Genomic DNA, 72,089 nt, shown 5'->3' on the forward strand with positions numbered 1-72,089 from the left:
AAGCTGCTGGTGACTCTACCATTCTGGGATTTGGAGGACAGTGGCCCCCTTCCCACAGCTTTACTAGACAGTGCCCCAGTGGGGACTCTGCATGGGTCCTCAACCCCACATTTCCCCTCTGCACTGCCATAGTAGAGGCTCTATGTGAGGGCTCCACCCCTACAACAGAATTCTGCTTGGACACCCAGGCTTTTCCATAAATTATCTGAAATCTAGGCAGAGGCTTCCAGAGCTTCTTCACTCTTGCACTTTGTGAGCCTGCAGGCTTAACACCATGTGGAAACCACCGAGGCTTATGGCTTGCGCCCTCCAGAGCTGTGGCCTAAGCTATAACTTGGTCCCTTTGAGGCATGGCTAAAGCTGGAGTGGTCTGAATGCAGGAAGCAGTGCCCAAGGCTACTCAGGGCTGCAGAGTCCTGGGCCTGGTCAACAAAACCCTTCTTTCCTCCTAGGCCTTTGGGCCTATGATGGGAGGGGCTGCTTCAGATGTGTCTGAAAATCCTTCAAGGACTTTTTCCCACTGTCTTGGCTATCAGCACTTGGCTCTTTTTAGTCATGCAAACCTCTCTAATAAGCTCCACAGCAATTCATCCCCCCAAAAAAGCCCTTTTTTTGCCACACGTTTAGGCTGTAAAATTTTCCAAACTTTTACACTCTGCTTCCTGTTTAAATATAACTTCCAAATTTAAGTCATTTATTTGCTCCCACATCTGAGAATAGGTCTTTAGAAGCAGCCAGGACAACTCTTAAACACTTAGAAATATCTTCTGTCAGATACCCCAAGTCATCACTCTTAAGTTCAAACTTCCTCAGCTCCCTAGGGCATGAACAGAATGCAGTCAAGCCCTTTGCTAAGGCATAACATGGGTGGTCTTTGCTCCAGTTCCCAATAAATTCCTCATTTTTATCTGAGTCCTCATCAGCCTGGCCTTTGCTGTCCATATTACTATCAGCATTTTGGTCACAATCATTTACCCAGTCTCTAAGAAGTTCCAAACTTTCCCTTATCTTCCTGTCTTCCTCTGAGCACTCCACACTCTTCCAACCTCTGCCTGTTACTCCGTTCTACATTTTCAGGTCTCTTTATAGGAATACCTCACTCCTGATACCAATTTTCTGTGTTAAATCATTCTTGCATTGCTATAAAGAAATAACTGAGACTGAGTAATTTATAAAGAAGATAGATTTAATTGGCTCATACTTCTGCAAGATTTACAGGAAGTATGGTGCTGGCAACTGCTTCCTGAGGCTTCTAGGCATAACATGGGTGGCTTCTGGGGAAGCCTCAGGAAGCTTACACTCATGGTGGAAGGTGAAGAGGGAGCAGGCATCTCACATGGCAACCAGGAGCAAGAGAGAGATGGTAAAGTGATACATACTTTTAAGTAACCAGATCTTGCAAGAACTCACTTACCACGGTGAGGACAGCACCAACCCATGAGGGATATGCCCCCTGAGGTGACCCAAAGACCTCTCACATCCCCACAACATTGGGGACTACAATTCAACATGAGATTTAGAGTGGACAGCATCCAAACTATCTCATATGTGTTTTTAAAATGTTGTCTCTCAGCCTGTGGCTTGTCTTTTCATTCTTTTAACAATGTATCTTGCACAGCAGAGCTTTTTAATTTAATAAAATGTACAAATCAATTTTTCTTCCATGTATTGTGCTTTTGGTGCTGTATCTAAAGACTAACCACCAACCCTAAGGTCATGTAGATTTTCTTTCATGCCTTCCTCTAAAAGATTTGTAGTGTTGCCTTTTAATTTAGGTCTATAAACATTTTGAGATAACTTTTGGGAAATGTGTAAGATTTGTGTCTATTTTTATTTTTTATAGAGAGACATCCGATTGTTTCCACACTAGTTGTTGAAAAGACTGTCTTTTCTCCATTGAATTACCTTTGCGTATTTGTCAAAGAGCAATTGACTACATTTGTGTAAGTCTTTTTCTGTTTTATTGATCTATGTGTCTATTCTTTTTCCGATACTATGTTATCTTGATTTCTAGCTTTTAGAAAGTCTTAAAGTTAGGTATTGTGATTCCTCCATGTTCTTCTTTACTATTGTTTTAGCTATTCTAAGTTTTTTTGTCACATAAACTTTAGAATCAGTTTGTCAATGTGTGTAAAATTTCTTGCTGGAATTTTGAGTAGAATTATGTTGAATCTATAGATAAAGTTGGGAATAATTGCCATCTTAATAACATTGAGTCTTCCAATCCAGGAACACAGAAGATCTCTCTATCTGTACCTTCTTTGATTTTTTTAAGTCAGAATTTTATAGTATTTTGCATACAAGTCAATAAATGTGTTGTTAAATTTATACCAAGTATTTCTTTTTGTGGGTGTACCACTGTAAATAGTATCTTCTTAAATTTCAAATTCCAATTGTTAGCTACTAATATATAGGACAACAATTAACTCTATCTTAACCTTTCATCCTACAAACTTGCTGTGCTCACTTATTAGTTCTGTTAGCTTTTTGTTTATTCTTTCAGTTTTTCTACATAGATGATTATATCATCTGCAAATAAAGACCATTCTATTTCTTCCTTTCTAATTTGTATACATTTTATTTCTTTTGCGTGTCTCATTGAACTAGCCAGAACTTCCAGTATGATATTAAATAGGAGTGTTGAGGGGAGATTCTTGCCTTGTTTCCAGTCTTAGAGGAAAGTGTCCAGTCTCTCACCATTAAGTATGATGTTATCTGTAGATATTTTGTATATGTTTTTGATTAAGTGGAGGAAGTTTCTCTCTATTCTTAGTTTTCTGATAGTTTTTTAAATGACTATGTTCAATTTTGTTGAATGGCTTTTTAGCATCAATTGATATGATGATATAACCTTTCTTCTTTAGCCTATTGATACAGTGGGTTACATTGACTGATTTTTTAATGTTGAACCAGCTTTGCATACTTGGAATAAATTCAACTTAATGTTGATGTATAATTTTTTATACATTGTTGTATTTAATTTGGTAATATTTTCTTGAAGATTTTTGCATTTTTCTTCATGACATATATTCATGTATATTTTATCTCTCTTGAAATGTTTTTGATATTGGAGTAATACTAGATTCCTAGGGTATTTCAGAAGTGTTCCCTCTGCTTCTATTTCCTAGAAGAGATTGTGGAGAATTGGAGTAATTTCTACTTTAAATGTTTGTTAGAATTCACCAGTTAACACATCTGAGTCTAGCTTTCTTTGTTAGAAAGGTATTAATTATTGATTTGAATTTTTAAATAGACATAAGGCTATGCTGGTTATCTATTTCTGTGCATTTTGAAAGTTTGTGTCCTTCAAGAAATTGCTCTGTTTAATCTAAATTATCACAGTGGTCATAGAGCTGTCTGTTTATAGTATTCTTTTATTATCCTGTAGATGTCCAATGGATCAATAGTGATGAACTTATGTTCATGTCTGATGTTGCAACTTGTGTCTTCTTTTTTTTCTTTTTTAATGGTTAGCCTGGCTAGAAGTTTGTCAATTTTATTGATCTTTTCAAAGAGCCAGTTTTTAAATTCCATTGATTTTTTCTTTTGTGTTTTTACTTTTATTGATTTTTATTTTAATTTTTATTATTTCTTTTATTCTGCTTGCTTTAAATTTAAATTGCTCTTTTTTGCTCAGTTTTCCATAGCAGAACTTTAGGATACAGAATTTTGATAATTCTTGTTTTTGAATATGTACATTTAGTGCCATAAATGCCCCTCCAGAAACTACTTCCTCTGTGTCCCATGTGTTTTCATAAGTTGTATTTTCCTTTTCATTTAATTAAAAATATTTTAAAATTTTCAGTGAGACCTCTTTTTTGACCCATGGTTTATTTAAAAGTGTATTGTTTAATTTTCAGATATAACTTTCTGTTATTGATTTCAAGTCTAATTCTCTTGTGGTCTCAGGACACATTTTGTATAAATTCTATTCTTTTACATTTATTCAGGTATGTTTTATGCTTGAGGATGTGGTTTATCTTGGTGAATGCTCCATGTGAACTTGAGAAGCATCTGCTGTTGTTGGATGGATTATGCTATAAAATATCAATTAGACCAAGTTGACTGATGGTGCTGTTCAGATCATTTATAATCTTATGACTTTCTGTCTGCTTAGTGTATCACTTACCAATAGAGAAATGTTGAAATCTCCAACTATGATGGTGGATTTATTTGTTTCTCCTTACAGTTATTCAGTTTTTGCCCCCATGTATTTTGGTGTTCTCTTTGTAGGTGCATATACATTTTAAATTGTCATGATGTTTTTGGAGAATTGGCCCCTTTACAATTATAATAATGCTCATCTTTGCCCCTGATAACCATTCCTATTTTCAAAGCTGCCTTGTCTGAAATTAATTTAGCCACTCCAACTTTCTTTTGACTGATATTAGGTTGGCATATCTTTTTCCATTTATTTTCTTTCAGCCTGAGTCTTTATACATAATGTGGGTTTCTTGTACACAACATATAGTTGGAACTTGTTTTTATGTCCACTGTAACAATCTCTTTTTAAGTAGTGATTATAGAACATTCCAATTTAAATTCATTGTTTATATGGTTGGGTTATCATCTACTATGTGTCTGTTTTCTATTTATTGAATTTGGTTTTTATTCCCTTTCTAGCGCTCTCATTTTTCTGCCTACTCTGTTTTCAAATGAGCATTTTACATAATCTTATTTTATCTCCTTTCTTAGCACAGCAACTATATGTAAAAATTTTTTGATGCTTGCCCCAAATTTACAATATACATTTTAACTTAATAAAAGCTCACCATCAGATAACACTGTACTGTTTCACATGTAATGCAGGTACATATAAATAGGATATTTCCAATCCCTCCCTCTTGTGCCATTGCTGTCATTAATTCACTCATCCATATCCTATAATCACCCAGTATATTATTGTTATTATTACTTTCAATACATACTTGTCTTTTAGATTAATTTAAAATAATAAAAATACAATATTTTATTTTGCCTTCATTGATTTCTTCTCCATTGCTATTCCTTGTTTTTACATAGTTCAAGTTTCTTACCTATATCATTTTTCTTCTACCCAAAAAACTTATTTTAACATTGCCTGCAGGACAGGACTTTTGGTAAAGTCTCCGTTTTTGTTCATCTGATGAAGTCTTTCTTCTTCATTTTTGATGGATAATTTCACTGTATATAGAATTCTGGATTGGTGTTTCTTTCTTTCAACACTATATTGCTGCTTGGGCTGCCATAACGAACTACCATAGACTTGATGTCTTAAGCAACAGAAATTTATTTTCTTAGAGTTTCAGAGGCTGGAAGTCCAAGACAACTTTTTTCCAGATCATTTGGTTTCTAGTGAGGGCTGTCCTCCTGGATTGCAGATAACCACCTCAATATGTCCTCACATGGCCTTTCCTTAGTGCGTGCAAGTGGAGAGAGAGAGAGAGAGAACTCTGGTATCTCTTATAAGGACACTACTCCTACCAGGTCAGGGCCCCACACTTATGACCTCATTAACTTTACTTCCTTAAGAGGCCCATGTCCAAATACAGCTGCACTAGGGATTAGGGCTTCAACGTGTGAATCTGGGGAACACACAAACATTCAGCCTATAACACATACTTTGAGTATTTCATTTCACTCTCCCCTTGTTTGCATGGTTTCTGACAAGCAGTCCACTGTAATTCTTATTCTTGTTCCTCTGTAGGCAAAGTTCTCCCCAGTCCCTGCCTTCGTTTCTTTTTATTTGTTTGTTTTGCATTTTGGAATGCCTTATAATCTTGAAAGAAGAATAAATCAGATTTATTTTTTGTGTTTAACTTAGTTTAAATATGATATGCCTAGCTATGGTTTGTTTAAAAGTTTTTTTTGTTGTTTTTTTTTGTTTGTTTGGGTTGTGGGGAGTGGGTTGTTTATGCTTTACAGTGCCTGGTGTCCTCTAAGCTTTCTGGCTATGTAGTTTTGTAATTGTCATTTTTTTTTTTTTTTTTTGAGACAGGGTCTCACTCTGTTGCCCAGGCTGGAGTGCAGTGGTACTATCTCAGCTCACTGCAACCTCCACCTCCAGGGTTCAAGCAATTCTCCTGCCTCAGCCTCCCAAGTAGCTGGGATCACAGGCAACTGCCACCATGCTCAACTCATTTTTGTATTTTTAGAAGAGACAGGGTTTCACCACGTTGGCCAGGCTGGTCTCAAACCCCTATCCTCAGGTGATCCGCCTGCCTCAGCCTCCCAAAGTGCTGGGATTGCAGGTGTGAGCCACTGCGCCAGGGCTGTCATTAGTTTTGAAAAGTTCTCAGCCATTATCACTTCAAATATTTTTTCTTCTCCATTGTCCTTTTATTTTCCTTCTGGTATCCTAATTATACATGTGATATACCTTTTGCAGTTGTCCCACAGTTCTTGGATATTCTATTTTGCTTGTTTTTAAAGAATTGTTTTTCCTCTTTGCATTTCAGTTTGGGGAGTTTCTACTGACATATCTTCCATGCTGTCACTGTGATTCTTTCTTCACCCCATGGATGGCATTCTTCATTTCTGTTATACTGTTTCTGATTTCTAGTCTTGATTATTAGTACCGTTTCTATTTCCTTTTGATTATTTCTCAGAATTTTGATCTCTCTTTTTATATTACTATATGCTCTTGTAGGTATGTTGTCTACTTTTCCATTAGAGCTCTTAACTTCTTAACCTTCATTATTTTAAATTGCTTGTTTGATAATTGCAACATCTATGTCATATCTAAGTTTAGTTCTGATGCTTCCTTTGTCTCTTCAGACTGTGTAGTTTTTTGGTTTGTTTTGGTTTGTTTGTTTTGCATTTTGGAATGCCTTATAGTTTCTTGTTGAAACCTGAATACTTATTGGTTATTAGGAACTGAGTTAAATAGCCCTGTAGTGTGAGGATTTATGTTAATCTGGCCAGAATATCAGTTGTGTGTAACATTTGCTGTACCTGTAGATGCCAGCAGCTTCAAATTCCTCTAGAGTCCTTGTTTGAGTTTTTCTTCTCTCTTGACTTTGGGCTTCCGCCAGTACTCTGTCTCAGAGAGAGTCTGTGTCTTGCAACACAAACATAATCTGCTGTTATGATACCAGAGCCCTGTTAGTGTAACATAGTGTAGGTAAGGGGGCACATTCTATGTCCTTCCAATTAGATATCAGTGTTTTAGTGGACCAGTAACTTGGGCTCTGACTTTCACAAGTGTGTCTCCTTCTTTTCCCCTGCTGAGTAAATTTCATTATGTAGAAGCCTCTGGGCATATTTCACAATGATTCCTCCTTCCCCTATTCCTTCCAAAATCACAGGGCATCTTTCTTGAATCCTCACTGTGAGAATCTGGCAGAGGTTCCTAGATACATCTAGGAAAGCCATGAAGATATGAGTCCCCCTTAAGATGCAGCTCCCAGGAATTTCTCACTCTTAATACTAGTAAACATTCAGCTTCCAGCAATTCATCAAACTTTCCATTTTAAAGTTCCTACCAGTTTATAGCTCTGGCTTTTGCTCCAGATAAGCAAATCTCAGCTGTGTCTCTCTGGACAACCCTATCTCTCCTGATTTTGGGGTGACAGTTTGTTTTGCAATTGTCGTACTCTGATGCATCCAAAGAAAGTTGTTGATTTCCAGTTTGTTCATATTTTGCTTATTGCAAGAAGGAGGATGTTGACTCTCAAGTTCTTTACATGTCCAAGCTCAAACCAGAAGTGATGGCATAGATTTAAATGAAATCACCATAGCTAACAGAACTAGGATGAGTTTCATGGCTTAGGTGAGTTAACAGAAGAGGAGGCACCCCGGGATCCTCATCTCATCTGTGGCCTTTATGCAATTTAAAATACACATCCAAAAGCTGAAACAAAGAACTGTTTTATCTGTTTTTTGGTGCTGCTGTTAATATTGCGCTATTCAGAAAAGGGACACTATTACTTTCTCTTTCCACCATGAAGGTTGTAACCCTGAGGTTACACAGATGGTTGTTTACCTAGATCCCTAGAAAATAGCTTATGTGACTCATTTTCTGCTCCCTATGCTTCCCTACACAAAAGATTGAGTAAATTTATGTTTATATAATGTCCTGAGACTCTTTTGTTGTTTAACAAGGTAGTCAGCCCCAAGCAGTATTCGATTTTCCTCCAGATAGATTCTGGAGAAACCTCAGCCTTGACTCTGACAGTGACAGACACCTCATTCAAAACTCTTACAGATTTCCCTTGTGCTCCATGGCTGTTTCTATGGAGCAGAAACACGTTTTGGGGACCTATTTCTTATTAGCTTGTTCTAAACCTATTCAAAAGCTTCAAGGTTATTACCATAGAAGGTAGAATCACATGCAGTAACCTCATCTATAAAAACAGTCTCTACAGAATACAAGCATGTGTGGCTCAATATGAGTATTAGCTGGGGAGGGCTATTTGTTACTTGCAAAAAGCCACAGGAATCATATAACAGAGCACAGACATGACACCCAGACTCTCTGTGCTCTGTACAAAATGAAAGAAAAGTCATGGGAAAAAATACGGTCCATCACTTGTACTGCACTCTAAGTTGTCTGGGTGGTTTATGATCATTCATTAGTTATTCTTCACAGCACACTTGTGAGAAAAAGTACAGGGTTCATTCAGAGGGAGGAGCGTAGACCTTGAATTAAGCACTGTAGCTTTTCACTCCTTTTCCATCCTTCCCTGCAAGAATCCCTGGATGGGTATTGCTCTTAGATGATGGAGAGCTCAGATTAAAAGAAAGGTATGAATTGTCTGCTCACAGCTTGCATTTGGTAATAAAAATTCTCCTTCAGAGAAATACAGAAAGAATATATGACTGCAGCCTATTGAAACTGAGGATGCTTTTTTTCAGGGCTCCAACAGTTTTGCTTCTGGATCTGGGCCCTGACATATCTTTTCAGAGCCATGTTGCTGCTGAGTTGTTTACAGTTGTTTGCAGTGGTAGATACTCTCTCAATGGACACAATTTAAAATTTTTGTCAAGATGAAGAAGAGTCTGGAGTTGGACAATTACAGTACTTGGCTAATAAGAATATTTTAAGACATCAATATCATTCATCTGAAGTTTTTGCCTGAGCTGTTTCAGAAAATTGCTTCAACTCTTCATTTTACTCTTCGTAGGAAAACACCATCCAGATGTAAACAGGGGGCTTATGCTGTATGAGTGTCTGGGAGAAGCGCAAAATGTGCTCTGTTCTGAAAGCGTGCTCAGAAGTGGCTGTTCCAGAGAACTATGCTGCCTGTTTCCAAATGAAGCCAGATCTGCAGAACCAGGAAATCACAGCTTCTTGGAAGAGGGCCAGAGACAGAGCAAGTTCTATGAGCTCTGGATTGAATCAAGGGCTTTATGAGTACTTTGGAATTTTTTAGAAGAGCAGAGGGCTGTCCATCCTAGGAGCCAAACTCCTTCTCAATTTGGGATATGTTCTGATTTGAAGACAGATCAACTCCTGTTAACTTAAACCTTATAAATTTTCCCATAACATCTCAGGTGCTCAACTCAAATCTCCTAAACAGGATACACAGCCCCTAGGGAGAGGAGGCCTTGGCTTCCTGCAGAGTGGTATAGTTATTCATTCAAAGTGCCAAGTCATTTCCTAGTTTTGCCATGCATTTCTTATATGTGGTGGAGAAAGTTATTTGTTGCCTCTAAATCTCCATATCCTCATCTTTCAAATGGGGTAATAAGAGAATCTATTGTGGGGAGTTGTAAGATTTAAATTAGACAATGAAGCAGTGGATTTTCTGGAACATAATTAGTGCTCAGTAAATATTTAATGCTACTGTAGTTCCAGCAGCAGCAGCACGGATGTTGCTGTCATCTTACTTGGATGAATTGCCTTGTGAAAATATCTCACACCGTATGCTGGTTTGGGTGTGCCTTGTTAGCTCAGATCCTGAACAGAACTGAGAAGTAAGCATTTTGATTACCCTTTCTCCATTCTTTCCGGTGGCAGGGGTTGTCTTTCCCTTTCACACTCAGTCTCTCTCTTGGCGAGGACAGCAACACTAACAAGTTGTTCATACTTTATTATAAATTACTTCAAGTAAAAATCCTCCCAGGCATATTTGCATTTGGAAAACAAAAAGAAGAGTTGATTTTAAGAGATTTTCTCACCTACCTCCAATACGTACAGTAGAAGTTCAGACACAGAAATAGTTATCAGTGAGATGGAGGAAATAACAACCCACAAATAACAACAGGCAGGCACACACAGATGGCACATACCTGAAGATTAATTCTATGTAGTATAACATTTGCTGACTGCTGTCATATTGCTTATTTCTAGGAGACAAGTTTGAGGTTATAATGTTGTTGAAGCCCCATGGCTTCTTGAAGAAGATTTAAATAAAACTATATTCTTACTAAAAATGGTCTTTATCAACACTATGCCCAAAAAAACATACCCCTAAGTAAGAAAATAATGTTGGCTAAAGATCAGATATTAAGCTGAAGCACAGCTTTTCCATCTAGCTCTTTTGCGGCAATTGGCCGATTTTTGCATTTGTGTGTCCCTTTGATCTTATATATTAATAAGATCTTCGGTGTTAGAGCCACTTAAAGGCAACTGCCATGTCAACCCAGTTTGAAAAAGCCAAAGTTATGGAAATAAAGTTATCTCATAATTGAATTAATCATCGATAATTTGAGTGATGAAACAGTGAGTACACTATAAGATGCATGTTATCTATTGAGACTTTGAAAATATTGTTTTGATGACTTGACAAGAAAAGAATGCTTTGGAAGTTGTTCTTAATTGGACAGACATTCTTTGTCCAATTTAGTTCATAACTGAATGATTTTAAATGGGCCTAAATGCTTCTTCAAATTGGAGATAGTTTCTGTTTTGGAGCTGAGATACATACCTTTTCAGAAAGCCATGTGCAAAGTAAACTCAAGCCTCTCTGGAAAGAGTCTGCTGTACTTGTTGAAATTTAAAATATGTTTCTGGATACTTTTCAGTGTGAGAATATCTGAATGTTTAGTTTAAGGCTAAGTTTTTGTCACACAACTCCCCACATATTCGTTGATGTATTGACATCATCCATCCTGAATTACAAGTTAGTTTGTTCAAATCATTTACTCCTCTCTGGAGTTGAGATCCTTACAATAAGTGGTTGAGAGTTCTACTGAGCTGTGGTCTCAATCCATTGTCCTCTTAGGCATTGAGCACCCATTGCCAGATTCCCACCTTGACCTCTAGTTGTTACTAAGATTAATTCCCAGCTTTGATGAGTAAAATGCCCCCCTTTCAGACACTTTGGGCCAAATCCCCCTTGGACACTAAAAAAGATGACAAACCTATACTTTTTTTCTGGAAAAGACAAGAGGGAACCTATTAAACAGAAAAAGATGCAATGCAAGATGAGAAAAAAAAAAACAGAGTGTGATTCATCTGGTCTACAGTTCTATTCCTTCACTGTTCCTTGACTACATTATCCCAAAGAATGCCCCAGGACGCTCTGTTTCTGGAAACTCAGTTGGGGCAAAGATCTATTACTTAGGTTGATTTCAGTTTTCTTGGTTTCTCTGCACAAAAAATTATGAAGTCATTTATTTACGGTTGAATTTTTCAACAGCTTCAGGTCTATGGAGGAAACCACTGTTGGTTACAGGTACCACCTTGACTGGTATCACAAGTAAGAAAGAGCAGCAGGAATATGGTGAAAGTAGGTGTAGCAATCTAGTCTCTTGTTATCTGGTATGCAGAAACACGTGACCCTAATGGATTGCAAGTAAGCTGAGTGACACTTTAGCCCCTCGCTACAGCCTGAAGTAGCCTCACCCACTTGCCCCATGTGTTATATGTAAAATTATAATTTTTGATGTATCCGTAGTTTAAAAAGATTAGGAAGGATTGCTCTTGATCAGTCATTCTTAATATTTAACATGCATCAGAATCACATGGCAGGCTTGCTACAACAGATTTCTGTCCCTTTCTCCAGAGTTTCAGATTCAGTAACTCTGAGGCTCGAGAACTTGCATTTCTAACACGTGTCCAAGTGGTGCTATTTCTACTAGTCTAGGCAGCCATTTTGAGAACGACTGCTCTAGATGTTCTTAGAACCAAACAAAAAGAGTGTGATGGAAGAAGCAGACAGTAGGATCAAAGAATCTGAGTCATGTCTTATCATATCTTGGATTGCTAGCAAGATATTAAATGAGACGCAACTCTTAAATCTATCTTCAAAACTTCAGTTCTGGGAATCATGTGCAGTCTATGATCCTCTGATTGCTGTATTTCTACAGTCAATTTTTTCTGTCATATTTTGGATATCTATTTTCCATCCTTAAGGACTTACCCTTACTTAAGTCCATTCATCAGTTTTCAAAATTGAATCTATTTAATCTCAAATTCTTTGAAATCTTGGTTGGCTGACCAATAGTTCCAGGACTGCAGGGATTTCTAGGAAGACAGAATTTTCAGTGCTAAAATCAGGAAAATCTCAGGAAAACCAGGATCAATTGGTCACCCTACTTTGTAGTCTGGCCAAATTTTAATCACCCCTGAACTTAATGAGCATATACTTTTTTCATTCTAAATCACTTCTAAAACACTAAGTAACACCTTCACCAGGAACACACAATATTCTCTTTTGTCTAAACATCAAGTTGAATAAATAAATGTAAAGGCCTTTTTATAACATCTCTTATCTTCATATTTTCTTCCTATTAAAAAAATCTTATCTATTGCCCTTAACAGATTGTAGGAACCATTTGACAAGGAAAATGATTTCTATGCTGTTATGCTTAGGTATCCTGTATATCTGGTGGGGAGAAGAAGATATTTGACTTTATACAGCTTTCTAAAAGACAGATTTGAAACACTAAATTAACCCTGACCTATAGTTAAAATCGGTTCTTAAAACTCAGATGTTTGGGAGTAAACAAAACCATTTATTTCTGAAGGCTTTCCACATCATCTCTCCTCTGGGAGATTAATTCCACGAACTTTTCTAAAATAGTATGATTTGCCAGCAGTAGGAAAAGTGTAACCAATTAATTATAGATGTATGTTAAATTACTTTCATTACCATCCCTGGTTTAGGAACAGGCTGGCATACCTGAGTGGAATGACTGATCGAAGAGTTTTTTGGTTTGTCCACATGGCACTAGGTACTTTTGTTCTGTTTGTAATGCTGTTCTCAGATAAGGGAGGAAACCAAGCCTGGATGTAAAGGGCTATTTGCAGATTCCTGAAAAGGGAATGTATGACAGGTCCAACATGAGGAATTCAAGTATAAATGTAGATGTAAGCTTCATTTCCATGCGTTCTATTAGTCTGGTGTCTTAGTCTATTTTGTGCTGCTATCACAGAATACCTGAGACTGGATAATTTGTAAAGAATAGAGATTTATTTCTTACTGTTCTGGAGGCTGGGATGTTCAAGGTCAAGGGTCTCACATCCAGCAGGGCCCTTCGTGCTGCATCATCCCATGGCAGAAGACAGAAAGGCAATAAAGTGTACTCAGAGAGGGTCAGGGCAGGAATTACGTTTCTCCTGCCTTTTTTATTCTATCTGGGCCCCCAGCTGATTGGCTGCTGCCTGTCCATATTGCAGGCAAATCTTACCCACTCATTCCACTGACTCATATGCCAATCTCTTCCAGAAACACCCTCACAGACACACTCAGAAATAATGCTTTATCAGTTATCTCTGTATTCCTTAATCCAGTCAAGTTGAAAACTAAAATTAACCATCATCCTTGGTGTTTCAGAGGTCACATAAACACCAAGTCTTTCTCCAACTTCAAGTAAACCTTCAGTCCTCAGTCTTCACTGCCTTTTTTGAAGCCTCAGTTAATCTGTGGAAGGCCCTAGGATCTCTCACATGCATTCACAAGCTGCCCTTTCCATTTCTTCTGCTCTGGCCTCCTAGTTATTTGTAGTTGTTGTTGTTTTTATTTTTAATTTTTGTGGGTACATAGTACATGTGGATGCTTATGGAGTAAATAAGATATTTTAATACAGGCATACAATGTGTAGTAATCATATCAGGGTAAATGGAGTCTCCATAACCTCAAGCATTTATCCTCTCTTTGTGTTAAAAAAAATAAAATTATATTCTTTTAGTTATTTTTAACTGTGCAATAAATTATTATTGACCTACAGTCTGTTGTGCTATCAGGCAACTCTGTTGTGCTATCAAATATATAATCTTATTCATCTGTCTAACTAGATGTTCTTACCCACTGACCATCCTCACTGTCCCCCAACCCCCACTACCCTTCCTAGCCTCTGGTAACCATCATTCTATTCTCTCTACATGAGTTCAATTGTTTTAATTTTTAGCTCTCACAAATGTGTGAGAATATACAAAGATTGCCTTTCTGAGCCTGGCTTATTTCACTTAACATAATGACCTCCAGCTCCATCCATGTTGTTGTAAATGACAGAATCTCATTCTTCTATATGGCTGAATAATATTACATTGGGTACATGTACCACATTTTCTTTATCCATTCATCTGTTGATGGACACTTAGGTTGCTTCCAAATCGTGGCTATTGTGAACTGTGCTGCAATAAACATAGGAGTGCTGTTATCTCTGATATACTGATTTCCTTTCTTTTGGATATATAACTACCAGTGGGATTGCTGGATCATATTTTCTATTTTTAGTTTTTTGAGGAAATTTCAAACTGTTCTCCATAGTGGAAGTATTATTTTACATTCCCACCAACAGTGTACAAGGGTTCCCTTTTTTCCTTGCCAGCATTCATTATTACCTGTTTTGGATAAAATCCATTCTTACTGGAGTGAGATGATATCTCTTTGTAGTACTGATTTGTATTTCTCTAATGATCAGTGATGTTGAGCACCTTCTCATATACCTGCTTACCATTTGTATGTCTTCTTTTGAGAAATGTCCATCCAGATCTTTTGCCCATTTTTAATTGGATTAGATTTTTTCCTGTTAAGTTGCTTGAGCTTCTTATATATTCTGGTTATTAACCTCTTGTCAGATGGGTAGTTTGCACATATTTTCTCCTATTCTGTGGGTTATCTCTTCACTTACTTGATTGTTTCCTTTACTGTGCAGAAGCTTTTTAACTCAATGTGATCCTATTAGTCCATTTTTGCTTTGATTACCTATGTTTGTGGGGTATTACTTAAGAAATCATTGCTCAGACCAATGTCCTGGAGAGTTTCCCCAATGTATTCTGTAAGTATTTTCATAGTTTGAGGTCTTATATTTAAGTCGTTAATCTATTTTGATTTTATTTTGTATTTGGTGAGAGATAGGAACTGTTTCATTCTTCTGCATATGGATATCCAGCTTTCCCAGAACCACTTATTGAAGAGACTATCTTTTCTCCAGTGTATGTTCTTGCACCTTTGTCAAAAATGAGTTTACTGTAGATATATGTACTTATTTCTCTGTTCTTTGTTCTGTTTCATTGGTCTATATGTCTGTTTTTATGCCAGTACCATGCTGTTTTGGTTACTATAGCTCTATATTATAATTTGAAGTCAGGTAATGTGATTCCTCCAGTTTTATTCTTTTTGCTCAGGATACCTTTGGCTATTATAGGTGTTTTGTGGCTCCAGAAAAATTTTAGTCTTTTTTTTCTACTCTGTGAAGAATGTCATTGGGATTTTGATAGGAGTTGCATTGACTCTATGGACTGCTTTGGGTAGTGTGGACATTTTAACAATATTCATTCTTCCAATTCACGAACATGAAATATCTTTCCATTTTTTGGTGTCCTCTTCAATTTCTTTCATCAGTGTTTTATAATTTTTATTATAGAAATCTTTCACTTCTTTGATTAAGTTAATTCGTAGGTATGTTATTTGATTTGTAGCTTTTGTAAATGGATTTACTTTCTTTATTTCTTTTTCAGATTGTTTGCTGTTGGCATATAGAGATGTTACTGATTTTTGTATGATTTTGTATCCTGCAACTTTACTGAGTTTGTTTAGCAGTTCTAATAGTTTTTTGGTGGAGTCTTTAGCTTTATCCAAATATAAGATCATATCATCTGCAAACAAGGATAATTTGACGTCTTCCATTCCAGTTTAGATGCTTTCTCTTGTCTGATTGTCCTAGCTAGGATTTCCAGTACTATGTTAGGTAACAATGGTGAAAGTGAACATCCTTGTCTTGTTCCAGATCTTAGAGGAAAGGCTTTCAGTTTTTCCCCATCCAGTATAATACTAACTGTAGGTCTGCTGTATATGGCTTTTATTGTGTTGAGGTATGTTCCTTCTATACCCAGTTTATTTAGGGTTTTATCATGAAGAGATCTTGAATTTTATCAAATGCTTTGTCAGCATTAATTGAAATGATCGTATGGGTTTCGTCTTTCATTCTGTTGATATGATGCAGCACATTCATTGACTTGTATATGTTGAACCATCCTTGCATCCCTGGGATAAATTCCACTTGGTCATGATGAATAATCTTTTTAATGTGTTGTTGAATTAGATTTGCTAGTATTTTATTAAGAGTTTTTGCATAAATTTTCATCAGGGACATTGGCCTGTAATTTTCCTTTTTTGATGTATATTTGTATGGTTTTGATGTCAGGGTAATACTGGCCTTGTAGAATGTATTTGGAGGTATTTCCTCTTCCTCTATTTTTTGGAATAGTTTGACTAGCATTCATATTAGTTCTTTTTTAAATGTTTGGTAAAATTTAGCAGTGAAGCCATTGGGACCCAGGGTTTTCTTTTCTTGGAGACTTTTTATTGAGGCTTCGATCTCATTACTTGTTATCAGTCTGTTCAGGTTTTGAATTTCTTCATGGTTCAATATTGGTAAGTTGTATGTGTCTAGGAATTAATCCATTTCCTCTAGGTTTTTCAATTTATTGGCATATAATTGCTCAGAGTAGCCTCTAATGATTCTTTAAATTTCTGTGGTATCAGTTGTAATGTCTCCTTTTTCATCTCTGATTGTATTTATTTGGGTCTTCTCTCTCTCTTTTTTTTTTCTGTAAGTTTGGCTAAACGTCAATTTTGTTTGCTTTTTCAAAAAAAACAACTTTTCACTTTATTGTTTTGAAATGAGATTTTTAAGGTTTTTTTGTTTCAGTTTCTTTTACTTTTGTTCCGATCTTTATTTTTTTGCTGTTGATTTTGGGTTTGGTTTGCTCTTGCTTTCCTACTTTTTTAAGATGTATCATTAGGTTGTTTATTTGATGTTTATCTACTTTTTTATGTATATAAAAATATATAATGTATATATGTATATAATGTATAATATAATATATATTATAATAATATATTATATATTATATATAATTATATAAGTATAATATATTATAATAAGATATAAAAAGTTATTTACTATTTTTTATAGGTTCATCTTTTAGTCTTTCTACTCAACATAGGAGTAGTTTACACACCACAATTACAGTGTTATAATATTCTGTGTTTGTCTGTGTGCTTACTATTATCCATGAGTTCTGTACCTTCAGGTGATTCTTATTGCTTGTTAATCTCATTTCTTTAAGATTGAAGAACTACCTTTAGGATTTCTCTTAGGACAGATCTGATGTTGATGAAATCCCTCAGCTTTTGTTTGCCTAGGAAAGTCTTTATTTTTCCTTCATGTCTGAAGGACATGTTTGCTGGATACACTATTCCAGGATAAAAGTTTTTTCCTTCAGTACTTAAAAAATATCATGCCACTCTCTCCTGTCCTGTAAGTTTTCCACTGTAAAGGCTGCTTCCAGAAGTATTGAAGTGCCTTTGTATGTTACTCATTTCTGTTCTCTTGCTGCTTTTAGAATCCTTTATCCTTGACCTTTAGGAGTTTGATTATTAAATGCCTTAAGGTAGTCCTTTTTTTGTTGTTTTTTGAGACGGAGTCTCGCTCTGTTGCCCAGGCTGGAGTGCAGTGGCACGATCTCTGCTCACTGCAAGCTCTGCCTCCTGGGTTCATGCCATTCTCCTGCCTCAGCCTCCCGAGTAGCTGGGACTACAGGCGCCCGCCACTACGCCCAGATAATGTTTTTGTATTTATTAATAGAGACGGGGTTTCACCGTGTTAGCCAGGATGGTCACGATCTCCTGACCTTGTGATCCACCTGCCTCGGCCTCCCAAAGTGCTGGGATTACAGGCGTGAGCCACCGCACCCGGTCAGTAGTCTTCTTTGAGTTAAATCTGCTTGGTGTTCTTAACCTGCTTGTGCTTAGATATTGAAATCTTTCTCGAGGTTTGGGGAGCTCTCTATTATTATCCCTTTGAATAAACTTTCTATCTCAATTTCTCTCTCTACCTCCTCTTTAATCTGCCCTCCTAGTTTTTGTTATTTCCTAGTCTTGGTCTGGGCCTCAGGGATTTGCTTTACTTTCTTCTTTACAGTTAAGCTAAGGCTAGAATTCACAGGCAATATAGTCTTCCTTAGCCACTGAGTGCAGAACCTCACGCAACTCAATACACTTAAGCCTCCATTTTGATGGACTGAAAATACAAATGGACAATGGCCAGATCATATATAAAAAGAGAATTTTGGCCCACAATCTGCAGCAGCCACTCCAAGAAGTCAAATCACAATTTCTGTAGCCATCAGCCCAAAGTAGTCAGTACTTAATAGCTGACAGCTTCCCTAATTTTTGCCACTGTCCTCCCACTTCCTACTTAGAGCCACACAAAGAAAGTAAAATATGCTCCCCAACGCAATTACATTGGAACTCCACCTCCAGTCAGCCCACCTCCAGCTTTACCATGCCAACAGCCTCCAATCAGGGCATACTTGAAGCCGCCTCCTTTTCCCTGTAAGCTTTCCCTCTCCTCTGCCTGTCTTTAAGTCTCTGTGGAGCACAAGTGATGGTGGCTGACTCCTTTGTATAGCAAGCTCCAACTAAATAATCTGTTTAATTTTCATTTGGGTGGTCTTTGTCTCTACAATTTTCTTTTCTGTAAAAGAAAGTGTTTTGAAACAAATAAAGGACCAAAAGACAAGTGAGAATCATTTAGAAGAGCAGTTAAAAAACTCAATTCCAAAGAGGCAGAGAGATTCCTCAGCAGCCTGTGAGAGGCTTGGAGGTGGGCAGGTCACCACTTCCTGCGTATTCACTTCCTGCATATTCACTTCCTGCATATTCACCACTTCCTGCACATACCACTTCCTGCATACTCATCCATTTTACATATAGCAAGTCCATGGAGGCTTGGATGGGAGAGTCTCACAGCTAAAATAAGTTTATAAAACTGTGAAAGTATAGTTTTCAAAGAGGCAAAAATTATGACTCTCAGGTAAATGTAAAATGAGTACATGCCAAATATTTTTATTCAATTCCTTCATTAACAAAATTCCCTTGACATATTAAAACCAGTTCAAAGAACATTTAAATGCCAGATGTTTGTAGGCAATACTAGGATAAGATTTCTGGGTTGGATACCTAATGGAATAATGTCCAAGAGAAGCGTAACTGTCACATTTGGGTTGCTCTATTCTATCAAATAGAAATTATTTGCATTCCATAGGACAAAAATCTACAAATTAACCTCTGTCCCTACAGAGTTGTAAAATAGCCAAGCCAATAGAAAATCAAGCCCAAGCCCAGCACAACACTGAAGGAATACCTAGTAATCTTTTTGCCTACTTCTAAGTTTCAGATACTTGTTCTGACCAAACCTAAGTCCAGATGAGAAAAACTGGGGTTTGGGAGGATTTACAACTGGCTCAAAGTCACTGGGATCCTAAGTGCTAAGACTGATGTCAGAACTAGTGAGTCTGCGAAAGAATAAAAGTGAAAGCATCACTTCTTTTCCCTGGCCATGTCTTCTTTCACACAGAGGGATAATCGGGGCCTTCCTCCACACCCAGAAGTCTCCCACAGACAGCTCCCATCCACAGAGCATCACCATTCCTCTCTGCCTGTTGGCATTTACAGCCTGCTCATGGGGATGGCTGAAAATGCCTGGAAGTCAATGTCCCTGTGGTGACCTTCAAATAATATAGAGAAGTGTTGGTGCATAAAAAGAATTCATTGTCCTTATTCACTTATTCACTTCCTTGTCCTTAAGTGGGACATTTCTGAGGCATGTTCCATACAGTCTTTCTGGTGGTCTCCAGAGAGAACAAGATCCAGATTGCCCTCAGAAGGAGCCGATCATGAACACCTGCTTCAAGCATTCCTCAGTTCCTTGACTCACTCCCCCTGTCCTCAATATGTCTCCTGGGATTACCTCCCAAACAAGTTACTTGCACCCAAGTCCTTGGTTTGGGGTCTGCTCTAGAAGAAATCCAAACCGGGACAGAGAAGCAGCTTGGTTTTAGATATAATTCAGTATCCCAACATGACAAATCACAATATTCATCGTCTATAATGGTTTGAATGAGATGGAAACGTAATCAGATAGGGAAATGACAGATGTTGCAGAGAATACAAATTGTCAGTAAAGATTCTGTTTAATAAATCATTTATCATCAAATTACATAACCTTATTTATTAGGGTTTTGGAAGTAGAAGTTACAAGTCTGTCTCTGTCTCTGGTGCGTGTGTGTGTGTGTGTGTGCATGTGCGTGTCTAAATCTTTTAATCCTATGTAAATATTCAGAATATTCATATTTCCAGATGGGAGAAATTTAATTAACCTTTGATGATTGCACTTTTCACTCCTATTTTAAAAGCAAATATTTTAAAACTTATGAAAGATAGTAAAATCAAAATTTCAAAGACAGTATAAAATATCTTGTGAATACTTTGATACACTAGCCTTCAGAAATAGACATAAATAACCCTAAGATCACATGAAAAGGAAGCAGAAATCTCAACTATGTGGAGATTGAAAAAGTGTTTAATTTCTGAAATGAAACAATTACATGTTCAGAAGTATATTTTTAAATAAAATATTGATAATGGTGAGTAGTACTGGATAAGTACCAGCTAAGACTTAGTGAGTTCCCCAAATGTCTCTGATGAGAATTGGTCCTCTCATAATGACAAGTATAATTTTTTTATTCATATACTTCATATATGATATTTAATTTGAGATTCTTCTCCCCACAGTAGTTATTATTCAATAATCGAATAATGAAACAAATTAGGAAATACATGTTCTTTTGTATAAATGTATATGTATGCAAGTATACATATGTGTATCCTAATTACAAAAACACCCATTTGAAAAGCACTTAGAAAGAAAAATAAAAAAAGAGCAGTGACCCCATGATTAAACTCTTCACAAGTAGTTAATATTATTTAACATATATATTTCCCAACTTTATCATAGTTTTAACAATACACATCTTACATGTAAATATACACATATATACACAGAATTTGGAACAAAATACATTGACTGATATCTTGAGTTTTTCACTTATTGCATTGTGGTGTTTTTACATGTCATCATAAAGTATTTATTGAAAGCAATCTACAGTTGACTTCTTAATATCTCATTGTATTTATATCTTTTAATTTATTTAACCTTCTCCTATCATTGGACATTTGTAGTGTTAGCACATACATGCCATTTTATATAATGCTGCAGTTAACATCTTTATATCTTTTTTCTTTTTTATCTCTTAATGTTTTATATGATAAATTATTATAAGGGGAATTTCCTGAGACATGGTTATGAACAGTTTAAATTCTTGATACACATTACTAAATCAGTCATTTATAACTTACATATTATTTTCAGCAATGGATAACGGTTACCATTTATCCACATCCTTAACTTTGTATATTAATATTTATTTGACTGTTGTCACTTTGATACATTAGAAAGAACTCCTAATTTTTAAAATCAGATGATTTGCTTATTAGTGAATATTGATTTGTTTATGTCCTTTGCCCATGTATCTTTATAATTTCAAGAGTTTTGTATGTTCTCACAATATTAATCCTTTATCTTCATTTAACAAGTATTTTTGACTATCTACTTTATGCCAAGCTTTAGGCTAGGTACAAGAGGCACCATATTGAGTGAAGTATAGCTTCTTCTTTTCTCATGGGCTCATGGTTTGCCTTCTTTTCTCACAGAGTTTACCATCTGTGGGAGACAGGCAGTTGAACAGTGGATTTATAGGAGAACTATAAGGTGCTAAGGAAACAAGGGATCGGCACTGTGCAGAAGAGCTATTATAACAGGCTGGAACTGCCGTGATAACTTGCAAATACCTGCTTGCAAGGCTGCTCCTGGATTTCATGAGAGTTACAACTGTTCCCCCACAAGAATAGTTCATTGTGCCTAAACTACTCATACAAATAATGTGCTTTATTTTTAAACACCTGCTTTCTCTTGGGAGTCTGAAATCTTGGTATATGGCAGACAGAAGCTGCCCACAAGACCAGCCCCCAAGAATATCCCTGGGCACTTAGTTTGTAATGAGCTTCCCTGGTAGACAATATTTCACACATGTTGTCCTGACTTGTTGCTGGGAGAATTAAGCACATCCTGTGTGACTCCACTTGGAGATGTCTTTGAGAGCCTGCACACAGTTTGTTTCAGATGTCACCCCAAGTGCCCTTTTCCTTTGTTGATTTTGATTTCTATCTTGTTGCTGTAATAAATCTTCACAGTGAGTACAGCATACAGAGAGTCCTGTGAGTTCTCCTAGCAAATCATGAACCTTGAGGATGATCTTGGGGAGCCGATGCACAGATACCTAAGCCAGTCATACCACATGCTTTTTGGGGAGTAGGTGAAAACATATGAAGAACTTAAAGACTCGGTTAGAGCACCTCAGTAGTGAAGAAAATTAACCCTAGACCAAACACTGCTCTAGTCCTCACTAACAAAGCTTAAAAGCAAGACCTGAAAGGGCCACAGTGTTTCAAAGCAACTTAACCTTGTTTCAAAACAAAGCTGGAGAATAGTCAGAAGGAAATAATCCATGCTGGGCTCAGTGGCTCGCCCCTGTAATCCCAGCACTTTGAGAGTCCGAGGTTGGTGGATCACGAGGTCAGGAGATCGAGACCATCTTGCCCAACATGGTGAAACCCCGTCTCTACTAAAAATACAAAAATTAGCTTGGCGTGGTGGTGTGTGCCTGTAATCCCAGCTACTCAGGAGGCTGAGGCAGGAAAATCGCTTGAACTCGGGAGGCAGAGATTGCAGTGAACTGAGATCACACCACTGCACTCCAGGCTGGCGACACAGCGAGACTCCAAGGAAGGAAAGAAGGAAGGAGGGAGGGAGGGAGGGAAGGAAGGAAAAAAGGAAGGAAGGAAGGAAGGATGGATGGATCGATCCAGCACCTGGCTGGGCATGGTGGCTCACACCTGTAATACCAGTATTTTGGGAGGCCAAGGCAGGCAGATTGCTTGAGCTCAGGAGTTTGAGATCAGCCTGGGCAACGTGGTGAAACCATGTCTCTAGAAAAAATACAAAAATTAGCCAGGCGTGGTGGCACACACCTGTGGGCCCAGCTACTTGAGAGACTGAGGCAGGAGGATCACTTGTGCCCAAGAGGTCAAGGCTGCAGTGAAATGTGATCACACCACTGCACTTTAGCCTGGGTGACAGAGCAAAACCCTGTCTCAAAAAAATAAAGAAGAAATAATCCAATACCCAATAAGCTAAAATTCATAATGTCTGGCATCCAACAAAAAATTACCAAGCTTGCAAAAAAGCAGAAAAATGTAACCCATAGGAGAAAAATCAGTAGAAACTCATCTAGAAATGCTACAAGCGATAAAAGTACTAGACAAGGACCTTAAAACAGGTATTTAACTACTCCATGTATTCCAGAAGCTAGAGAAAAGATTGAACATGTTAAGTGGGGACATGAAAGATATGAAAAGATACAAATCAAACTTCCAGAGATGAAAACTACACTGTCTGAGATGCAAAATACACTGGATAGGAAAACAACTATAGCTTAGATATTGCAGAAGGAAAGGTTAGTTAACTTGAAGTCATAGCAAATAGCAATTGTCCAAAATAAATCATAGAGAGATAAACAGGATATCAGGGAACTATGGGAACTTCAAGCAGTCAAATATATGTGTAAATTATGTCTTTAAAAGGAGAGGATAGAAAGCAAACAGAAAACAAAATTTGAAAAAGTACCAAGTGCCACAAGAGAGAGGTGTGGACAAAATAGCTGCCTCTGAGGCAAACTTTGGCCCATGAAAAGGCAAAAGATGAGCAGGAACCATTGGAAATGTCCTTATCTATTCCTCATTCTATTCTGGAATACCTATGTTCTGTACAGGTTTTCAAGGGAGAGGCCACTTGGGTGAGTGGCTTTGCATCTCACAAAGCAGTAGACGGCTGAATGCTGCATCACCGATACCTGCTTTCCATCTGTCTTAGTTTATTTGTGCTGCTGTCACAAAATACCACAGACTGGATAATTTACATACAACATAAATTTTTTTCTCCTGGTTCTGGAGGCTGGGAGGTCCAAGATCACGGTGCCAGCAGGTTTGGTGTCTGGTAAGAGCTTTGTCTCCCTTTCCAAGATGGTGCTTTCTTGCTGCATCCTTCAGAGAAAAGGAACGCTATGTCCTCACGTGCTGGAAGGGATGGGAGGGCAAAAGACAGCTCCCTTCAACATTGAGTCCTTTTATAAGGATGCTAATTCCAGTCACTAGGGCAGAGTCATCATGACTTCCAAAGTTCATATCTCTTAAAACTATTGCATTGGTGATTAAGTTTCAATATGAATTTTGGAAGGGACACAAACATTCAAACCAATGCACCATCCTCTGACTCACACCATCTTGGGATTACACTTTCCTATAAAGCATTAGCATTTCTATGTTACCTCACCTTTGGTTTTAGCAGAACCCCAACTAAAACAGTACAGTGCAGGAAAGAAAAATACTTGGACTTGATGGAAGAAGGTTGAGGTAATTTTCCTCTGATTACTTCTAGTTTTTTTTCTCTGAAGATGATGATGAGATAAGGAAATGAAGCCTTGACAAGAGTGAAGAATATTTTACTTAAGTGCTGTAAAAAAAATAAGCAAAAGAGACTATATAAGACTGAAAACAGTATTATTAGAGAAAATGAACAAGCCATTTGAGGTCAGTGACCACAATCATATATTAGCCTTAGTTTGCACACTTGTATTCAGCACTTCCGAGAAGTCTGCATATGAAAAAGGTAGATTCTGGGATTTGTCCAAATATAGATGGAATTTTGTCAGTCAAGTACAAGAAAAGGTTAAGAGGTCAAGGGAGTTCAGAATATTTGTAAGACAGTGATTGAAGAGAAGCAAATTCTAAACTGAGCAGTGAAAAGTGAAATAAATTAAGACAGAGGAGCCTGGGCGGGAAACCAGAAAGGACTGTAGTTCTGAGTGTAGGCAAAGGCTGATTTCTTGGAAAGAATAGAGAGAATTGAAAGAAAAGAAGGTTGTAATCTGAGAACACAGCGTCTAAATTGACAATATCAGGACTGAATAAATTTCACTGACAGATGTAAAAATGTGATTATCAATGGGTGGCTAAAGTGGTGTGAAGAGAGTGACTCCAAAAGTCATTGGCAATGTAAAATAAAACTAGTCTATAAAGCAAAAACCAGAAAATTAGAGCCAACTCTAGAATATTTTATTGATCTCATCATCTCTTTTATATTCTTTAACTAGGTTGCTTATTTTTGGACTAAATATCAACTGCCTTTCTTTACTAATTTGTCTTCCCCATATCAAAAATACTAGCTTGAGTTCAGAAGAACAAAAATATATTTAAGTAAATAGAAGGTGAGATGTGTGGAAGAAAGGACAGAAGAAGAAATACTTCTGTTGGCAGGGTCAAAAGGGACAGGCAAAAGCCCAGTGAAGTTGAATGAGTCACTCACCTTCCCTCACTTTTTAAAGGTTTCACTTTCCTTGTATGTATAAAATAAAAATAATACTACTTATCTCATTAAGTTGTTTTAAAGATTAAGTTGAGCAATTGAAATCATCTAATGCTTGACATATGAACTTATATAAACCTACAAATACACATGTGTTTAAACTAGGTTCTATTAGTATAGTCTTATATTAATGTGAGTTTTTAATGATAGAGTGTAAATGCTTATAAACTGTTATTTGTATTACTGAGGTGCAAAAGGAATAATCTTTTAAAGCAAAACATGCACAATAAAACTCTGCTTTCTGTTAGACTGTCATAAGATATGTGATACCTAATTTGGAATAAGATGTGTCACATGTCACTGTTAGATATTTCTTAGATTGTTTTATTTGGCCGCCCATTTCCATAAGTAACATCAGCCAGTTTGAACCTCATATTTTTTAGAGTCTCGTGTGGTACATAATTAATTCCCAGAAATTCTCTCCCTGGAGACCTGTTTGAAAAATAAAATAAAATGTAAATGATGTTATTTAAATGAAAAGCCCATAGGTTAAAGCTTTCATTTCTAGTGAAGACAGAATAAATCCTCCCAGGCGAAGAATGAGCAATACCCACGCAGAAAGAATAGCAATGGCACGGCAGGAGGGGCCTGAACAAGGGAAGTGAATTAGAATGAACTCTACTGCTCACCTGCATTTCCATCTACTGCTTGGAATGTCTTGAATGGGACACTGGGATGCCAAGCTTCAATTTCTCCACTTTAAAAAAATAACCAACTTCTTGCTACCTATCTCCAAGGCTTTGTAGATTCCCAAATAAAATGGTGCATGTACAACCTGAATTTTACAAGTACACTATCAAAAAGGAGATATCATTCATCAGAGGCAACCTGGACCCAGTGTTTTTCAGTTACATTTGATCTTTCAGCTGTTTCATGGCAGAACCATCTTCCCCAACCTTTTTATTTTTTTAAATCACTCTGTAAAACATTCTAGTTTACCAGATGGTTGTCTTTACATTGTAAATCTCATTGTTTGCTGTTAACAGGAGTCTTTTTTTTTTCTTCCAAAGTAAAGAAAAAATACCTATTAAATGGAAAAATAGAACTTCTTTCCTAGGGTAGGAAGCGGATTTACCATGAAATGAGCATCTAACCTGGCACATTTGATTGCAGTACTGAAGACCCAGAGATGTACTTGAAAATAAGCCAAGTACATTTAAAACTCTTATTACCCAGCAACGGGCAGTTCTGGGTTACATGCATATTAATCAGCAGAGACTGCTGGGGATCCAGATGTGCAGGTGTTTTCCCTATATAAATGTGCATGTAAAAATGATTTGCATATTTAATTTATCATAGCAACTTATTGAGTCAGCCAGTAGTCAGGTACTTTCCTGAAAATCTCAACTGAGAGTTTTCATTTCTTTAGGTCCATAGAAAACACAAAAAGAGGAAAGCAGCTTCAAACTGGAAAGCAGGGCGGGGGCGGTGGCTCACGCCTGTAATCCTAGCACTTTGGGAGGCTGAGGCGGGGGAATCACGAGGTCAGGAAATCGAGACCATCCTGGTTAACACAGTGAAACCCCGTCTCTACTAAAAATACAAAAAATTAGCCGGGCGTGGTGGCGGGCGCCTGTAGTCCCAGCTACTCGGGAGGCTGAGGCAGGAGAACGGCATGAACCCGGTGAACCCGGGAGGCGGAGCTTGCAGTGAGCGGAGATAGTGCCACTGAAATCTAGCCTGGGTGACAGAGGGAGACTCTGTCTCAACAACAACAACAAAAAAAACTGGAAAGCAATCCTTGGTTTCCTTGAAATACTCCATAGGCCTTAATTCCTTAAAAATGTATGTGCTGCATGACATTGATTCCATGAATATAAATTCAGGAAAACTAAACAGAGGACTTATATAAACTGTGGATAAAATATGAACATGAAACTAGAGATAAAAATGGTGGCATGAGATTCTTGGCTCCATCAGTTTTACATAGTCTCACTGAACATGGATGGACCAAGAAATTGTGTATAGGATTTCGCTGAAGACTACGGTGCACCATCAGATGATCATATCCATTCAAAAGCTATAAGATTGAATAAGTAATTTGAAAGATGGCAGCTAATGGATTCTTAATCACTGTGGTTGTTTTGGGCTCTGGAAAACATTCTTCTTATTCGCTTACAGCATTTGTATGTGTGTGTGTGTGTGTGTGTGTGTGTGTGTGTATGTGTGTAATGGCCAATGATATTATTGATTTTTCTCTTAGAAAGGTGAAAAAATCAACTGATTTGGGGAAACAAGTCAGACACTTGTCAATCAAGCCATCTACTCCACAGTTTGATCTTGAAAAATCTTAGTGATTTGGCTGTGCAGTGATGCATTTTGATACTGGAGATAATAATGTGTTGTGGAGAATCTGTTCTTGGAGATATCACATGAAATAAAAAATAAATAAATAAAACTCTACTGCCCAAGCAGAAAGAGAGGAGAAGTTACCTAATGGATATGATGTATGTTATTCTGTTGATGGATACACTAAAAGCCCTGACTTCACCAGTGTGCAATATATCCATGTAACAAAATCACCCTTGTAACCCATAACTGTATACAAATAAAATTTTAAATAAAAATAAAGCCATTGAGCATTATTCCATCATCTGTGTGCTAGGTGTGTGTGCACAAAGTAGATTCATGGCTTGCATCTTACCGCGTTCATCCATCTTAGCATATGCATATGAATATGAGCAGGTGCCCTTCCATGTTACACATTACTGGTATTATACTATCATCCAATGCTGTCACAAAGGAATCCAGCAAGAGTTTTTATCTCATTTCTACTGAGATGTTATATGTCATTAATGTTTTATTAATAAGCTTCTGGATAGAATATGAGATTTGTCTTTTTGTCAATGAGAAAAGCTACAAATATAATGGCGTATTCTCTAAGTTTCGTAACAGATAACGTGGTGAAGACTAAGAGAAAATGTTTAGATGGTCTTTTTTATTTCACATGACACTCTTTCAACTGCCATGTAAAATCGTCATATTGAAGATTCACTTGTCCCTACCTAAACAGATTCAAATCTTACGTTCACCTCAAAGTATTATTTATTGCATCACCAAGGTAATTCTGAAATCGCACTTATGTAATTATTGTATTGGCACTTTAAATTAGCAATCTAGAAAGAGATACCATGCCAAAAAAAAACAAAAAACAAAGTATCAATGAGCCACTTATGAGCCATTGAACCATTATTAAAAATTGCAATTATAACATAGTATAACTGTAGCAAATAAAAGTGGGAAATTAACTAATGAAAATGGCAATAAGAAAACGATGTGAAAACACATTAGTGAAATGATCTGCACCCTGTTAACTAAAAGTGATTGAGAACTGATCAGGCTTCTGTAGCCCAGACCTCAGAACATATGGGAAGGAGGATTTTATAATATTTCTATAACATTCATATCCTATATTTCAAAATCACTGAATATGTTTAAGCACAATACACTTTCGCTTATTATTTTTATTATTTGTGCTATTATTTTTATTTCTGAAATAACTAAATTTCTGATAAGGCCCTCAATAAACCCTAGGCCCCCACAAATCCCACTTACAGAACTCTCACTCCAAGGAATTTATATCTTTTTATCTTTGCAACTAAGGAGACTAGATCCAGTTAATTAGTCAAGCTACTTCCCCAAGGTCACACAGCTAATTAATTACAGCTGACAATACATCCAGCATCCTCATCTCCTGACTGCCAGGGCAGTCATTACACCCCACCTTGATTGAATCTTGCAGTCCACCCAAATCAGTGGTTTTCAAATATTAAGGAGCACCAGCATCACCTAGAAGTCTTGTTACAATGTAGAGTAGTAGGTTCCACCTGAGTTTCTGATTTAGTAGATAGGGCTAAAAATCTGCATTTCTAGCTATTATTAAAACATCAAGAAATAACAGATGCTGGCAAGGTTGTGGAGAAAAGGGAACACTTATACATTGTCGGTGGGAGTGTAAATTAGTTCAACCATTGTGGAAAGCAGTATGGTGATTCCTCAAAGAGCTAAAAGCAAAATTACCATTCAACTCAGCAATCCCATTACTGGGCATATACCCAGAGGAAGATAAATCATTCTACCATAAAGACACATGCACACAAATGTTCATTGCTGCACTATCCACAATAGCAAAGACATGGAATCAACCTAAATGCCCATCAAAGACTAATGGGATAAAGAATATGTGGCACATATACACCATGGAATACTATGCAGCCATAAAAAGGAACAAGATCATGTCTTTTGTAGGAACATGAATGAAGCTGGAGGCTCTTATCCTCAGCAAATTAATGCAGAAACATAAAACCAAATACCACATGTTCTCACTTATATCATATGAACTTATGAACGCAAAGAAGGAAAAACAGACACTGGGGTCTACTTGATGGTGGAGGGTGGGAGGAGGTAGAGGAGCAGAAGCGATAACTCAGGTACTGGGCTTGATACCTGGGTGATGAAATAGTCTGTACACCAAACCCCTGTGATTCATGTTTACCTGTTTAACAAATCTTCACATGTACCTCCGAATCTAAAATTAAAGTTTTAAAAATCAGCATTTCTAACAAATTCCCAAATGATCCTGATGCTTTTGGTCCAGGGACTATACTTTGAGAAGCACTGAGGTTTTGCTCTTCCCTGATAGTCCTTTAAAATAAAGCTTCTCAAATTTTTACATACATACAAATCACTTTAGGATTATGTTAAAATGCAGATTCTGCAGCTGTGATGAATTCCTAGATATTGCCAACAGATAAGTCTGTTCATTGGAACAGACTTTGAGGAAAACTCCAAAACATACTTAGCCATCAAGTAAACCCAAGGAAGAAAAGAAACATGCAGATTGGGCCAGAAAATTCTAAAATTCTTCAAATATAGCATTACTTCCAAGGGGATGTGCTTGGATACACACATGAAGCAAACCCCATCAATTTTAGGAAGCAGGACATGTCATTTATTTCCAGTTATTCTGTGTCATCACAATCCCCACTTCCAAAGAGTCCCTAGGGCTCCTGATTTGATGTCCATCTTACTCTTTTACCTTTCCTTGGAGTACAGTGGCAATTTTAGATGTTTCCTAGGGGCAGGTAGCCCAAATGCAGTGTGAAGGGAGAGTATGTAGGAGATGCTGTTTGTATCTTGACCTGGTACTAAACTGCCTGTCTTGTGAACAAGGATCAGACCTGCCTCGTTATACTACCCTTTAAGTTCAGCAATCGATAAAAAAACAAGCAAGCAAACCAGGTGTGTGGGGCCTACATACCTCCACTTTCTGACCCAGCCTTAGAATCAAAAGTGCTTCATGTAATATTTACTCTGCAATTCAATAGGGCGGACCTTTCCACCTTTCCTCTCTCTTAACCTTCACCAATTGCAACTTTGACATTGGTTTAGAAACATCCCTAGTTTTTCATCCTAAAATGCTGAGAATTCTGCCATTTGCAAATTAAATTTGAGTGAATGAGTTTTGCCTTAGCATACTCCTCCCTTCTCATTCATTTATTTATGCTTTCAGCAACCCTAAGTGTCATTAACCCAGCAATGTTTTGTGTCATTTGACTGTCAACTCTATACATCATTCTTAGAGAAATATTTACCCTTACTCTGTGTCATGCCCTGTGTTAAACACTGAGAATTCACTGTTCTAGGCACTGAGGACACAGCAGGGAATAAAACAGATAAAAGCCGGTGCCCCATGCAGCTTACTTCTACTAGGAAAAAGAAGCAATAAGCAAGGTGTGTGTGAGAGAGAGAGAGAGAGAGAGAGTGTGTGTGTGTGTGTGTGTGTGTGTGTGTGTGTGTTCAGATTGTGATAAAAGCTAAAAATGAACCAAGAAAGTGGAACAAGTAACATTAGATGTAGCTCATATTTTAGGTATGTAGACATTTTAGACTGGGAAATGCTTCTCTCAGATGAGTGGGGTAAAGACTGCAGAAAGTGTGGGAGCTAGCCCTCACTGTCTGGAGGAAGGGCTTTCCAGGCAGAGGTCACCACAAGTGCAAAGGTCCTGAAACAAGAGCATGGCTGAAAAGTTCCATGACCAGCAATGGAGCCCATGTGGCTGCAGCAGTTAGTGAAAGAGAGTTCTGTAAGCAATTTTGTCAAGAAGATAACAGGGGTACAAGTCACGTATGGTGCTTAGATCATGGGACATCTTTGGAAGAGTCAGAACAGAGGAGTGACATGACCTGATTTATGTTTTAAAGGACCACTGTGTCAACCTTGTTGGACGTATTCTGCAGCTGGATAGTGGAGAAGCAGTAAAGTGAATTAGCAGGTGATTGCACCAATCCAGGTAAGCAAGAAGGTGGCTCAGACGAGGAAGGTAGCAGTAGAGATGATGAGAAGTAGTCTGACTCTGGGTATATTTTGAAGGCATAGCTAACAGGTTTTTCTATGAATCTGATGTGCGATGCAATAAAAAGAAGTATAACACCATTGTTTTGGGTCTAAGCAAATTGAATTTAAAATGTTCCATTAACCTGACTGAGGCAGGCTACAGGAGGAGTGAGCTTTGGGAAGAAAGTCAGAAACTTGGTTTTGGACTGCAGACATCCATGTGGAATTGTCAAGAGGCAGCATATACAGGGCTCTAGGGCAGAGAACTGGAGATTGAAATGTGAGAGTCATTAGAATATACGTGATATTTGAAGTCATGAAAACGGGTGCAATCACATAGAAAGAGGATGTAGATGGAAGAGAAGAGATCCAAGGTTTGGGTCCTGGAGGATTTCCCCTTTAGAGATCTGGGACATGAGGAAGAACCAGTGAGCCCTCAAAAACAGGCAAACAGATTGAGAGCCAAGGATGTTTGCCATACATTGTTCATGCCTCTGTGCACTGTTAAGGAGCTGGGTCTGTATAGCATCATACCTGCAAAAAAACATCCCCACTCCGGAAGACCAGCCCATCTTTACTGGGTGCTTACCTGTGCCAGGAATTGTGCTGAGCAAATACAGAAAGTTAGAGCCACTTTTATTGTCATTATATACATGAAAAATGTATAGATTGAAGGGACTAAATAACTTGCTTAGGGTCACACCACTAGCATGTGGTGGATCTTGGATTCAAATTCAGGCAATCGACTTCCTGAGCCAGAGAAAGCGGACAATTAATTGATGCCCAAGTTAACACTCTGATCAGGTTCATGGCTTTAATGCCAGGATGACTTAGATTCTATCATTTACTCATTAATTCTTTGGACTTGTGAATATTACTAACCTCTTGGAATTTTAATCTCCTCATCTGTAAAATACATCAGCTTTTCCTGCATGGATATGCAGCATCTAACAAATGGAATCTCTTATTATTCCTTAGTGTTATCCTAGAGTTTCTCCTCTTCACCACCATAACCCATTGAATTGATTCAACCTTCTGACTGGCTTGAATGTGTCTCTCCCTTTCTATCCTCACACCACCGTAGTCTCTTGCCTCTTAACTGGATTTCTTTTCTCCTGATTTCTTTCTCTCTCTCTCTCTCTCTCTCTCTCTCTCAGTGGTCCACAAAGCAGCCAGAGTTATCTTTCTAAAATGCAAATAATATCGGATCACCTACACTGCTTGAAACATTTCAATTACTCCCTGCTACCCTCAGGGTAAAGCTGTTTGGAGGTCACTTCTTTAAGCTTTTCCTGACCTAAGCTATATTAGGCCCCTCTTCCATGTGCTCTGTCTGTATTTTTAATAAGATAGCACATTGAGAGATGGATGAATACTGTTTACAAGCCTGGGCCCCTTCTCTTCCCCTACATGCCCTCTAAAATACTGTAAATCCCTATGAAGGCAGGATCATACACCAATGAATCCTCCATATTTAGTACAGGGCATGACACAGAGTAAATATTTCTGTAAGAATGACGCGTAGAGTTGACAGTCAAATGACACAAAGCATTGCTGGGTAAATGACACTTAGGGTTGCTGAAAGCATAAATAAAAGAAAGAGAAGGAAGGAGTATACTAAGGCAAAACCCATTTACTCGAATTTAATCTGCAAACAGCAGAGTTCTCACTCAGTTCAAATGAGATCTAGTTGTTTAAAAAATTCTGGGACCTCCTTCTCTCTCTCTTGCTCCTGCTCTTGCCAGGTGACATGCTTCCTCCCGCTTCACCTTCTGCCATTTTTGGAAGCTTCCTGAGACCTCACCAGAAGCCAATTGGATGCCGGCACCACCCTTCCTGTAGAGCCTGCAGAACCATGAGCCAATTAAACTTCCTTTTCTTGTAGGTTACCTAGCCTTAGGTATTTCTCTATAGCAATATAAGACCAAGACCAGACAAACACAGTGGGCATAGGTGATACACTTTTAGCATGTTTGTTACAATAAAACATTGGAGAAGTTTCCATAATTCAGATATTTTTGTATCACTTTGGACTACAAAATTGTTCCTACATGTGATTTTACAAATCCTGTGTACATCACAACATGTGATAACCTTGTGGTTCAAGAGTGGCCAAATTTTAATCTGATGACTCTTACTGTTCAATCTCCAGGGGAGTTGCCACATGTTAATATGTGGCCAAATAAGTAACACTTATTTGTATTGATGTGAGTAGCTCCTTTGGTGTGTTTTTCTAATTTCCCTTAAGATTAAGGTGACTGTACAGCTCAGTGTGCCTGGGAGAGTCCTAGGTTGTTGTCTCATTCTAAATAACATAGACCCCTCTTTCATCATCAAGTGCCCAGTTCAGGTGATACATTATATGGTTACCATACTAATGATATAATGGGCTAAGATTTTATCTTTGTCCTTTGTGCCAAATAGCTTTCTGTACAGGCAGTTAAATTACCTCCTTCCACTCCATCTTTTGGTAGGTTTTAAAAACTTATTATTGATTTACATACATTAAAATTTACTCTTTTTAAAGTACAGCTTTATGAATTTTGGAAAATGCATCAATTCCTATGACCACCGCCACAATCAAGATTCCTGATCCTTAACCCCTGGCAACCATTCTATCCCCTATAGTTTTGCCTTTTTCAGGATGCAACGTAAATGAAATCTTGTAGCCTTTGAGTCTAGTTTCTTTTGCATCTGAGATGCATTCAAATTGTTTATGTGTCAATATTTTTCCATTTTATCGCTGAATAGTATTCCACCATATGAATGCATCTCAGATTATCTATTTGCTCATTGAAGGGTTCCTTCCAATTTTTTATGATTATGAATAGAGCTGCTATAAGCCTTTATGAAAAGGTTCTTGTGTGACCATGTTTTCATTTGTCCTCGGTAAATAGCTAGAAGTAGAATTACTGGTTCTACGGCATAAGTGAACATTTAACTTTATAACAAACTCTCAAACTATTTTTCAAAGTGGCTTTACTATTTTAAACTCCCCACAATGTACGAGAGTTTTAGTTTCCCTGCATCCTGGTCAGTACTTGGTGGTGTCAGTTTTGTCATTGTTGTTTTCGGTACTGTTTATTCATTGGTTATGTTAGCTATTCTAATAGATGTGTAGTGGCATTTCATTGTGGTTTTAATTTGCATTTCCCCAATGACTAACAATATTAAACACCTTTTCATGTGCTTATTTGCCATATCTTCAATGGTGAATTGTTTGTTCAAATCTTTCACTCATTTTTTAAGTTGGGTTATTTTCTGATTACTGAGTTTTTAAAGTTCTGTATATATTCTGGATACAAGTCCTTTATTAGATACATGACTTGCAAACCTTTGTCTCAATCTGTGGCTTGCTTTACGTTCTCTTAACAGTGTCTTTCCCAAAGCAGAAATTTTTATTTTTGTGAAATCCACTGAAATGCCTTTGTAATTTTATCAAAAAGTAATTGAGCATGTCCACATAGGTCTATTTCTGAACTCTCTATTCTGCAGCATTAATTTATGCTGTTGGAAATTTTAATTAGACTTTAAAAGTTAAAATTAAAATCTTTTGTTTATTAACTCAGAATTTATATTTTACAAAAATAGATGAAATTTCTTTTGTTTCAAGGTAATCTGCAAAGATAAATGACTATATTAATAGAGAGTTGAAATTTATGTAATATCACTTGACCTGAGATTTAAATGAGTCCTCAATAAATGTATTCTATAATAAAGTTGGTCACATAAATAGGTACCACACCATGTCCCAAAGCATTTGTCACAGATCTTCTATGAGGTGCGCTACCAAGAAACAAACAATTTTCCACCATCAAAACTGTTTCAGAAGCCCTGCCTGCTCTTATATGTAGCTTCTCAGTAATGAACAATGTACATATCACAGGCTCTGAGTAGTCCTGCGATGAAGGGCCATTTAGTGTTGTATAGTCCAGAATGTTCCTTTCTTTTTTTTTTCTTTTTATTATTATTATTATTATACTTTAAGTTTTAGGGTACATGTGCACAGTGTGCAGGTTAGTTACATATGTATACATGTGCCATGCTGGTGTGCTGCACCCATTAACTCGTCATTTAGTATTAGGTATATCTCCTAATGCTATCCCTCCCCCACACCCACAACAGTCCCCAGAGTGTGATGTTTCCCTTCCTGTGTCCATGTGTTCTCATTGTTCAATTCCCATCTATGAGTGAGAACATGCGGTGTTTGGTTTTTTGTCCTTGCGATAGTTTACTGAGAATGATGATTTCCAGCTTCATCCATGTCCCTACAAAGGACATGAACTCATCATTTTCTATGGCTGCATAGTATTCCATGGTGTATAGGTGCCACATTTTCTTAATCCAGTCTATCATTGTTGGACATTTGGGTTGGTTCCAAGTCTTTGCTATTGTGAATAGTGCCACAATAAACGTACATGTGCATGTGTCTTTATAGCAGCATGATTTATAGTACTTTGGGTATATACCCAGGAATGGGATGGCTGGGTCAAATGGTATTTCTAGTTCTAGATCCCTGAGGAATCGCCACACTGACTTCCACAAGGGTTGAACTAGTTTACAGTCCCACCAACAGTGTAAAAGTGTTCCTATTTCTCCACATCCTCTCCAGCACCTGTTGTTTCCTGACTTTTTAATGATCGCCATTCTAACTGGTGTGAGATGGTATCTCATTGTGGTTTTGATTTGCATTTCTCTGATGGCCAGTGATGATGAGCATTTTTTCATGTGTTTTTTGGCTGCATAAATGTCTTCTTTTGAGAAGTGTCTGTTCATATCCTTTGCCCACTTTTTGTTGGGGTTGTTTGCTTTTTTCTTGTAAATTTGTTTGAGTTCATTGTAGATTCTGGATATTAGCCCTTTGTCATATGAGTAGGTTGTTTCTCCCATTTTGTAGGTTGCCTGTTCACTCTGATGGTAGTTTCTTTTGCTGTGCAGAAGCTCTTTAGTTTAATTAGATCCCATTTGTCAATTTTGGCTTTTGTTGCCATTGGTTTTGGTGTTTTAGACATGAAGTCCTTGCCCATGCCTACGTCCTGAATGGTAATGCCTAGGTTTTCTTCTAGGGTTTTTATGGTTTTAGGTCTAACGTTTAAGTCTTTAATCCATCTTGAATTAATTTTTGTATAAGGTGTAAGGAAGGGATCCAGTTTCAGCTTTCTACATATGGCTAGCCAGTTTTCCCAGCACCATTTATTAAATAGGGAATCCTTTCCCCATTGCTTGTTTTTCTCAGGTTTGTCAAAGATCAGATAGTTGTAGATAGGTGGCATTATTTTTGAGGGCTCTGTTCTGTTCCATTGATCTATATCTCTGTTTTGGTACCAGTACCATGCTGTTTTGGTTACTGTAGCCTTGTAGTATAGTTTGAAGTCAGGTAGCGTGATGCCTCCAGCTTCGTTCTTTTGGCTTAGGATTGACTTGGCGACGCGGGCTCTTTTTTGGTTCCATATGAACTTTAAAGTAGTTTTTTCCAATTCTGTGAAGAAAGTCATCGGTAGCTTGACGGGGATGGCATTGAATCTCTAAATTACCTCGGGCAGTATGGCCATTTTCACGATATTGATTCTTCCTACACATGAGCATGGAATGTTCTTCCATTTGTTTGTATCCTCTTTTATTTCATTGAGCAGTGGTTTGTAATTCTCCTTGAAGAGATCCTTCGCGTCCCTTGTAAGTTGGATTCCTAAGTATTTTATTCTCTTTGAAGCAATTGAGAATGGGAGTTCACTCATGATTTGGCTCTCTGTTTGTCTGTTATTGGTCTATAAGAATGCTTGTGATTTTTGTACATTGATTTTGTATCCTGAGACTTTGCTGAAGTTGCTCATCGGCTTAAGAAGATTTTGGGCTGAGACAATGGGGTTTTCTAGATATACAATCATGTCGTCTACAAACAGGGACAATTTGACTTCCTCTTTTCCTAATTGAATACCCATTATTTCCTTCTCCTGCCTAATTGCCCTGGCCAGAACTTCCAACACTATGTTGAATAGAATGTTCCAAATATACTACATTGATCTTCCATTAGCCATTATCAACATTTTCCAAAAGACTATTTTTGGTCTTTCTTCATGTATTTGTGGGTTTGTGTTCCCTCCGGTGGAGAATTCCCAACATATTTTTCATATACTTTTTTTTTTTTTTTGAGATGGAGTCTCGCTCTGTTGCCTAGGCTAGAGTGCAGTGGTGTGATCTTGGCTCATTGCAACTTCCACCTCTCAAGTTCAAGCAATTCTCTTGCCTCAGCCTCCCAATGTAGCTAGGATTACAGGCCATGCCATCACTCCTGGCTAGTTTTTGTAATTTTAGTAAAGACCAGATTTCACTATGTTGGCCAGGCTGGTCTTGAATTCCCGCCCTCAAACAGTCTGCCTGCCTCAGCCTCCCAAAGTGCTGAGATTACAGGCGTGAGCCACCCTGCCCAGCCTCATATTTTTTTTTTCAATATAGTTTGAGCATCCTTTTTAAACCTACTTCTCTTCTACTGATTATTAATTTAATATTTTTTTACTTCTTTGTAATTGAGGCTTTTCTGTGGAAAATGAGTGAATCATTTAGGATGAAACAAAGGACTTGAACATACTATAATGTTTTATGCTTTGTGCAAACAGAAATAGTTACTACACTTAATTACAAATCAAACTCCTCAGATTTCATAGTATTTATTAAAATCAGGATATGTTGATGTTTTTAGGCATACTATCATCATAATACATTCTTAACTCTGTGAAATAACAAATAGAAAAAATGCAAAGTACTACCAACAAATCAAACTTTTTTGAAAATTGATTATGTGATGTAAAGCTTGGAAAGCAATGAAGATAATCATTATAAGAAATAAAGTTAACTAGATTTTGTATTGCTAGCCACAAATATGCTTCATATTCAGTGTACAGTCTAAAATTAACAAAATTGTCTCTGAACAGTTGACAGTCCAAAGAATAACTCTAAATTGGTTTTAGAAAAAAAAGCTGTGGTGTTTACATTTCAGAGAAGAAGATGTTTGTAGAAAACTACACAAGTTTTAAAAAGTATTGTCTTGTTAATATAATTAGATAGAAAGATAGCTTGTATAATTAGAACATATCCATATATTTTAATGTATTTATCCACATAGTAAATATTTCTAACCAACTAATCAAGGCATGTATTTGAAAAGGTATCAGACTATCTTATCACTTGGAATGGAAAACAGAGTCTACTAAAACTGTTGATCACACAGAAGAGGGGAAAACTTAAAGTGGAAATTAGCAATGATTCAAGGATTTTCTACTAACTGAAAATGTCTAGAATCTAGAATATTTCACAATGAATGTTTTAGAGCACTGGGCTTATCTTTTGGAAATGTAATACAGCTGCAATAATATGGTTTTAATTCCAAGGCAATTCTCATATGTCAGGGCTACTTGTTGGCTGACATATATATCCAGTGAATTGTTATCTGCTCCATGTAATATCAGTATTAATCTTAACATAGGTTTATGAGCATAATGTGCTTGTATCATATTTCTCAATGTAATATAGTTATAATAATATACTTGTGATATGACATTATCATACCTAAAAATGGGCAACTATAAAATTGATAAAATACCTAATTCATGCCATCTTCCTGTATTATTGTGTCTCTGATACTTGTAACATGTCATCATTTTTATGTAAATGTCAATACCTTGAATATGTAAACACATTTTTAAGAATCATTAACAACATAGTTATATTTAACTTGGAAATAACTGTGAATATAGAAAGGCAATATTTTAGAGTATTCTGAAGATTACCCTGCATTTGGAGTGTTCAGAAACTAATTAATTTCAACTGTATATTAACATTATAAGCATAAAATGAAGTAATTAAAATACATTTAATTTTAGATAATGACTTACTTTTATCATCTTTCTCAACTGTTCACATTTATGCTTCTAATTTATGCTTTTGCCTTCTTGTATCCTTTCAGCACTCATTTCTATTTCTTCCTCTTTTCTCTTTTTTTTAATCATTCAGTTATTATAGGCCATCATTAGTAGAAAAAATTCCAGAATCTAATTCAATTATACCAGGACAAATAAACACATAGCTGTAAGATTCATAACAATGTGTATTCACTCCTGTAAGTTACAACATAAAGTTTAGCAGGTAGAAAATGTTATTTCAAGAGAAAAGATGAGATTTCTACATATTTTTAAAGACTTCTTTTGGTTCTTCACATCTTGATGTTTTGTGTTATTTCTAGTGGAAGATTATCAGCATGTCATGTGGAAAAGATGTGGTAAATGAGTATTTTCCTTTAGTGGATTATATTTTAACATATACATATTGAATTGTAAAATTCATTGATAGAATTTACTGCTCTCCTAATTAACATATAATTTTTTAAAGATACGTACAAATAACTAATAAATTTTTAGGATACAAAGTTTTGATATGTACTGGAAATGTGCACATAGTATATTCTGCTACAAGCAAACATTCCCAAAAAGTCACATACTTCTAAAATAGTTTTAGGCCACAAATATGAGTATGATATATTTTCAATCACCACAGTTTAAAAATCAAAATTTTGGAAATATGGTAAAAAATGTGCTCATGTCAGATACCATTCCATCTTTTCCTTAACAAATTTAGTTAGGCACTGATTTCCAAGCTTATATTTCCATGGCAACTTCCTTTATGAGTCGTCCCAGGTTATTTCAGGATATGGAATGGAGGAAAAACCATTTTCCAAGATTGGATGACCTAAGCAACTCTCTCCCTCAAAGGCACTTTTCTGGCTCAGATTCCTTATACATATTGTGAAGTTCATTTAATGTTAACTTGGTCTTCCAACCAAAGACGTTTTTTGTTTTTAATCCTCGTTATGATAGTGAATCCACCTAGTGATACAATCAGCCTTTTATCACATGGGCAGCTGGGCCTCCCCTTCATAAACTGATGGAGTTTCCAGGCCTGCAGCATGCCTAAACCAAACCATGAGGTATAACCACCCTAAGATTAGGCAGTGAGATGCGGTGGACACTGCGTGGCCTCTGATATCAGATTACCTGGGTTCAAATCCTAATTCTATCACTTTCTAAATACACAGCCCTGAGAAAGCTACCTAAGTTCTTTTTGCCTTAGTTTCCACATATTAAAAATGAGGATAATAATAATATTTACATAGGGTTATGGAGATTAGATGATTTAATTCACATGAAGCACAGATAATAGTGCTTGATATGTAGTAAGTCCTCAATAAATGTTAGCAATTATTATTAAGACCTGATTTGATTTTCAGCCTAAAACTGTCTTACCTCATTATTAAACTATCCAAGATGTTCTAGCCCATGAGGACCTGAGTTGGAAGGCCTTTGAGCTACCACAGATGCCTGAAAATGTTTCTAGTGTTGTTAGAGCTCTGGCAGCTTCCTAAATTAATTTATGGTACCCACATAACCAAAAAAGAGATTGAAAATTTGTCTTTTTGTTGACAGAAATTCTTTTGGAAGCAATGTGTTTGTTTTATTTTCCAAGGAAACAACATCTAAGCATTGTCTATGCTATCATTTAACCCCAAATGTTCCTGCTTTATTTGCTGAATAAGTATAGGTCCTGTGTCCTTGAAAGGACCCAAAACTTCATCCAGAGTTTGACCTATGGAGGCCTTGCTTGATCTGGACCTTGCCTTTTTCCCCAACTTCATCTCACTACACCCACCCTTCTCACTTCCTTCTACTCTCAATTTCTTATTATGCATCATTGACTTTTTTCATTCATGAAATACTCCAAGTTCTTTCCAGCATCAGGACTTTGCTCATGATGTTCCTCTACTTAACATGATTCTCTGAATCACCTAGAATGTCTCATCCTTTAGAGCTCCTCATCAGAGAGGTTTCCCATGCCTGTACTATATATAGTAGGTTCTTTTCCTCCATGCTCTTTTCTTATGTCTCAGCCTCTTCCGGTTCCTGTGTAGCACTTATCTCAACTTGCTTCAACTTTATTTCTGTCAACTTCAGGGAGGATGGAGTCAGGAGGAGAGCTGGGTCTTCTACCATATTCCATGAGAGCCCTGTCTACCTTTTCATTGTCAGCATCTAGCACATTGATTGGCATGAAGTAACTGTTTAATGAAGAGATGAGTGACCAATACATATCTTGATACATGTTATTAAAGTGTTTCCAAATGGAAAAGTGGCCTGCTTTGAAAGATGATTAATAATAATCTAAATTAATAAGTCAGCTGGGTGTGGAGGAGCACATTATAAACCCAGTGCTTTGGGAGGGCAAGGCAGGAGGATCCCTTGAGCCTATGAGCTCAAGACCAGCCTGGGCAACATTATGAGACTCTATCTCTACAAAAAAAATTTTTTTCATTAGCTAGGCATGGTGGCATGCACTGTGGCCCTAGCTACTTGGAAGGCTGATGCAGAAGGATTCTTTAAATGCAATAATTTGGATTTGCAGTGAGCTGTGATCACACCACTGCACTCCAGCCTAGGCAATACAGCAAGACCCTCTCTCAAAAAAATTAAATATATTAATAATTTGTATGTGCATACCTTTTATAGTTTGTTCCTGAGAATTTACTTATTGAATTAATTTGCTCTGCAAACAATTTTAAAAGAAATGTAAAGAAAGTAATGATAAACTTTGGCTCATTCTTATGAGAATAATGACACTCTAAATTGTTATGGTCTGAATTAAGTTGTTCTATAGAATTAATTTAGACAATTATATCACCTCCCTTTGCTCCTAGTTTATAAATAGGAAGTGTCTTATGTAATAACCATGGGGCCAAATATAACATAAAGTATCCATAATCTCCAAACTTTATGACAATATTGACTATCTTAAATGACAGAAAATACTACTCAATAATTATTTTTCTATTAAAACATTGCTAAATTATTATTACCACTTTTAATATAATTAACTTCTTTAAATCTGCATTTAAAACGTTCTTAAAAGTGTTTGTTTATATTATTAAGCGAGCATCAACCTAAAGTCAAAAATCTTATGTTCATATCTTACTATTTTAAGGAAAAATATACATAACTATTGAATGTTTTTAAATAAGGAAGAACCAAAAACAGTTACTTTACCCTCACTCTGAAACATGTGATCTTGCAACGACTTCCATTTTCAAAAGTGACATGGTATTTTCACTTTAAATGCTTTTTAGAAGGAAAACTATATCTACCTGAAAGTGATAACAATTGAATCATTTCAATTTTTTAGACCCGAAGAGCTGGCTGGTTTCATCCTTGGGAGTTTCTGGTCAACTGATCTAGCATTCGTGCTCTTGTATCCTGACAAAGTTTCTTTTATTTATTCTCTATGTTTAGCTACATTTAAGAAAAGAGACACGAAGAGAAATAGAGCATCAGGTAGGGATAGTAAAACATTTCCAGCAAGATGATTCTCATCAGTGCTTTCATATCAAGTAGCTCTCATCACGACTGGGAGAGTTTCAAATGGTGGTGAATTAATCACCCCAAAATAGATGCCATTAGCACAAAACAGGAAAAGGACTTCTAGAATGCTGGAATAAGGACCTCAGGAAATCAACTCCTCCACAAAAGCAATGAGAACACTGGCAAAAATCATGAAAATCGACGTTTCAGAACTCTGGGTATTAATCAAAGGCTTACAACAGTTCTTTGGCTATGTATGTATTTATTCAAGAAAATGGCTGAATCTCAGTAAGAACTACAAACTTCATGACTTTCTCTCCTCTTATTCCCATCCCCATCTCCCCAGTGCTGCCATAGCCTTGAAAAATAACAGCCTCCCACCCACAGCAGGTATGAAAACCAGCAGCCTAGCAGCCTTTGGAGGAGGTAGAAGAGGTTCAGAGCCCCCCACAAAGCATCATCCCCAGAGAATTGTCACTATCTGGCTTGTTTGAAAGCTCCCTGGAGATGCTCTATTATTAGGGCTTGTCTTTATTTGACTTGATTCAGAGTTCACTATGTGGGAACAGCCCCATCACCAAGGCATTGATTATGAAAAGAAAAAATTAGCAGCAATTGTTTAACATCATAGTTGTCTGAGGTGGTGATATCAGCTGAGGCTAACGAGCCTGAGAAAAATACTTAAAGGGGAAAACTTGGGAATTAGGTATCCATAGGGGGCTTTGAAAATCTCAAACATTTTCCTGGGAATCTAGATGCACATGAGCCTATGCAGGGCTGTGTGTGTGTTCGGGAAAGACCCAAGTATCAGGGGAAATTCAGCCAGATATCGGGCAAAATTCACCCCTGATATTTCATGTAGGTTCTTTTCTATTTTCCCTAAGTGTCAGCCAGTCTGAGAAATAAAGGGACAGAGTACAAAAGAGAGAAATTTTAAAGCTGGGTGTCCGGTGGAGACATCACATGTCGGCAGGTTCCATGATGCCCCCTGAGCCATAAAACCAGCAAGTTTTTATTAGTGAGTTTCAAAAGGGGAGTGAGTGTACAAATAGGGTGTGGATCACAGAGATCACGTGCTTCACAAGGTAATAGAATATCACAAGGCAAATGGAGGCAGGGCCAGATCACAGGACCACAGGACCGGGTGAAATTAAAATTGCTAATGAAGTTTTGGGCACGCATTGTCATTGATAACATCTTATCAGGAGGCAGGGTTTGAGAGCAGACAACCGGTCTGACCAAAATTTATTAGGCGGGAATTTCCTCGTCCTAATAAGCCTGGGAGTGCTACAGGAGATTGGGGCTTATTTCATCCCTACAGCTTCGACCATAAAAGGTGGCCACCCCCCAAAGCGGCCATTTTAGAGGCCTACCCTCAGGGACGCATTCTCTTTCTCAGGGATGTTCCTTGCTGAGGAAAAGAATTCAGCAATATTTCTCCCATTTGCTTTGGAAGAAGAGAAATATGGCTCTGTTCCACCTGGCTCACCAGCAGTCAGAGTTTAAGGTTATCTCTCTTGTTCCCTGAACATTGCTGTTATCCTGTTCTTTTTTCAAGGTGCACAGATTTCATATTGTTCAAACACACATGCTCTACAAACAATTTGTGCAGTTAACGCAATCATCACAGGGTCCTGAGGCAGCATCCTCCTCAGCTTAGGAAGATGATGGGATTAAGAGATTAAAGTAAAGACAGGCATAGGAAATCACAAAGATATTGATTGGGGAAGTGATAAGTATCCACAAAATCTTCACAATTTATGTTCAGAGATTGCAGTAAAGACAGGCGTAAGAAATTATAAAAATATTAATTTGGGGAACTAATAAATGTCCATGAAATCTTCACAATTTATGTTCTTCTGCCATGGTTTCAGCCAGTCCCACCGTTCAGGGTTCCTGACTTCCCGCAACACCCAAGAAAGCCCTTTTCTGTCACCTGGTGTTGACCATGGGCTCTATGTAAGCAAGAAGTGAAGACTAAGGTAGAGTTTCAAGCTGTCAGCCTGAGGATTGAAGGCATGCTGTGATACACACAAAGAACCCAATGGCAGAAGCCAAAAGACTTACCGTTTCAAAGCACTTAAGGAAATCTCTATTTAATCATTAGCTAATCACTAAACCACAAAAACACAATCTTCAGTGACTTCACATGACTAAAAATACAGAATTTGCATAATTTGACCAGGAAAGTCACAAAACAAGTAAATGGCAACAACAATGACAGTAAACAGCAACAAACCCTAAAAGTGGAGAAAGAATCTCATTGATAGAAATGGGACATTACATTTTTAACAGGCTTTTTTGTTGTTGTTGTTAAAAGACAGACATGATATATCAGGTAAAAGGAACTGAGATGAAGAGGCTTTTTGTGTGTAGCTTTATGTTAATCTAACTGAGTTAGGATGTATTTACTGTTTGCAGCAGCTGTAGGTATCAGAGGCTAAAATTTTCTCTGGTTATTTTGGGTTTTCAGTCTGGCACATAAGGAGCTTGAAACTCATCACTTCAACCTAACAACTAATAAAAAGCTGCACAAACTGAAAATCAACAACTCTTCTTAGATCCAGCAGAGAATTGAGATCACAGGGCAAACCACTGCCTACAAAATGGGAAAGACAGACCTGTGGTGCTGTAGTTTGGATGCTTGTTCCCCAAAATCTCATGTCAAAATTTGATCCCAAAGTTGAAGGTAGCCCCTAATGGGTGGCGTTTGGGTTAGCGGGGACAGATCCCTCATGAACGTCTTGGTGCCATCCTCATGGTAATAAGTCAGTTCTTGCTCTATTAGTTCCTGTGAGAGCTGGTTGTTATAAAGAGCCTGTAACCTCTTCTCTCTCTCTTGCCACATGATATCTGCACATGCCAGCTCCCTTTCACCTTCTGCCATGAGGAAAAGCAGCCTAAGTCTATTACCAGAAATAGAAGCTGGCCTCATGTTTCTTGTACAGCCTGCAGAACCATGATTCAAATAAACCTCTTTTTAAATTTCACCTAACCTCAGGTATTCCTTTATTTTGACACAAATGGACCAAGGTGTATACAGAGAATCACAACTTACTGGGGCAGAAACCCACAACCAGAAACTTCCACAGAAACCAGTCCCAGGGTAGGAAAACCTGAATTATTATTGTCAAATTACTGGGGGCTCAGTACGGACAAGTCTGAGAGTTAATAACTTCAGGACTTCACAGTCTTATGGAGTCCCACACTTTTGTGAGTTTTACCTTCAGGAGCTGTACCAAATTCTCACAGTGAAGATCAGCATAAGGGAGGGGGAAAGCAACCATTTTGAAATAAGCCAGAGCCTTCTGTTCTTCTAAATAAGGTCTGCCCTCAAGAAAAACTATTTTACCAGAGTCTAATTTAATGAAGTTTGCCAGAGATTAACTGGCCTTAGGAAAGGGAAATATCCAACTTTAACCATCCTGTCCCACCAAAGTGGGGAAAAAACATAGAAGAACTTGTGAAATTCACAGCCAAGGAGCACAGGCTAACTAAAAGCCTGGGACCTAATCACGAGACAACAAAACACTTCTCTCTCTCCATGCCTTACCACCCACATTACTAAATACCTATTTACTGCAGTTCCTTTTATCCAGTACATTATGTTCAGTATGTTATTTCAAAATAATCACAAGACATACAAAAAGACAAAAACACAGTTTGAAGAGATAGCGCGACCATTGGATCCAGACTCAGATATGGCACAGATGTTCTGATTATCAGACCATGAATTTAAAACAACTATGATTAATATGCTTAGAGCTCTCATGGAAAAAATAGACAACATGCAAGAAAAGAAGGATAATTTAACTAGAGAGATGGAAAGAAAGAATCAGAAAGAAATGCTAGTTTGATTGTTCAGTAGTAGACTGGACACGGCTGAGGAAAGAATCTCTGAGCTTGAAGATATGTCAATAAAAATTTCTGAAAAGCAAAGAGAAAAACAGTTTAAAAATGCAGCTGAATATCCAGGAACTAGAGGACACTTATGAAATGAGTAACATACACATAATAGGAATACCAGAAGAAGAAAAGAAACAGAAAGAAACCAAGAAATAAATATTTGAAGCAATAGTGACTGAGAGTTTCCCAAATTAATGTCAGATACCACGCAGATCTAGGAAACTCAGAGAACACCAAACAGAATGAATGCAAAAAAAAAAAGAAAGAAAGAAAGAAAAAGAAACAAGAAAAAACTGTAACTAGGCATATCATATTCAAGTTGCAGAAAGTCAAAATTAAAAAAATTAAAATAATCCAGAAGAAAAAAAAAACTCCTTAAAAAGGAGCAAAGATACAAATTACATCCAATTTCTTTTTAGAAGCCATGTAAGTAAGAAGAGAGTGAAGTGAAATATTTAAATTTTTGAGAGGAAAAAAACCTACAAACCTAGAATTCTGTATCCTGCAAAATTATCCTTTAACAGTGAAAGAGAAATTACACTTTCTCAGATGAACAAAAAATGCAGGGAATTTGTTGCCAGTAGATCTGTCTTGCAAGAAATGTTAACAGAAGTTCTTCAGGGAGAAGGAAAATGATGGAAGTCAGAAACTCAGATCTACATAAAGAAAAGAAGAGCATTAGAGATGAAATAAGTGAACATGAAATGCAAACTTTTGGTTTCCTTTTTTGTTGTTTTTGAGACAGGGTCTCACTCCATTGCCCGGGCTGGAGTTACATGATCATAGCTCACTGCAACCTTGAACTCTTGGGCTCAAGCAATCCTCCTGCCACAGCCTCCCAAGTAGCTGGGACTACAGACGCATGTCTCCACACCCAGCTAATGATTTTATTTTTAGTAAAGAGTAGGTCTCATTATATTGCTCAGACTGGTCTCAAACTTCTGGCCTCAAGCAATCCTCCTGCCTCAGCCTCCCAAAGTGCTGAGATTACAAGCATGAACCACACAGCCTGGCCTTGTTTTTCTTACTCTTAATTGATCTAACAATTAAAACTTTGGCCAAAATAATGATAGCAACAATATATTCAATTATTATAGTTTGTGTACAAGTGAAATGAATGAAAGCAATAATGCATGGGATGGGAGAAAGAAATTAGGAATCCTTTTTATTATAAAGTACTTGCACCACTCATGAAGTAGCATGGTGTTATCTGAATGTGGACTTGAATTAATCATAAATTTATATTGCAACTCTAGGGTAACTAAAAGACTTTTAAAAAATATAATTGATATGCTAACAAAAAATAGGATCAAATAAAATCATCAATTAAAACCACAAAAGGAAGAAAAAGATTGGAAGACAAAAATAGAAACAAAGATTGGAAGACAAAAATAGAAACAAAGGACAAGAGCAATGAATAGAAAATAGTAAAAAAAAAGTGATAGGTATTAATAATCATTTTAAACATTAATGGTACAAATATACCAGTTAAGACAGATAGTCAGTGTGGATCAAAACACAAGGCCCAACTATATGTTGTCTACCAGAAACTCACTTGAAATATACACATATGGATTAAAAGTAAAGTGATACAGAAAGTTATGCCATGCTAATGTTAATCAAGCTAAACTAATTTCAGACAGAGAAAATTTCAATGCAAGAAAAGTTATCAAGGAGAACGAGGGGCATTACATAGTGATAAGGATCAGTTCTCCAAAAAGACATAACTATCCATAATGTGCATGTGCCTAACAACAGAGCATGAAAATATGTGAGATAAAACTGATAGCACTGCAAGAAGAAGTAGAAGAATCCACTATTATAGTTGGGTAACTTCAACACCCCTCTTTCAGAAATGAACAGATCTTGCAGAAAGAAAATCAGTAAGGACACATGCACTCAAAAACATCATAGTTGAACTCAAAAACATCATCAATTAACTGGATATAATTGACATCTATACATTACTTCATTCAACAACAGAATGTGCATTCTTCTCAAGCTCATATGGAATATTCACCAAGGTAGACCACATTCTCTGCCATAAAACTTACCTTAACAATTTCAAAAGAATAAAAATAATAGTGTATTATTACTCTCAGACCCACTAAAATGTCTAAAATTTAAAAAGAACTATAACAAATGTTGACAAGAATGTGGAAAAATTGTCACCCTCATACATTGCTAGATGAATTATAAAATGGCACAGTCACTTTGTATGTATCTATGTATTGTAGAGAAGGCTCTAGCTATGTTGCCTAGGCAGGTATCAAACTCCTGGCCTGAAGTGATCCTTCTGAAGCACTGGGATTACAGGCAGGAGCCACCATGCCCAACATACACAGTCACTTTAAAAAAACAGTTTTGCAGCTCCCAAAAATGTTAAACATAAAATTACACTAAAACTTGTAAATTAACTATTTGGTTTATGCCCAAGATAAGTGAAAACATATGTCTACACAAAAAATGTATACATAAATATTCATGGCAGCATATGGCTATAAAAGTGGAAATAATTCAAGTGACCTCCATCTGATAAATGAATAAGCAAAATATAATATATCCAAACAAAATGTTATATATTCATGCAATAGAATCTTATTTGACAATAAAAAATAATGAAGTAATGATACATGCTACCACATGGATGAACCTTGAAAACATTATGCTAAGTGAAAAAAGCCAGTCACAAAAGGACAAATACTGTATGATTCCATTTATATAAAATGCCCAGAATAGACAAATCAGTAGAGACAGAGACTGGATTAGTGGTTACTGGGGGCTGGGGGAAGGAAAGAGGGGAATTACTGCTAATGGGTATGGGTTTTTTGGGAGTGATGAAAATGTTCTGGAATTAGATAGTGCTTGTACAACTCCATGAATATACTAAAAACTCCTGAATTACATACTTTAAATAGTATGTAATTGAGAAATAGGAATTATTTCTCAAAAAAGCTATTGTAACAGAAACACAATACACTGAGTAAGTATACGTTCTAAAAAATTATCTAATCTACATGGCTCCTATATACAGAATTACCAGGCTGTTATATTATGAAATTAAAGACTGAATCCCTCTTAGATGTTACCAGTATTCCAATGCAAGGTCTGGAAGCTATGTCCACCAAGACACCAATGCTTTGAGAAGTTGAAACAAATGGTTCATTCCAATGGACTGACCAAGCTATCAGAAATAATATTGGGCCAGGCTCAGTGGCTCACACCTATAATTCCAACACTTTGGGAGGCCAAGGTGGGAGGATTACTTGAGCCCAGGAGTTTGAGACAAGTCTTGGTAATATGGCAAAACCCCATCATGACACACATAAAAAAAACAGCTGGACTGGGATACGCACCTGTAGTCCCAGCTACTGGGGAGGCTGAAGTGAGAGGATCACTTGAGCCCAGGAAAATTTTATTTTAAAAACCCCATAGAGTCAATTTAAAGTCTGTTTGAATTACACACACACACACACACACACACACACACACACACCCTAGTAGCTTTTCAATATATCAATCAGAAAATATAATTTAAAAAGAAAAAGACAAATCTCACACACTATCCATCTATCCATCCCATTAACAATAAAAGCAACACTGTATTCCTAGGAATACAACTTACAAGGGGCATGAAGGACCTCTTCGAGGAGAACTACAAACCACTGCTCAAGGAATAAGAGAGGACACAAACAAATGGAAAAACATGGATAGGAAGAATCAATAGGAAGAATCGTGAAGATGGCCACACTGCCCAAAGTAATTTACAGAATCAATGCTATTCCCATTAAGCTACCATTGACTTTCTTCACAGAATTAGAAAAAACTACTTTAAATTTCATATGGAACCAAAAAAAAAGCCCATATAGCCAAGACAATTCTAAGCAAAAATAACAAACTTCATGCTACCTGACTTCAAACTATATTACAAGGCTACAGTTGCCAAAACAGCATAATACTGGTACCAAAACAGATATATAGAACAATGGAACAGAACAGAGGCCTCAGAAATAACACCACGCATCTACAACCATCTGATCTTTGACAAACCTGACAAAAACAAGCAATGGGGAAAGGATTCCCTATTTAATAAATGGTGTTGGGAAAACTGGCTAGCCATATGCCCAAAACTGAAACTGGATCCCTTCCTTACACCTTATACAAAAATTAACTCAAGATGGATTAAAGAGTTAAACGTAAAACCTAAAACCATAAAAATCCTAGAAGAAAGCCTAGGCAATACCATTCAGGACATAGGCATATGCAAAGTCTTCATGACTATAACACCAAAAGCAATTACAACAAAGCCAAAATTGACAAATGGGATCTAATTAAACTAAAGAGCTTCTGCTCAGCAAAAGAAACTACCATCAGAGTGAACAGGAAACCTACAGGATGGGAGAAAATTTTTGCAATCTATCCATCTGACAAAAGTCTAATATCCAGAATCTACAAGGAACTTAAACAAATTACAAGAAAAAAAAAACAACTCCATCAAAAATTGGGTGAAGGATTTGAACAGATACTTCTCAAAATAAGACATCTATGTGGCCAACAAACATGAAAAAAAAAGCTCATCATCACTGGTCATTAGAGAAATGCAAATCAAAACCACAATGAGATAGCATCTCATGCCAGTTAAAATGATGATTATTAACAAGTCAGGAAACAAAAGATGCTGGCAAGGCTGTAGAGAAATAGAAATGTTTTTACACCGTTGTCGGGAGTACAAATTAGTTCAACCATTGTGGAAGACAGTGTGGCAATTCCTCAAAAATCTAGAACCAGAAATACCATTTGACCCAGCAATCCCATTACTGGGTATATACCCAAAGGATTATAAATCATTCTGCTATAAAGACACATGCACACGTATGTTTATTGCAGCACTATTTACAATAGCAAAGTCTTAGAACCAACCCAGATGCCCATCAATGATAGACTAGATAAAGAAAATATGGCACATATACGCCATGGAATACTATGCAGCCATAAAAACAATGAGTTCATGTCCTTTGCAGGGATATGGATGAAGCTGGAAACCATCGTCCTCAGCAAACTAACACAGGAACAGAAAACCAAACACCTCCTGTCCTTACTCATAAGTGGGAGTTGAGCAATGAGAACACATGGACACGGTGGGGGACCATCACACCCCTGGGCCTGTTGGGGAGTGGGGGGGCAAGGGGAGGGAGAGCAGTAGGACAAATACCTAATGCATGTGGAGCTTAAAACCTAGATGATGGGTTGATGGCTACAGGAAACCACCATGACACATGTATACCTACGTAACAAACCTGCCTGTTCTGCACATGTATCCTAGAACTTAAAGTAAAATTCAAAAAAAAATAAGGTTAAGAAAATAATAATTAAAAAAATTATCACAACTCTGATTAAGGACCTGTTAAGACTGCATCTGTGTTTTTCTTATTGGCTCTACTGATAAGATAAGTTAACATACTGTTATCATAGGATTAATTATTTTAATATATTGGCTAATTCTATTGCTAATTTTTTTTTTTTTTTAGTGCACCCTATACCTATAAGTGAGAAAAAGCTATAGAAACATTTTAATGCCATCTTTGACACATGTAGATTTCAAGGTTTGATAGCTTTGGAAAATGACCTGGCTAGCTTTCCATATTTTTCTGTGGTGGAGAATCATATATATATGTATATATATGTGTGCATATATATGTGTATATATATATGTGTGTGTATATATATGTGTATATATATGTGTGTATATATATATATGTATTTTGCCTTAAATAATTCACTCATAATACTATTCGTTGCAAGAGCCTTTGATACCACCCTTAATTTTTCCCTTGTTTGCCTTTTATTTGGGTTTCCTATTTCTTCTTAAGTTTTATATGTATATTTTTAAGAAGACTTATTTCTTTTTTTGTTTTCAAATGTGTTCACATACCAGTGTGCATATTAGTCTCTTTTCATTTTTACTTCGCTGTTTCTTTCTGTAGGTATGCCTTTTTTATTTCTAGTATCACTTATTAGGTTTTATTGTTTATTCTCTTTAATGTTCTAGAAATTTTTCTATTTTCTTTGTTTTTCTAAAGATCCAGTTTTGAAAGTATTGATTTCTACAATTATCTTTGTTATTTCCTTCAGCTACTTGCCTCAGATTTTACAGGAATTATTCTGAATTAACTTTTGAAGTAAATGCATTAAAGACAATCAATTTTTGTCTAAAGAACATATTGGCCATATTCCATAAGTCCTGCTATGTAATGTTTAGCTTTTTTATTTTTTAAATCAGTTTTTTAATTTAAAAAAATTTTTTATCAATTGTTATTTTGGGAAATAAAATGTTTTAGGTAGTTCAAATTTTTAGTTTTGAACATCTATCATTAATTTATCTTTAAAGTGTACAGCTATTATTTTATTGCTTAGTTATGAAATGATTAAAATAAGCAGAAAAATACAGAAGATAATATAATATGTATTCTTGTCCTCATGACTCCAAATGATAGATGTTAATTTTGCCATGCTTGCTTCAGCAATTGTTTTTATGAAATAAAATATTACAGAGAAGAGTGCATCTCCTCTTTTCCTTCCCCTATTACAATCCCATCCATGTTTCTCTCCCCAAAAATGACCTCTATTCTGATGATGGCTTATATCTTTCCTGTCCATATTTGTATATTTTGCTGCATAAACTATATCTTAATATTTTTATACAAGTTGAATAATAAACATTGTGAAACTTGCTCTTCACTGAACATCATATTTTGATATGTATGGAGTACATTTATTCGTTTTCGCTACCATATAGGATTCTGTCATTTATGTGGCCATTCATCTAGTTGTTTCCATTGCTGTAATGAATACCTTTATAATGTCTCCTTATGCATATGTGCAAAAGTTAAGGTATATACCTGAATGTGGATAGGTTTATTTTCTTTACTAAGTGTTACCAAATTGCTTTCCCAAATGGTTTTACCAATTTATACTTCTGCCAGAAGTTTATGAAAATTCCCTCTTTCTCTACAAGCTAAAACCTGGTATTAATAGACTTGTAAATTTTGAAGTATAAAATGTTGTCATTGTTGTTTTAGTTTGAATTCCCTACATTCCTAGTGAAGTTGGACATCTTTTAATATGTTTATTTGAGTTTTCTCATCTATGAATTACCTATTCATATTATTTGCCCTTTTTTAATTGAGTTGTCTTCTTATTGACTTGTAGGAGTTTACAGGTTCTAGATAGGAATGCTTTTTCTTGTAAGTCTTGAAATATCTTTTTCCCTTTTGTCATCATTTTTTAACTTAGTTTATAGTGTCTTTTTTTACATACAGGTTTTTAATTTTCATGTGTCAGATTTGCCAATCATTTCTCTTATGATCTGTTCATTTTTGCTCCATTGCTATCTAAGTCCATGTTTGTATTGCTATAAAGGAATAACTAAGACTGGGTAATTTGTTAAGAAAAGAGGCTTACTTGGCTCACAGTTTCACAGCCTGTACAAGAAACATGGCATCAGCATCTGCTTCTGGTGAGGGCTTCAGGCTGCTTCCGCTCATGGTGGAAGGTGAAGGGGAGTTGGCATGTGCAGAGACACATGGAAAGAGAGGAAGCAATGGGGTGGGAGGGATGTCCCAGGCTCTTTTTTATTTTAATTTTTATTTTATTTTTTCACCAGGCTCTTTTTTGTTTTTATGGGAACTAATAGAACAAGAATTCATGCCTTATCTCAAGGATAACACCAAGCCATTCATGAGAGATCCACTCCCATGACTCAAACACCTTATTAGGAATCACATTTTAATATGAGATTTGGAGGGGTCAAACAACCAAACCACAGCAAATGACACAAAAATATTCCCCTAACTTCTTTTTAAAAATTGCTTAGAAGCTTTACTTTTCACATGTAAGTCTTTCATCCACCTGAATCATTTTTTGTATATTGTGTGAAGCAAAATGAGGGAGAAAGAATGGATAAAATCATTAGTCCTCTATACTTCCTGTCAAAGATGAGACAGCCTATGTGCCTTACCTTTGAATAGAATGTCTGATTAACCATGCTAATTCATTCCTTCAAATTTTGTGACAATTTCACCTGCTCCACTTATTTCAGGGCTTTCTAATGTAAATAAAGAAGATTTTGTTTTTCTGGAAGTTGCAATATATGGCAAAGCACTTCTTTTTTCCTATGTGATAAGTAGGATGGGAAATAGTAAATGGAAGAAAAAAATCAACTCTATCAAGGCTGTTGCTTTGCTGCAGTCAATGGGGAGCTATATTGGAACTGAATAACTGATCAGCAAAGAAAGAATGGGAAAAAGATAAATGTGTTGTCACTTGAGTCAGATAATCATAGTTTGACTACTATTTAACTTCAGTTTAATGTGGCTTAATTTTTTTTAAGCAATGTGAGTTTCCAGAATGAAAGTCACACTCAAGTATATATGCATAAGTACACTCCAAAAACAAGAATAAATAATTATTTCAATTTTCCCACTTGCATAAATGGGCATTCTTCTTATCCTTTATTAGGATAGCACTAAGTAATAATTGCTATTTAGCAGAGCTTTGTATTTGTACATTGGTGAAAAATGCGGTTTCTACAATACCAGGAACATGCTAACACAGCTTTTTCCCATATCTGGTTATGTGGATGGATTTACTTAATAAGTATTTCATAAGTGTTTTCTATCCAGCTAAAATATATCTGTATATCTGAACAAGAAGGCAGAACTTGCCTGACTAAATCTGGCTGTCCAGCAAACCCTTTAGTTGTACGCAACTCTAATGCAGCAGTGTATCACCCTCGCACCAAAGCTAATGAGTCCTCTGAACTCTCCTCTTTATGAAGTATTTTTGCCTTCTCATGTCACTACCCCCCATGCCAGATAGTGCTACACCACTTCAGGAGCCTGGCTTGGTCACTAGAATAAAAACACACACACAAAAAATGCAAATACAACAACGTACCTATTGTCAACTATAATTGTACACTTAAAAATTTGTGCTAAGAGGGTAGATCTCATGTGAAGTATTTTTATCAGAATTAAATAATTTTTTAAAGGATTTATGCCCATTAGTTCTTTCACAGATTAGCATAAGGACAAAACAGGGAGAAGGTGGGAGAGTGCAAATACAGCTCTCACAACAAGCCTATAATTAGGGGAAGTGAGAGTTGTGATATTATCTTTCACAGATTGCTTGAAAAATTATCATAATGAGGGAAATCTAAGTAAAGGTCAAGACTGAGGAAGGCTAAAATCATTTACATGAATGCTTTAGAAGAAGCTGACTTATTTTACATTGCCTACTTTTGGAAAGGAGTTGCTAAATAGAGTTTATTACTCTTCTAAAGTACAGTAACAGGAAGTAGAACAAACTGAGATAGGAAGACAATTTTTTAAACGGATTTCATCTCATGAAATTGACACAGGAAGTGAAAGTTGTAATCAGGCTATAATTATAGACCCTGGTAATTTGCCTTTTAAGTGAATTCAGTAATGTAAAGGATACATGTGTTAATGTTTTTTACGCTTCTGACAGATTACCAGTCTCCTAAGTTAAGGTGCTATATCTTTTTCAGTAATTATTACTATTTGTGACATCTTAAATAAAATACCTTTAGTTGATACAGACCAATGGTAAAATTAACTAAAGACCAAACCAGAAAAATACACTGTGAGACAGCTTTAGAAAATGCCCTATTATTTACTTATAGAAGGTTTAACTTTACATTTTTTTTAGAAAAGAAATTCAGCCTTTTGTGATAACAATATAAAGACATAATGTCATAGCATAGCATTCTGAAGAAATGAATTTAACACAATTATAATATTATACAAGCTTGGGATTCATATTGATTTATTAGAAGTATATGAAACCTACCTCTGAAGAGCTCCAACATGCCCTAATTGAACTCCAAGCATTACTTTGATAACTCTCTCTTGGGAAAATTAGATGAAAGCTTGCCCTAGGAGTGATTAAGAGATTTATGGGATTTATACACCAACATGAAAGCTCAGGATTTTAGGCTTGTGGTAATTGTTTCCAACCCTAAGTCCCAAAACTCTGACTCTACTATTGAGATATCTTAAAAGCTATTTCAAAATGTGCTTCATGAGTCACACAATTGTTTAATTCAAACATTACTTCATACTTTTTTAGATGTGATTTATACTGTAACACGCAAACACACAAACCAACTTGTTCAAAAGTGCTAAATACCAAATGTTAACACATTGGAGAACATTAACGCCTGATCTTTCGTTGTCAGGTGAAATCATTTAGGCACAAATTTCAAAATAGTATTTGCTTGGACATCTCTTTCCATGTAATTGAACCTCTTATAAATGCAATATTAATTTTTTGAAATACATGTAGCTTTTCATACATGGTTTTTTATTAATTATTCATGAGTGTGATATCTGTCACATTTGATTATACATTTTACATCAGCTTCTGTGTCTTGACAGTAATTTTTACAACATAAGTAACATTTATAAGGCTGTTCAGGTTGTAGTTATATCATCCTTAGTAATGAAAAAAAATTTTGGACTGAATATGAAAAGCAAAATCCATTTTACTATTTGAAATTTTAAGTGACTATATTTTATAGACAAACATTGAAGTATACAAGATTTTTTTAAAACACCACTGACCATCACATGATAAGATACAGTTTAAAAGCATTTTCTACAAAGAGAATTGATTATATCTTTTTATCAACTTCTCCGAAATTTGAACACTTAATTATGTAAACAGTAGTTAGAAATATTAATGAATAAATGTAGGAAAACAATTTACCATTCTTTGTGGTGTTTCAAAATCAGTTTAATAATCCAGTACCCAAAGAATGCAAAATGAGTAGGTTAGAAAGCTATTTGCTCCTATTTAGTGAATTAAGATTTTTCTCCCTATTGTGCAAACAAAATAACATACAAAAATCAGTTGAGTCTTGAAGCTGACAAAGGACTACAACTGTCATAACTACTATTATAATGATAGCTTCTGTTTTCAAATTATCGGCTTGTCAACAGTCTATTTTTAAGTAAAATCTGTAATAAATGTGAATTTACAGGTTAAAACTAATACATTTCTAGTTTTTGGTTTGTTTTATGTATGTAAGATTCTATAGAAGATAAATTTGCAAACTGAGCTCCAATGTCATTTAAAACTTTTGAAAATTACTTTATTAAAATAATGCAAAGATAAAAATTACTAGCTTTTGACCAAGCACAGTGGTTCACGCATGTAATCCCAGCACTTTGGGAGGCCGAGACAGGCGGATCACCTGAGGTCAGGAGTTTGAGACCAGCCTAGCCCACATGGTGTAACCCCATCTCTACTAAAAATACAAGAATTAGTCAGGCATGGTGGTGCACACCTGTAACCCCGGCTACTCAAGAGGTTAAGGCAGGAAAATCATCTGAACCCAGGAGGTGGAGGTTGCAGTGAGCTGAGATTGTGCCACTGCACTCCAGCCTGGGTGACAGAGGGAGACTCCATCTCAAAAAAAAAAAAAAAAAAAAAAACCACTAGCTTTCAAGTTGCAAAAGTAAAATATTAAACATATTTCAACAATCATCTCTAAGTTTTGTTTGCCTTTGTTGTTTTTGAGACTCTGAAGACCTAAAATCTAATTCTTGTTTTGAAAGCTGCATCTGCCTAAAGAGCCAATTTTAGTGCTGTCCTCTGAGCAACAGATACAAAATGGTATATATCTGTTGCTTGCAAACATGCAAATCTGCAAAATAATCTTGGCAAAATACCAAGGTTATTTTTTAGATTTGCATGTTTATGCTAACACTTCAGTGGCCTTTAAGTTTCTCCCGATACTCTGCCCACTATTTGAATTCTTTATTTGGGGGCAGATGCTGTCATCCTATTCAGAAGGATGTCTAAGTTATAGCTTCAAGGTCTGAATAGCTAGTCTTCCCAAAGGCATGATTAAGTCAGTCACCAAATTTAACAAAATTTTCTATGCAGGCTTCCTCCAAAGTAGAATTCTCTATTAAACAAAAAAATCTAGAAATATAAAGAAATACTCTCTTTAAACAAGATGCTCAATTTTAGAGAAAAACCTAGGGTAAATACTGGGTAAAATCGGGTATTATTCTAACTCATCTTCAGCTCTTAATATGCCTTGTTAATTTTAACCTTAGGTTTCTTTTCAAAGCTTGAGTGATTCTCTTTCCATCTGATTCTTTTTTAAGGTTTTCTAGGATTTCTTTAAATAATTAAAATCTTATCCACCATGGTCGGTTGTCAAAACCACTGTTGCCTTTGTTCTTCTTAGGCCATTTATATAGTAATCTCATCTCAATTTCAGTCAGCCTCTTTGTGCTTAAAAATTATAAAGAAAAAAAAAGCTTATGTAGTTTCTCAAGTGACTGGCCTTCCTTATTTCTCTGATTCTTTATATGCCTCTCACCCAATAGAAAAGAAGAGATTAAAACATCAACATGCATCACAGTAATTCTAGCTTGTGGGAGGTGCTTCTGAGACTCCTCATTTAATTGGAATGGAGTCTCATTTAGTCCAAGCTTGCCTGCTCCCTTCCGTCTTCTGCCCTCTGCATGCAGGTAATTGATCTTCAGCCACAACTTGCCCTATTTGAAAGGATCTGGGCCTCTTTGCCTAGAATTTAACTTTTCAAAAAATATAAACCTAAAAATATAAAATGGTTTTAATGAAAGTGTCTCCAAAACATCTCATTAATTAAAAATACCACTCATGTATGTAGAACCTGCAAATGCCAGTTTTCTCCCTCTCAGTCTGACTTCCTGCCTATTTCTCTCTTTTGACCCTTTCACAATGTCAGCGCTCATAGGGGTCTAGAGAGGTAAGTGGTCAGGGTATATCACTGAGGCCAGGGCAAGCGAGAAAGAAATTTAGAGTAGGAATCCTGTCCAATCCCTTATTTGCTAACTCTGTATCCTAGTCCTGGATTGACTCGCCCAATTCCTGGCCCCCAGTAGCCTGGCTCACCAGATCCCTGGAGTTTAATAGCCTGGTACATGGATTCAGAAAGTTACAAGGTTTTAACTGACTATTCTGAAGTGGCTATGAGAGCCAGAGGGCCCAAAACCCAAAAGGACTTCACCTTTGTCAAACTGAGTATTACATAGACCCTTTTGTATTTTGGTACCATGTGGGACCATATTCTAGGTCAATTACTTTTAAGTCAATATCATACAATTCTGATGCCAGAAAAGAATTCTGTGCTTGGCACATAGTCCCTATGATGACTTAATAAACAAGAATTGATGGAATGAATTAGAGCTGCCTAGAAAAGGCAAGGTATTTGCCAGATCTTATTTTGGGGGTAAGTTTTTGAATCAGTAGTACAAAATAAAATAATATAAAAAGGGATTCAGAGAAAAATCTTACTCTCACCTGTGACCATCTGTACTCACTTTCCCAACCTCTGAACAAATAAGCACTATTACTGGTTTCTTATGTACACTTCCAAAGTTTCTGCATCTGTATACTGTCAGCCCTCTGAGCCCAAGCTAAGCCATCATATCCCCTGTGACCTGCACATATACACCCAGATGGCCTCAAGCAAGTGAAGAATCACAAAAGAAGTGAAAATGGCCTGTTCCTGCCTTAACTGATGACACTCCACCATTGTGATTTGTTTCTGCCCCACCTTAACTGAGCGATTAATCTTGTGAAATTCCTTCTCCTGGCTCAGAAGCTCCCCCACTGAGCACCTTGTGACCCCCACCCTTGCCAACAAAAGAAAAACCACCTTTGACTGTAATTTTCCACTACTGACCCAAATCCTATAAAAAGGCCCCACCCCATCTCCCTTTGCTGACTCTCTTTTCGGGCTCAGCCTGCCTGCACCCAGGTGATTAAAAAGCTTTATTGCTCACACAAAGCCTGTTTGGTGGTCTCTTCACACGGACGTGCGTGACATTTGGTGCCATGACTCGGATCAGGAGACCTCCCTTGGGAGATCAATCCCCTGTCCTCCTGGTCTTTGCTGCATGAGGAAGATCCACCTACGACCTCTGGTTCTCAGACTAACCAGCCCAAGGAACATCTCACCAATTTTAAATCAGGTAAGCGGGCTCTTCTTACTCTCTTCTCCAACCTCTCTCACTATCCCTCAATCTCTTTCTCCTTTCAATCTTGGTGCCATCCTTCAATCTCTCCCTTCTCTTAATTTCAGTTCTTTTCCTTTTCTGGTAGAGACAGAGGAGACGCGTTTTATCCGTGAACCCAAAACTCTGGCGCCGGTCACAGACTCTGGAAGACAGTCTTCCCTTGGTCATTAATCACTGCAGGGATGCATGCTTGATTATTCACCCATGTTTCAGAGGTGTCTGATCACCGCAGGGACACCTCCCTTGACCCTTCACCCTTAGGGGCAAGCACCACTTTCATTGGGGGCAAGCACCCCCCACCCCTTCTCTCCATGTCTCTACCCTCTCTTTTCTCTGGGCTTGCCTCCTTCACTATAGGCAATCTTCCACCCTCCATTTCTCTTTCTTCTCCCTTAGCCTGTGTTCTCAAGAACTTAAAACCTCTTCAACTCACACCTAACCTAAAACCTAAATGCCTTATTTTCTTCTGCAATGCCACTTAACCCCAATACAAACTCGACAATGGTTCCAAATAGCCAGAAAATGGCACTTTCGATTTTTCCATCCTACAAGATCTAGATAATTCTTGTCGTAAAATGGGCAAATGGTCTGAGGTGCCTGACGTCCAGACATTCTTTTACACATCAGTCCCTCCCTAGTCTCTGTTCCCAATGCAAATGGTCCCAAAACCTCCTTCTTTCCCTCCCACCTGTCCCCTCAGTCCCAACCCCAAGTGTCGCTGAGTCTTTTCAATCTTCCTTTTCTACCGACCCATCTGACCTCTCCCCTCCTCCCCAGACTGCTCCTCCTCAGGTCGCTCCCTGCCAGGCTGAATCAGGCTCCAGTTCTTCCTCTGCCTCCGCTCCCCCACCCTATAATCCTTTTATCACCTCCACTCCTCACACCTGGTCCGGCTTACAGTTTCATTCTGCGACTAGCCCTTCCCAACCTGCCCAATAATTTCCTCTTAAAGAGATGGCTGGAGTTAAAGGCATAGTCAAGGTTAATGCTTCTTTATCTTTATCCAACCTCTCCCAAATCAGTTAGCGTTTAGGCTCTTTTTCGTCAAATATAAAAACCCAGCCCAGTTCATGGCTCATTTGGCAGCAACCCTGAGACGCTTTACAACCCTAGACCCTGAAGGGTCAGAAGGCTGTTTTATTCTCAATATGCATTTTATTACCCAATCCACTCCCGACATTAAATAAAGCTCCAAAAATTAGATTCTGGCCTTCAAACCCCACAACAGGACTTAATTAACCTCACTTTCAAGGTGTACAATAATAGAGTAGAGGCAGCCAAGTAGCAACATATTTCTTAGTTGCAATTCCTTGCCTCCACTGTGAGAAAAACCCCAGCCACATCTCCAGCACACAAGAACTTCAAAATGCCTAAACCACAGTGGTCAAGCATTCCTTCAGGACCTCCTCCCCCAGGATCTTACTTCAGTGCTGGAAATCTGGCCACTGGGCCAAGGAATGCCCGCAGCCTGGGATTCTTCCTAAGCCGGTCCCATCTGTGCAGGACCCCACTGGAAATCAGACTGTCCAACTCACCCGGCAGCCACTCCCAGAGCCCCTGGAACTCTGGCCCAAGGCTCTCTGACTGACTCCTTCCCAGATCTTCTCGGCTTAGCGGCTGAAGGCTGATGCTGCCCAATTGCCTCGGAAGCCTCCTGGACCATCACAGACACTTTCGGTAACTCTCACAGTGGAAGGTTAAGTCCATCCCCTTCTTAATCAATACAGAGGCTACCCACTCCACATTACCTTCTTTTCAAGGGCCTGTTTCCCTTGCCTCCATAACTGTTGTGAGTATTGACAGTCAGGCTTTTAAACCTCTTAAAACTCTCCAACTCTGGTGCCAACTTGGACAACATTCTTTTAGTTATTCCCACCTGCCCAGTTCCCTTATTAGGTTGAGACATTTTAACTAAATTATCTGCTTCCCTGACTATTCCTAGGCTACAGCCACACCTCATTGCCACCCTTTTCCCCAGTTCAAAGCCTCCTTTGCATCCTCCCCTTGTATCTCCCTACCTTAATACACAGGTATGAGACACCTCTACTCCCTCCTTGGCAACCAATCATGCACCCCTTACCATCCCTTTAAAACCTAGTCACCCTTACCCCGCTCAATGCCAATATCCCATCCCACAGCACACTTTAAAAGGATTAAAGCCTATTATCACTCACCTGTTACGGCATGACCTTTTAAAGCCTATAAATTCTCCTTACAATTCCCCATTTTACCTGTCCAAAAACTGTACAAGTCTTACAAGTTAGTTCAGGATCTGCGCCTTATCAACCAAATTATTTTGCTTATCCACCCCGTAGTGCCAAACCCATATATTCTCCTATCCTCAATACCTCCCTCCACAACCAATTATTCTGTTCTGGATCTCAAACATGCTTTCTTTACTATTCCTTTGCACCCTTCATCCCAGCCTCTCTTCGATTTCACTTGGACTGACCCTGATACCCATCAGCCTCAGCAACTTACCTGGGCTGTACTGCCGCAAAGCTTCACAGATAGCCCCCATTACTTCAGTCAAGCCTAATCCATTACCTATCTCGGCATAATTCTTCACAAAAACACACGTGCTTTTCCTGCTGATCATGTCCAACTGATCTCCGAAACCCCAACCCCTTCTACAGAACAACAACTCCTTTCCTTCCTGGGCATGGTTGGATACTTTCGCCTTTAGATACCTGGTTTTGCCATCCTAACAAAACCATTATAAAAACTCACAAAAGGAAACCTAGCTGACCCCATAGATCCTAAATCCTTTCCCCACTCCTCTTTCTGTTCCTTGAAGACAGCTTTAGAGACTGCTCCCACACTAGCTCTCCCTAACTCATTCCAACCCTTTTTCATTACACACAGCTGAAGTGCAGGGCTGTGTGGTCAAAATTCTTACACAAGAGCCGGACCATGCCCTGTAGCTTTTTGTCCAAACAATTTGACCTTACTGTTTTAGGCTGGCCATCATGTCTCCATGCAGTGGCTGCCACTGCCCTAATACTTTTAGAAGCCCTCAAAATCACAAACTATGCTCAACTCACTCTCTACAGTTCTCATAACTTCCAAAATCTATTTTCTTCCTCACACCTGACGCATATACTTTCTGACCCCTCCACTACCTCTCAGCAAGCCAAACTCATTGCCTTAACTTGAGCCCTCACTCTTGCAAAAGGACTACACGTCAATATTTATACTGACTCTAAATATGCCTTCCATATCCTGCACCACCATGCTGTTATATAGGCAGAAAGAGGTTTCCTCACTACGCAAGGGTCCTCCATCATCAATGCCTCCTTAATAAAAACTCTTCTCATGGCTGCTTTACTTCCAAAGGAAGTTGGAGTCATTCTCTGCAAGAGCCATCAAAAGGCATCAGATCCCATCACTCAGGGCAACACTTATGCTGATAAGGTAGCTAAAGAAGCAGCTAGCATTCCAACTTCTGTCCCTCACAGCCAGTTTTTCTCCTTCTCATCAGTCACTCCCACCTACTCCCCCACTGAAACTTCCACCTATCAATCTCTTCCCATACAAGGCAAATAGTTCTTAGACAAAGGAAAGTATCTCCTTCCAGCCTCACAGGCCCATTCTATTCTGTTGTCATTTCATAGCCTCTTCCATGTAGGTTACAAGCCACTAGCCCATCTCTTAGAACCTCTCATTTCCTTTCCATCGTGGAAATCTGTCCTCAAGGAAATCACTTCTCAGTGTTCCATCTGCTATTCTACTCCTCCTCAGGGATTGTTCAGGCCCCCTGCCTTCCCTTACATCAAGCTCAAGGATTTGCCCCTGCCTAGGACTGGCAAATTAATTTTACTCACATGCCCCGAGTCAGGAAACTAAAATGCCTCTTGGTCTGGGTAGAAACTTTCACTGGATGGGTAGAGGCCTTTCCCACAGGGTCTGAGAAGGCCACCGTGGTCATTTCTTCCCTTCTGTCAGACATAATTCCTCGGTTTGGCCTTCCCGCCTCTATACAGTCCAATAACGAACAGGCCTTTACTAGTCAAATCACCCAAGCAGTTTTTCGGGCTCTTGGTATTCAGTGGAACCTTCAGACCCCTTACCATCCTCAATCTTCAGGAAAGGGAAAATGGACTAATGGTCTTTTAAAAACACACCTCACCAAGTTCAGTTTCCAACTTAAGAAGGACTGGACAGTACTTTTACCACTTGCCCTTCTCAGAATTTGGTTCTGTCCTCAGGATGCTACAGGGTACAGCGCATTTGAGCTCCTGCATGGACACTCCTCTTTTTTAGGCCCCAGTCTCATTCCAGACACCAGCTTAACTTGGACTGCACCCCAAAAACTTGTCATCCCTACTATCTTCTGTCTAGTCATACTCCTATTCACTGTTCTCAACTACTCATAAATGTCCTGCTCTTGTTTACACTGCTAGTTTACACTGTTTCTCCAGCCCATCACAGCTAATATCGCCTGGTGCTATCCCTAAACTGCCACTCTTAAAGTGGGTAGATGATCTTTGCTGACAGGGTACACTCCAATACTTTCACCCGAGGAAGTCCTATTCTTTACTTTTATACTCACTCTTATTCTTGTTCCCGTTCTTATGCCACCCTCTACCTCTCCCCGGCTGTCTCCACCACACTATCAATCTCACTCACTGTCTCCTAGCTGTTTGTAATCCTTCTTTAACAAACAATTGCTGGCTTTGCATTTCTCTTTCCTCCAAAATCACCGAGGCCTCAACGTACTCACTGCTAAAAAATGGGGACTCTGTAGATTTTTAAATGAAAAGTGTTGTTTTACCTAAATCAGTCTGGCCTGGTATAGGACAACATAAAAAAACTCAAGGATAGAGCCCCAAAACTCGCCAACCAAGCAAGTAATTACACTGAACCCCCTTGGGCACTCTCTAATTGGATGTCCTGGGTCCTCTCAATTCTTAGTCCTTTAATACCTGTTTTTCTCCTTCTCTTATTCGGACCTTGTGTCTTCCATTTAGTTTCTCAATTCATCCAAAACCATATCCAGGCCATCACCAATCATTCTAAATGACAAATGCTCCTTCTAATAACCCCACAATATCACCCCTTACCACAAAATTTTCCTTCAGCTTAATCTCTACCACTCTAGGTTCCCACATCGCCCCTAATCCCGCTTGAAGCAGCCCTGAGAAACATCGCCCATTCTCTCTCAATACCACCCCCAAAAAATTTTTGCTGCCCCAACACTTCAATACTATTTTATGTTATTTTTCTTATTAATATAAGAAGACAGGAATGTCAGGCCTCTGAGCCCAAGCTAAGCCATCGTATCCCCTGTGACCTGCACATATACATCCAGATGGCCTGAAGCAAGTGAAGAATCATAAAAGAAGTGAAAATTGCCAGTTCCTGCCTTAAATGATGACATTCCACCATTGTGATTTATTTTTGCCCCACCTTAACTGAGCGATTAATCTTGTGAAATTCCTTCTCCCGGCTCAGAAACTCCCCCATTGAGCACCTTGTGACCCCCACCCCTACCTGAAAGAGAAAAACCCTCTTTGACTGTAATTTGCCCTTATCCACCCAAATCCTATAAAATGGCCCCAGCCCTATCTCCCTTTGCTGACTCTCTTTTCGGACTCAGCCTGCCTGCACCCAGGTGATTAGAAAGCTTTATTGCTCACAAAAAGCCTGTTTCGTGGTCTCTTCACACAGACGCATGTGACATATACAAGCAACTATAAATATGTATTTTTTTAATGTCCTCCTTTTTATACACAAGGTGGCATACTAAGACAATATTTTACACTTTGCTATTTTCACTCCATAACATATCTAGGAGTTCTTCCTATGTCAATACATAGGAAACTCTCTTATTTTTTTTTTCATAGCAGCATAGCATTCCATTATATGAATCAAACATGGTTTATCAACTAACTGGTCCCTACAAATGACATTTAAGGTGTTTCTTTTTTTTTTTTTTTTTTTTTTTTTGCTATTTCAAATATTGCTTTGGTGTAGTTTATAGTTTGGTATAGTTTATATGTTTAGTACGAGTAAACTGTTGACCCATAATTTAAGGTCTTCTACTCCTTGACTCCAACCTATTTTGTCCTCCTTCCTACCCCAAGTTTGACTTCTCATCATTTCCTCTAAACACCTCCATATTTTGACTTAGCTTATGTTGCTTTTAGCCACGAAAAAATTGTTAAAATCATTATATATACCTTTGGTTTTATGGCTTCTGAGCTTCTAAGATCATAAAGGAATTTTCTTATTTATTCTTCTAATGTTTTTATGATTTCACTTTTTACTTGATTTTTTGATCCACTTGGAGTTTATTCTGTAGATTGGAATTCTGTATTCTATAGATACAGTTTTTTTTCTAGATAGCTAGCCAATTGTCCCAGTACCATTTAGTGACTAATTCATATTTTTTTCCATTGACCTAAGATGGCTTCTTTATAATATGGCATGTGTTTTGGTCTATTTCTGGATTGTCCTGTTCCATTGGATTCCCTGTCTAGTCTTGAACTGCTACTATAGTGTTTAAGTTATTGAAACACTTAGGTGTAATTTACTATCTGGTGGGGCTAGTCCCATCTATCAGCTTTCCTTTTATAGAATTTTTATTTTTGAATATTCTCATTTATTTTTTCATACAAATTTTTATGTAGTTTTTCCAGTAAAAATGAAAGAAAACAATATTTTATTGACATAATAACATATTAAATTTTGAATTAACATAGGAAAATTGATGTCTTTCTATTTAGTCTTCTTGATCTAAGAACATAATAGTACATATTTCCATTAATTTGAGTCTTTTTTTAGTCTGTTGACAGCATTTTGAAGTATTCTTCATCTAAGTCTTGCATGTTTCTTAAGTTTATTTCCTTTTATCTTTTCAGCTGCTACTGTAGACAGGAATTTTCCTTCTATTATATCTTTTGTATTTTTTTCATCTCTAGACTTTCAAGTCATAATACAATTGATTATTTTCAGGAATGAAAGAAGAAATAGATAACCTGCAAGACACTTCCACATTTATGGTGGAAACAGGCTTTTACGATAGTGTAAAATCTGAGGCATCACCTCATAGAAAATATCAAATCTTAATCAGAAGTCCTTACATAGGAGCTGGTAAAAGGAACCACTTCTGTAGTTGGATTCATCAATTCTCAGACTTTTCCCACAACCCACATCATACCAGTAACGTTATCCTTTCTGCTCCTAAATGTATCCAACTTTTGCAAACTGACTTTTCTCAGAATTCACTGGTAGCAATTAAAGGATGTTTCTGTTTAATATTTAATTTTAGGACTTATTTTTACTTAAGGTAGTTTATATGTTTAGTACGAGTAAACTATTGACCCATAATTTAAGGTCTTCTACTCCTTGACTCCAACCTACTTTGTCCTCCTTCCTACCCCAAGTTTGACTTCTCATCATTTCCTCTAAACACCTTCATCTAAAAGGCATCCCCCAACTTCATCTCCACCAACCAAAATTTGATCTGTACCTCGAAGCCCAGCTAAAATTGTTCTACCTCTCATAGTTCTAATTGACTAGCTCTTTCACATTCCTAATTAAAGCTGACCCTCCTCTCTCTCTCTCTCTTTCTCTCTCTCTCTCTCTCTCTGAATGTCCATGCCATTTTACCTGTAGGTTTCTCTGGTAGGAAGAATGCTCCTGAAAGAGGTCCACATCTTAATCCTTGAGGCCTATGAGCATATTATGCTACATGGCAAAGGGACTGTGCAGAAGTAATTAAGGTTACAGACCTAAGATGGAAGGAATATCTTGGGTTATGCAGGTTGGCCCAATTTAATCATATGAGCCCTTAAAAGCAGAGAACTTCTCAAGCTGGTATCAGGGATATGTGGCAGAACATGAAGTCAGAGAGATGGGAAGCATGAGAGCTCTCCCTGCCATTGCGGGTCTGAAGGTGGAGCCAGTCACATAAAAAGCATGAGAGGGAAATGAGTTCTGCAAGTAAGCAAGAAGCTCCTAAGAGGACCCTGAGTGCCAGGGGAGAACTGCAGCCCCCACTGATACCTCGATTTTGACTTATTTTATTTTATTTTTTGAGGCAGGGTCTTACTCTGTTGCTCAGGTTGGAGTACAGTGGCACAATCACAGCTCACTGCAGCCATGACTTCCTGGGCTCAAGCGATCCTTCCATCTCAGCCCTCCCAGTAGCTGCAACTACAGGCATGTGCCACTGCATCCAGCTAACTTTTAAACATTTTTTTTTTGTAGATACATGGTCTCCCTATGTTGCCCCAGCTGGTCTTGAACTCCTGGGATCAAGCAATCCTCCTGCCTTGGCCTTCCAAAGTGCTGGGATTACAGGCATGAGCCACTGCACCTGGCCTATGACTAATATTTATAGTATACAAAATCCCAATATAATGGAATCAGGTTCAAGTGGTTCAGATTACTAGAAATCACAGTGAGAATTGGAGGTAAAGCTGACACAGATTCTCTGAACAGAACTAGCATGTGAGAAAAATGATAGGGCACATTGGCAAATCAAGAAGTAGAATTGAGTTAATGGTGATGGCATTAAAATAGATAGAAATCTTTATATAAGCATGCATTAAACCCTCCAAAGAACTGAAGAGGGTGTGTGTGTGTGCGTGCGCGCATATGTGTGTGTATGTGTGTGTGCATGTGTGTGTGTATAAGATGTGGTTGTTTGGGGGCAGTTTCATCATGACTAAGACCATTGGGACATCTGCAGTCAAAGAAGGTAAAGGGAATCCAAAGTCTGGTATTTGATTGTAGAATAAAAAAACTGTGATGAACTCAAGCACGTATCAGTTCACCCTTTCTTCCAATTTGCAAGACACCGAGCCTATAATCAATCACTATTTTTAGAGAAAGTAATGATTAAATGGAAAGGAATCAGCAGAAAGCACATGGTTTACAGAATTGTTTCTCACAGAGGTTATTGTAACCAGAGCAACACATTGTCTTCATTATGGATCATAAAAAAATTGCTCATTTCCCTAGACTTTTTTTGCTGTGATGCAACATTATTTATATTTTACAAGTTGACGTAAATGGTATCTTGATGAGCATTTTTGGAAAGAGTTGCTCCTTGATTAAGAAATGCTAAGTTTTCTCTGATTGATTCTAAATTATGCTATACTTTTTTTTTTTTTTTTGGCAAATGTCTATTGCTCTAAATCTGGCCACTAGATAGTTCTAGGAACGTCAATATCAACTGAGAAGCCACTGTATCTCTCTAGGGTCTGTGAGCCTCTGAAGTTAAATACTTGGGAGTATAAGTGCATATTCCTGTAAAAAAAAAAAAAAAAAAAAAAAAAAAAGAGGCCATAGTGTCATGAGATGTTCAAAGGAGTCTGGAACAAAGTTTTTTTTTAAATTAAGAAACACTTTGCTCTGAATGTACAAGCTTAGTTATTTATTTCAGGTTATAACCTTGCCTTGGCCCGGTGTATTTTCCATTAATCTCCGGAAGTGCTTTAGATTCATAAGAGTAGACCCCCCACGCTCAACCCTGTGTGACAGGAAGGAGCCCAATTAAATAAATACACATGTTTTTGAAATAATTATGTTGTGACTGGTGAGGATCAAATAATTAATTCATCTTCTTTTTTAAACTTTTAGTGAACATTTCACAATGATGCTCTTTCCACCTTTGTAAAATAGGGAGATGTCATTTGTAGTAGGCACAATGGTTAGCCCACATGAATGAGACTTAGTATAGATTTTAAAATACTGAGGTTCAGCCATAATAATAAAGTGGTTCTCAGAGTGACAAACAACATGTGCTTAAAATCTTTCAGTGGTGCCCCCAAATTCCTAGAATAAATCCCAAATTCCTTCAGTAGCTTTGTAATGTAACCCCAATTTAAGTGTACCGGTTTATCTTTTAATATTACAGAGTTTCTTAGCTTAAGCATTACTGCCCTTGAGAGCTGGTCTTTGTTGTGGAGGCTGTCCTGTGCACTGTCGGATGTTTAGCAGCTTCCCTGGCCTCCACCCACTACAAGCTAATAGCAGCCCCCTCTGCCACTTGTGACACCAAAACTGTCGCCAGGAATTGACAAATGTTCCCTGGGGCCAAAGTCTGCCTTGATTAAGAACCACTCATTTATAGTCCTTTATTGTCTCAAACTCAACTCCACCATGACGAACTTCTTTCCATCTCGGAATGCACATTTGTTTCTCCTCTGTACCTTTGTACCTCTGTACCTTTTATGTATGCACCACACTTCCCACTCTGTTATGCCTAGCAAACTCCTCCGTCTTATCTTCAGGGCTCAGCTTAGCAGCCTGGGTTAGATAGGTACAGCTTCCACCTGCATTTCCTCTTTCACAGCCCGGCTCTGTTGCGTGATTTAGTTGAAGGTTTATCTGTACCTCCTATTAAACCATAAGTGGCAAGAAATCAAGATCATTACTGAGGTCTTCACTGCTGTATTCCATTGCCTGGCACGTATTAGGAGCACAATAAAGAGTTGCTGAATAAACTAACATTTGAGCCCCACAAAGATTAGTCAACACTACTATAGTGTTACTTTTTTAAAAAATTGCATTTCCTTGTACAGTTATTAAACTTTAAGAGTTCAAAAATAACCTTGGGAAAAAACTGGTACAACGTGT

Source organism: Pongo pygmaeus, chromosome 2 (assembly GCF_028885625.2).
Source record: "Pongo pygmaeus isolate AG05252 chromosome 2, NHGRI_mPonPyg2-v2.0_pri, whole genome shotgun sequence".
Classification (NCBI taxonomy): Eukaryota; Metazoa; Chordata; class Mammalia; order Primates; family Hominidae; genus Pongo; species Pongo pygmaeus.